The sequence below is a fragment of the Cynocephalus volans genome, chromosome 11, assembly GCF_027409185.1.
Source record: "Cynocephalus volans isolate mCynVol1 chromosome 11, mCynVol1.pri, whole genome shotgun sequence".
NCBI lineage: Eukaryota > Metazoa > Chordata > Mammalia > Dermoptera > Cynocephalidae > Cynocephalus > Cynocephalus volans.
Window position 1 is genome coordinate 124,903,947 of NC_084470.1, and position 72,089 is coordinate 124,976,035.

The following is a 72,089-nucleotide window of genomic DNA, read 5'->3' on the forward strand; positions in this document are numbered from 1 at the left end:
TGTCCAGATTTTAGCCAGTGGTGAAATTTTCCCACAACCTCTTCCCGTGGCTTAACCTTTTTACATCTGTTAGACTTTCCCTGTGGGAGATAAAAAAAACAAGTTCTCGCCATCCTTGATGAGAGGAGTGTCCGTATCAAAAGAGCTCTGCGCAGTGGATCTGTGTGTATTATTTATTCTTCCTCAGTGCTTTATGGAAAGGGCTCAGTAACTTTGGGTAGAGAAATGGTCATAATTGATTAATACTCTCCTGTCCCCACAAGAAGGAAATGTATTACGTGGTGGGTACCAAGAGGCTCAGGCCCCATAAAGGCCTCCCTCTTGGGCTCACTTGCTCCCCATGGCATGAGTTGGATGAGATGATCTCTGAGATCCTGAGCCACTTTAACATTCTACAGTCCTGTGACTTTCTGAGTGGGTCCCATGGGTAAGGCCCTGAGGACTTGAAAAGTAGGGTGATTCCATGTGACCCAGGAGAGAGTTTGAATTCATTGACAACCTGCCATTGCCTCTATGTCTTGGTGTAAAAATGGCTCTGCCCCAGCTGTGTGAGCCACTGAGGATGCTCTCCATGGGACAGTGACCTCTCTTGCCCCCATTGGGGTCCAGGTAGATGGGTTGGAAGAACATGGTTCTAACCAAAGATATGCAAACACACACATGCACACAAATGTCACCGACACAACTGGACTGTCATGACAGATAGAAGACCACATGCTACCCTGGGTAGATGGCTTCAGGGGTTTGGGCTCATTGCTGGGCCTGGGGCTAGGGCATAGGACTCTGTCCCAACCACAGTCCTCACGCAGGAAGGTGGAGCTGGGATGGCTGGTCGGGGCAGACAACACCTTTCCCTGTGCTCCGTGCCAGTCGTCCCTGGGCTGATGTCAGGGCTACTCTCCAGTCTGCCTGCTCTCTCGAACTATCCATGCACCCCTGGCTGCCAGCCTGGCTGGTATGCCTCCCTGACTCCAGCCCTGCTTGGGGGTCAGCCTCAGTTCATGTCTTCCTCACCGCATCTGCAGTGTAATGAGTCCCACATGGCCTCATAGGAATGAAGACCTTGGAGACCCCAAGGGCAATTTCATGCTTGCAAAGCCAGCTTTCAGCAACAGGGGAACTTGACTCAGAAGCCAATCCCCTAATCTGAAAGGGTCTAGCCAAGCAGGCCCAGCAGGCCCAAGGTTACAGAAGGGGGTCCTTTGAACCCCCAGGGAGGAGAAGCTGGGGAGGAGTCCCCATTCCAGTTTTCAGGAGAGGTTAGGCCACACCAGACATCAGTCTATTGGGCCACTGTAGATCCTCACATAAAATCAGAGCTGGACAGGATCTTTGAGGGCATGTAACAACAACAACAATAAAATTACAACAACAACAACAACAGCAGTGCATGACCTTTACAGAGCTCTTGCTATATGCCAGAAAATCTTTTATGTCTTTAGATATATTAACTCATTTAATCCCTCACAGCAATCTATAAGGTAGCATTGATTATTAACCCCATTTTACAGAAGGGGAAACTGAGATACATAACTTGCCCAAGGTCTCACAGCTGGTGAGTGGCAAAGCCAGGACCAAAGTGGCCTGGTGTCAAGTCTGCACTCCTAATAACTAATGTGTGTTCTAGGGAAATAATCCAATTCTCCCCTTTTCAGAGATGGGCACTGGGGCCTGGAGAGGAGCAGTGACCCGCCGGATAGCACACAGTGCAGAGGTATGCAGCCAGACTCACCTCCCTCGGGGCAGACGGAGAGCCCAACACTAACTCATTCCAGAAAGCTGCTCCCTCAAGGACTCTATCAGGTGGTGAGGAGGTGAATAAACCACTCCTGCTAAACAAGATGCAAACCCACTCTCTTTGCTACGGTTGAGGTTTCACGCAGTCGGCCGCTTTACAGAGACGCTTGCCTATTCTCATAGAACCCCAGCAAATTACAGCACTTGCTAAGTCTCCAGGTACTGCATGATATTCATCACATGGGTTATCTCAGTTAGCCCATGGAACACCCTGTGAAGTAGGAACTTTTATCTCCCCTTTATGGAGAAGGAGGCCGAGGCTAAGTGTAATTAAATAACGTCCCCGCTGTTACGGAGCTGGTGGGTGATTGACTAGGGATGTCAACCGGGCAGTCTGATTCTACTACACTTCTGCCTCCTGGCCCAGATATTCGGAATCTTAAAAATTAGATACAGGCTAACATTTTGCAGCCTTCATGGCTGTGTCCTTTAGATGATAAGTCTTATCCTCAAAAGATCTACCTGGGCCTATCAGAAGTTGAGAGGGGCCAGGTGTCTTGCAAATTTTAAGACTTCCGGTATTTAAAACAAAAACCAACCAAACAAAAAATAATAAAACAGGCCTTGAAAAAATGGGTAGTATATTTTAAATATTTACATTTAACCACTTAAAACTTCTAATTAATAGATACGAAACGCCTTGCAATGTAATGGCACTGCTCATAGACTGTTACAGGATTTATAAAATGGTCCTTCCTGGCGCCCTACCAGAAGCATGACATGGGAATGAACGCTGCTCATGGCTAGAGCATAAAACCAGTATCCCCTTTTCGTCTCCATCCGTGGTTTTTCTATAACTCAACTGGAGATAATGTTGGGGCCCTTCAAGTCGCCCCCTCCCCATCCCTCATGAGAGGCTATGCCTGGGACAGGGGCCCAGGAGGGGAGCAAGGTCTCCAGAATCTCAGAGGAGGCTCTGCTTCAGCACCTTTCCAGGCCTCACGTCTCCCAGCACAGCAGCCCCAGCTCACGATGTCCTCGGAGGAAGGAGGTAGTGAGAGGATTGGGAAGAAGGCGCCCTCCTTCCTGTTGCTCCCGGGAGCTGTGAGGGGTGGGGCGGTGCCCACTGCAACTCCTGATAGCCATGCCGTGTGCTCCTGGGGCACGGGGAGAGTGCTGCCAGGAGACAGGAACGCGGAGGACTGACAGTCCCCTGGAATCCTCACCCCGCTCTCTGCTAGGTCACTACCTTGAGCAACTCCATGAACCCAAGGCTGACAGCCATTTTCTCAGGTGGAGAAACTAAGTCCAGAAGGAGCTAGGGGTGCTGGGTAAGTAGCAACAAGGTAGTTGGGAAGAGTCAGACACCTCGAGCTGGAAGACCTTAAAGGGGACCCTGAGGCAGACTGGGGTGAGGAGGCCAAGAGCCCCGAGTCCTGGAACCGGCCCTGGAAGCCCCAGCAGGACAGCCTGACTCAGACTCTTACATTAGAAACAGACTCCACTGGGGCTGGGGCTGGAGTGGACTCTTCCGTGCTAAAGAGGCCACTCTCCTGCCCATGTGAGGAGCCTACTTACACCCAATCTGAACTCATCACGGCGTCCAAAGCCTCTGCACCACCAACGCCCTCCCCACCTGGCGTCCGTGCCCCACTTCACTCTCCCTCCTGCCTGCAATGCTGACTTTCCTGCCCTCCTGTGATCCCGTATTAAGTGGCATTTCCATGTGACTGCATGAACTCACCTCAGTTTTCATGTCTCAGGCCTGTCCTGGGGACATGCTGTCTCCCTCAAGTCCTGGGAATCTCCCAAGGGCCAGAATGTGCCTTTCCTTCCCCACCCTTCCCAGCCCTCCGCACCCCGGACAGGACTCTGCTCACGGTGCAGCTTTATCACAGAGCAGTTTCTCTCAAGTCCACAGCCCTGGGGCTGGGAGGTGGTCAGAAGCTGCATTTGTCCTTTCTCATCTCCACCCTGCAAGGAAGAGTTCCCTTTCGCAAAAGAGGGTCCTGGCTAAACACCTGGTTAGCAGATACCCCCAAAGGAGCCTCAGGCAGGTCATGTTCTTTGTAAAGGCAGGAGAGAGCCCTTCACCAACAGGCCCACCTACCCTGCAGGCTGAATACCCAGGAAAGTTGTAAAGTATCTTTTGTACCTTGCTATGGGGTTTGGTATTTTTTTTTTTTTTTTTTAGAGTGGATGGGGAGGTTTTCAGGCAAAGAAATAAGAGATTTGTGTTTTAGAAAGAGCCCTTGGGTGTTATGTATTGATTAGATTAGAGTAGAAAAATCTGAAGCCAGGACCCATCTCCCCAAGGGAAAGGGCTGTGTCTCCCTCATGAGACTGGGGGCTCCCAAGGGCTGGGACAGGGACTCCTGACCCCCGTGCTTAAGTCTGGATACATACCCAGGGAAAGCTTGATGCTTGTGGACTGACTTACCTAAGGAGGAAATTGAGGTCCAGGTGGAGACATGACCTGTCCCTGGGGCTCTCACTCCTGCTGGCCAGCCGAGACCAGGACCTGGGATACAACCCCATGATGCAACCCCCCTGCCTCCAGCTCCGAGGGCAGCATGACTCCTTCCCTGGGATCAGCTGTCCTCCCTCTGGCACCAACTTCCCAAATTCCCAGCAGCCTAGCCACACACAGCTGGTGGTAAAGATCAGGCTGAAACCCCATCTCTGACCAGTCGCTTGGCCCTGGAGCACTGTGCCAAAGCAGGGTGCTGCAGACAGGAGCCAGCCTGAGGGCTGGCAGGAGCTGGCTGGGGCTTTCTGGGCACCTGAAGTCCTTGGGAAACCCAGCCATGGGGAGGGAAGGTGGTTGTCAGTCCCTGCCTAAAAAACCTCAGGACAGGACCCTCCCCTGGGGGCTGGGAGGAGACAGTTCCTGCCCTCACGAGGCCCCTCCTCTGATGGGAAGGAGTAGCCCCTGCTGTCCGTGAGTGTTGGTGGAGGCAGAGCCCCGGTTATCAGAAAGCTCCCCTAGGATCGAGACAATCTCCACTACCAGGTCGCCAATGATGGGCATGTGCTCTCTCCCCACTTTAAAATGCAAGCCCCGAGAGACAGGGATTCCACCTTGTTCACCCAGTTGAGAACAGGGCTTGGCATTCATTTGTTGAAGGAATAGGGCCGAGAGAATCTACAGATAGTTTACCTGACTGTAATTTGGGGGGGAAAGAGCAGTCTGGAGACATTTGGAGACTCGTCTGTAACTGTGACGTCTAAAAGACGGAAGAAGATGCTTATCACGCTAACAGAACTGGAAGACAGGGAAGAGAGATGTTTCAAATAAAAGGGAACAATGCGATTCTGAGAGGGAACGGAAATCACCAGGGATGACACAGTCAACGTGGGAGCCAAGGTGTGAGAAACGTGGTTGGTCATAGCTCCAGAGTTCGGGGCTAAGAGCTGAAGACCAGGATGTAGGATTAATAGAGCGACCTTGCCTTGCCTCTGCCTTAACTACTGCATTACCAAGCAGTTACAGGGTCACCAAGTGGCTCACCAAAGCCATCCACCCTCCCAGTTCCTGAACAGAAATGGGGAATCGGTTAAGAATTGAAAACACAAAGGGAGCCATGGAGACAGTCAAACCAACTTCTCCTTACTGATTTTGGTTCAGAAAGAGCAACTGGGGGTTCAACGACCCAATCAGAATTTGAGATGCAAAATGTTAAAACTCCATCAAATATTTAAATTTTCCAAGCACAAATACTAGAGCAGTAAAAGGAAATATCACTGAGTGCTGCAGGAATATCCACTATAAAGTGAGAATGGGAATTTTGGGTGCATTTGATGATGTTTTGGTTCTTTACAGGGTGAGAAAGCCTGCCCTGTGCAGTCTCTTTGATCTAAATCCATGTCTTTTCATTTACCCCCCCCCCCCGATCTTTTCACTATGATTGGTACCCACTTATTTATTTTCTCAAACATGGCTCCAAACAAATTTTGGGTTGCTTTTCCAAAACTTAAACCCAATATTCCAGAAGGTTTGTGCTGCTGTCACAGTCCAGCAAATGACAGAGAGGTCAGGTGGAGTTTTACTGGGACAGTACCTTAGTGTCCTGACTTAGTGCCAGGTGGCACTCTGGGCTCTTACATGTATGGGCATCTTTAATCCCTCAACCACCTTGTGAGGTGGGATTTCTATACCTGTTTTGCAGATTGGGAACCTGAGACCTTAGAGGTGACATGAGTGTGGGTAACAGAGTGAGCCCTGACTGAGGCAGTGGCAGAGCTGGGAATGGAGCCAGGCAGACAAGTCTCTTTGACTGCAACCCTGTTCGGTTCTCCCTACAGAACTTTCTCCTAGAGAACCAGAAAAGCCAGAAGGAAAAAAAAAAAAAAAAAAGGAAGGGAGGGATGGACAAATGGAAGGATGCAGAAGATGGAGGAAGGAGGGGGAGAAAGGGGCAGAGAGAGAGAATCCTAAAAAACAGAGAGAGAGAGAGAGAGAGAGAGAGAGAGAGAGAGAGAGAATTCCACCAGAGGGATCTATTAGTAGCAATCACGAGGAAAGGTGGCAAACCCTTTGGCTTGTTTAGCTTGGTGACATCCTTTGGTGCTGCTCCATCCAAATGCTCAGCCGGCATCCACAAGTGACTTCAACTTCAGGCACCCAGAGTTGCTCCTCCCCTTTATGCCCCTGTTTCCCTTTTCCTAAAACTCCCATGCCTCCCACCCTCCCTGCAGTTAACTCTGGAAAATGCCCCAGGCAGTCCCCAGGCTAAGACCACATCCCAGGGAGCCACCTGTCAGCCTAGGTCATTAGATGCTTGTTCCTGGGAGATTGACGGAGCCGGCTGGATCTCATTAGTGCCCAGAGCGGAAAAGGGCTTTGCAGCCTGATGACTGATTTGTGCCCCTGGAGGAACTCGATCAGTGCACCAGCATGGTGGCTTCATGGAACAGACAACCTCAAGACCTGAGGCCTATTCTTGGTCCAGCCTTATGTCCATCCTAGAGTTCATGTCTATGGTGGAGAAAGTTCTCTGGGCCCCCCTTCCCCATTTCTCCCCACTGCATGGGTGAGTTTTGACTCACATGAGTGGGAAATAGTGCCCTGAGCCTCTCGGTGCTCCCCTGGGGCTACCTTGTCTGATGGGCTTTCCTCTGTCCCCCATGGTGGTTCCACTGATGATACAACAAAGGCTTTCCCTGGCACCTCCTGAACCTGGCTCTGAGAGACTTCTCCGTAGGAGGCTAGGAGCAGGTCTCCTGGGTGTCACCCTCAGCTTTATTTAAAAAAAAATTATGGTGAGGAAAAAACTGCCCTAACATTCTGGGTAGCGTGAGAATTTATTTATTTATTTATTTATTTTTAAAAAGATGACCAGTAAGGGGACCTTGGCTTGGTGTTGTCAGCACCACGCTCAGCCAGTGAGCAAACCGGCCATCCCTATGTAGGATCCGAACCCGTGGCCTTGGTGTTATCAGCACCGCACTCTACCGAGTGAGCCACGGGCCGGCCTTAGCGTGAAAATTTAAAGGAAGAGAACTTTTCATTTCCTGGCTCACTTTCTGAGATCAGTCTAAACCAACCTTTGGCTAAGAAGGACCAAGACCACAAGCTAAGTAGAAATGAAAATGGTGGGGAGTTTGGTATGGTGGAAGTGACTTGAACTGCTGATAATATTATTTCCTGATCTACACTGGTGGACATTTATGATCCTCTAGAAGAAGTGGTAGGGAATCCATCTCAGGATTTACCATTATGTGAATCTGAGCTCAAATCTTGGCTCTGACAGGTCATGTGACTATAGCCTAGTCTTAAACTCATTGAACATCTATTTCCTCATTTGTAAAAAGGGATGATACTATTATTAGTGGAAGGGGCATGGACTTTTGCATCAGACAGACCCAGGTTTAAATTCTACTTTTGCTACCTGGAGTCTGAGAGCCAGGAGTGATTGGAGCAGAGGGGGAGTGGGAGGAGATTTAATCATAGAGGAAAGGGGACAGCAATCACATAAGGTCATAAAGTCATGGTAATGACTTTGGCTTTCACTCTGAATAAGATGGGAAGCCATTGCAATGTTGTGAGCAGAGGGATCACAAGATCTGACTTATGTTTTTAAAGGCCCACTCTGGCTGCTGAGTAGAAAACTGACTGAAGGGGAATAAGGGTGGAAGGAGGGAGGCCAGACACGCAAGCCCCTGCAGTAATGCAGGTGAGAGAGGACGAAGCACAGTGTGGCAGTGGAGATGATGAACAAGTCAGATTCTGGATGTGTTTGCAGGTAGTGTACAGGATTTGCTGACTTGTCACGGTTGATCATTCTATAATTGAGGAATTATTTTTTAAGTATTTTATCTATTCCACTAGACTGAAAGCTCTATGGGGCAAAGAACATATGCGTATTTTAGTCGCTGCTGAATTTCCTGCATTGAGGCCATTCAACAGTATTTGACAAAGGAATGAATGAAACCTGAGCATCTTCTTGACAAGCTGTGTCTGTTGTGTCCCCTGAGCTGACAGCGTCCTGCCCACCCTCTCTACTCCTCCCCAGCAGGGCTCTGACTCCACAGCACAGGGCAGATCAGCTGGAACTGACTTGCCGTCATGACAAAGGAGACTTGGGGAGTGGTGGGAAAGTGGTGGTGGAGATAGAGGGTAGGAGATGTGGAGAGGAGAAGGACCAGGGCCAAAGAGAGGGAGAAGTGAGGACAGGGTGAGTTACGTGAAGATGGAGGCTGGGGCAAAAGCAGAGAGAAATGGCACCTGGGCTTTTCCACATGGTAACCCCAAGGCTAATGTTGGCAGAGGTGCTCCTCTGAGATCAGCCCACCAGCGACATGTGTTCACCGGCCCAGCGGGGAGGTGGGGACGGACTTTACATCAGGAACCCTGAGAGCCATGGACCTGGGCTTGTGTTCTTCCCCAGGCAGCAGTGGCCAAAGGTCCACACCTGGCTTCCTGCTGCTGTTGTTGCCTGGTGGCTCTAGGACAGGGGAGAAATGGATGTGGTGGGTGGAGATGCTGGGGTTGGAAGGCGTGAGTGTGAGAGCAGGGATGAAAGAGGGGGATGGTGCACGTGGGGGTGCGTGGCAGGTGTGACTGTGCTGCAGGGAGACCCAGAGACAGGACCATGGCTGGGGTCTGAAGGAGAAGGAAGAAGAGAGGGGGCCCCAAAGACGCAGGGCTGCCCCTCTTCTGACCCCCTCCCACACTTTCTCCCTTTTAAATTAGCGGTCCTTCTGCACCATGCCCCAGCTTTTACTCGTGATCTCTGTCCTCAGCAGGGTCTCACATGGGCTCACAGCTGTCACAGCCATGGCCGCAGCTCACCCTCACACACAGCTCACCTTCCTTGCCTCTTCCACTGCGGCACTCACAGAAAACCTGACACATCTGATTGTCTAACATGCATGAGTGTACACACACACACATCTGGGTAGCAGGCAATTTAGTCTTAAGATCTCAAGTCCTGGGCCGAGCCCGTGGCGCACTAGGTAGAGTGCTGCGCTGGGAGCGCAGCGCCGCTCCCGCCGCGGGTTCGGATCCTATATAGGAATGACCAGTGCACTCACTGGCTGAGTGCCAGTCACGAAAAAACGACAAAAAAAAAAAAAAAAAAAAAAAAAGATCTCAAGTCCTGCCCTGGGATGTGAAGCCTTTCTTGCCTCATTATTCTTCTCCTCGGTCTGATCTAGAGAGAAAAAATTCTAGTGCTGCTGGATTTTTATGCTAGCCCAATATGCAGTTGGCCCTTTGTATTCCCGGGTTTCAAATCCACGGATTCAACCAACCACGGATCGAAAATATTTGGGAAAAAAATAAAAAATCAATAAACAATAATAATGCAACAATAAAAAATAATACAAAGGCCCAGCCCTGTGGCTCACTTGGGAGAGTGCGGTGCTGGTAGCACTGAGGCCGTGGGTTCAGATCCTATATAGGGATGGCCGGTTCGCTCAATGCCTGAGTGTGGTGCAGACAACACTGTACCGAGGGTTGCGATCCCCTTACCGGTCAGGAAAAAAAAAAAAAAAAATAATAATACAAATAAAAAACAATACAGTATAACAACTGTTTACATAGCATTTACATTGCATCAGTGTATTAGTCAGTCTTCTGTCACTTATAACAGAATACCTGAAACTGGGTGATCCATAAAGAAATGAAATTTAGTTCTTACAGTTTGGGAAGCTGGGAAGTGCATGGTCCAGGGGGTGCATCTGGTGAGGGCCTTCTTCTGAGTGGGAGCTCTCTACGAGGTGCCATGGAGACGCAGGGTATCACATGGTGAGCATTGCAAGAGCTAGAGAGCTAACCTTCTCATTCACTCTCCTTATAAAGCCATCAGAACCACGCCCATGACAGCCTGTTAAACCATCAAACCATTACTCCATGAATGGGTTAATCCATTCATGAGGGCACAGTCCCTGCAATCCAATCACCTCTTAAAGGCCCCGGCTTTCAAATACCATAATCAGATTTCCCACCCTCCTAATACTGTTACCATGGGATCAAGTTTCCAATACATAAACTTTTGGGGGACACATTTGACCCATAACAATTAGGTATTATGAGTAATCTAGAGATGATGTAAAGTATGTGGGAGGGGGTGCATGGGTTATCTGGAAATACTACACTGTTTGATGTAAGGGACTTGAGCATTCATGAGTTTTGGTCTCTGTAGTGGTCCTGGAACCAATCCTCTGTGGGTACCGAGGGTTGACTGTACCTACAAGGACTTTATTCTCATTATGCCAATTGAAGGCCCGTTTGCTGCCTCTAAGCCCTGTTTTTAGATCACTTAATCTGTCCTGAATCTGGATCTCTTTCTTTCTGTCAAGCATCATTCTTCAAAGCTTGCTGAAGGTCTGTCTCTGCCAGAAACCTTCCTAGTTAATTCCTCTTGACTCAGTTCCATCTGTCCTCCCCTCCCCACCTGCCCCTCCATCTGCTGCCACTCACACACATGCCAAGAAGCCTGCCCAGGATTGGGCCTGCGTGTCTTGCCCCCAACCCCCCTCCATACATGCTCAATACACAATCCCCATGAGCTCCCCGGGGAGAGGACCATGTCTTCTTCTCCCTCTGGTTATCCCCACAGCACCTCAGCCTGGGTTCTGCCCAGGAATTACTCAGCCCTGGGTGTTTTGCCAGGAGATGAGATCCTTAAGGGCAGAGACCCGAGCAGACCAAGCATATCACATGGTTACCGAATGACTATGTGAGGAGTGGAGAGGGTGGGCAGGACGGTAAGAGAGCAGCTGGCTCAGGACCACAGGTGCTGGGGTAGGCTCCTCGCCCAGCAAGGCCAGTCTCAGAACTTGAGCCGGACCTTCTCTACTGAATGACCTACAGGCGGTTGCCCTTGACTGGTTGGAGAAGATTTAGCTCTTCTCAGCTCTAGCAATGAATGAGCATCCCAGGCTGTTAATAGCTTTTAGTTAATTGTCAGCTTTTCTTCCAGGAACACTCTCTGGGGAGCAGAGGAGGTGAGCAGAACCTAGAACTGTCAGGAATAAAGAAGGCAGTTCTCCTACAGCAGGGAGTTGGGGACACTCTAGAATCAAAGGGAACCTAGGCAAATCAAGCCCCATCCCAAGGGCCACGCAGGAGGCAAGAGGTCAAAGGCAAAGGACCAGGAATAGAAAGAGAATAATATATATGTCTGGCATCTTTTTTTTTTTTTTTCTTGCATCTCTGAAATAAGATCAGGAAGCTATTTTATTTTTTATTTTAATTTATCAGTATACAATGTAGTTGATTTTCATGTCCCTTTACCGATTCCTCCTTTTCCTCCTTTAACATCCCATAAACATGCTTTGCTTGTAACCAAGGCCTGGCTGAGCTGCCGGGCAGGCTCATCCCATTTGCCCCCGGAGGTTGTCCCATCAAAGGCACAAAACCCTCAAATCTCAAAAGAGGCAGTGACTCACCAGGCACAGATCTGGCACTGCCCACAGGCTGTGATTGAGGCCATTTATGGCTGCTCCAGAGAAAAGGGTGAAAAGAGATCAGGGCAGGTTTTTCAAAGAGGTGAGGGAGGTGGGTGTGGAGAAGAGCAAACCATCAGAACAGGCTGGAAACACATCTCTCCTTCTTCCTCTCCCCACCTGTCCTGTCCTCCCACACAGTGGTCACCAACCAGCTCGGGGCCGCAGAGCCCCGCCCCCCATGGCCACAGTGAGGGGACTGAGGATACAGCAGCAGTGGGGCATCGCAGGGGAGGGTGGCCTGCGGTTTGAGTTCAAATTCTCATTGGCTCCTTAGACCTGATTTTCTTTAGCCTGTGTCCCAGTTTCCCTGACTCTGCAACACCCATTTCTGTCTCCTGCCTCATTTCTGGGGAAATTGGTAAGGTCAGTATGATGATGTCTGGAAGGTTCTTCCTGCTTTTTGGGATACAGTTACTGGGTCCAAGGACCCAGAACCCCTAGACTGCAAGCCTGGCCCATGTTCTCCCAGCCGGTGGGGGTTGGAAGAGTCTGCAGTTAATTTGCAGTGGTGTGAAAACCCTAAAATCCCAACTACACTTGGAGTGTTCTGAAGAACACAATGAGCTCAGAAACTCCACTTTCCAAGAAAACTCCTCAAGCCACTGCAGAGGTAAACATCATTCTAGTGAGGGCTCCTGCACACACACACCCGCAAACACTGTGCCTTCCTATTCATAAAAGGGAAACTAAGTCAACGAGAAACAATATGGTACTCAAGCACGGAGGGAGACAGGAAGCCTTCCTTCTAGAAGGAGTCCTGGAAAATCTTATCACTTTCTTCTATCACTTTCTTCCCCAAATGAAGGCCCACTGAGACATGATGCCTGACTCTATTCAGACAACTGTTGACACATGTGATGTACGTATGTTCAGACTTCAATTAATGGGAACAGAAGCAGAAAGGGAAAGGTTGGTTCTATAACCATAGGAAAGGACCTTTGTTCCCTCAGCTTCTTGGGAAGTTGATAGAAAGTGTGATGGATAGATTCATTCCCACCGTAGTTATGGGGAAGTTCTACATGGATGAGATGCATTCATTCATTTAATAGATGTTGTCAGACATTTCCAGGTGCTGGGGTCCCTGCACTCACAGTTTTCAGTCTGACTTACATTCTACCAGAGGATACAGGTGAGACAAGTGATTGCAATGAAGTGTCATAAAGGCTATGGGAGGGGACTATCAGGGCTTACCGAGAGCACATGTAGCAACTCTAATCAAGACATGGGGGGAGAGAGCAATCTGAGGAGGCTTCCTGGAAGAGGTGACAGGATGAGGCAGACTTAGCTAAATGATGAAGATGGAGGAAGAGGCAGAGAGAAGAGCATGCGCAGAGGCTTAGGTGTAAAAGAGAGAGGGGTGCCCCAGAGGAAATGCATTAAGTCCTTTCCATCTAAGATGATTCTTCAAGGCTCCTCCTCATTAAATACTTCCCAGACGCTACTAAGCATCAGGTCCCAGACAAAAAGCACCTCACCAGCCACACACAAGCTAACGAGCCTTTGCTTTGGAGCTTCTTACTTAAGTGCATCAGAAAGGCGTCGTGAGCTCCTGCAGCTCCAACAGCAGGGAACAAGGGTCTTAGTCAATCCATGAGATTTGTGTGGGGCTCCTCCCCTAGGGAGAAGGCTGTCTGCGTGGGTCTGCAGGACTGCACGCTGGGGTCAGAAGACACGTGGGGCTCCTCACCCTCCAGACAGTACCCCCAGGCCCATTCCAGAACAGCAATCTGGACCCTCAGCCAGTGCCTCTGGCCACTCATGACCTCTGATGGGGTGGGTCAGGGAGGTGCCCCTGCTTGTGCAGGTCTAGGGTGCACCGTAGCCAGCAATGGTATCACACAGAAACTGCCCACCCAGGCCCCAGCCCTAGACCACCTCCTGTCACAGGCCAGCAAACTATGGCCCACAGGCCAGATCTGGTCCACAGCCTATTTTCGTAAATAAAGATTTTTTGGAAAAAGCCGTACTCCCTTATTTACGTATCCTCTGTGGCTGCTTTTGTGTTACAACAGCAGGATTGAGTGGTGGCAACAGAACTTGCATGGCCTGCATAGAAAAATTCACTATCCGGCCCTTTGCAGGAAAAGTTTGCAGACCCCCAGGCTTGATGAACTGAATACTTTAAATCTTTGTATGTGCCCCAACAAATCCCTAAAAGCCTGCCCCACAAATTCCATCTCACCAAATACCCTGGCCTCGTAAATTGTCAACACTGAGACACGTTGACAAGAAACACGAAAAATCTCCTTCTATGGAGGTTTTTAAGAAGAGCTCTCAGTTGGGCGTGGAGGAGGGAGTGTCCTGCAGAGAGGCAGGAAATGGATTTCTTCACCTCCTGGTCCCCCAGGAGCTGACACTGGATGATGGAGGGATAACTTTGAAGGTCTGACAAAAGATTATGAAAACATGGCAGCTGTGAGACAAGGGTCAGAGGGAAACAAGAAGGGCTGGGTCACAGGGAGGCCAGGGCTGTGGAGGCGCAGCAGGAGGGCTCCATGCTCGGCCCTTGTGACTTGTGAAATAGAGAGGCCCTGTCAAGTGATGTTGTTTTCTGATGGCTGTCTCATCAGCACCCCTAATCCTACAGGGTTTGCACACTCCTCTCCTGGTCCCACAGTGACAGCTGAACTCGATCAAGGGGCCAGCCCAGCCTGTTGGGTGGTACATAAACAAAAGTCCAAGAGGGAGGAATTCTCCAGGGGGACTGGAGGATTGCTCATCCACGAGGGCCTCCAGAGGTCATTGTGATCACCCGGTCTCCAGGGAGCACCGCACACACCTGGCTGGAGGTGGGGAGAGCTTTCGGTTGGATGGGGTCTGATGCCGACAACCATGCTGTCAGAAAGTTCTTCCTAGGCCTGTCCTCTCTGGATGGCTCCGAGCATGGACTCTGGAGCCAGATGGCCGGGGCATGAATCCCAGCTTTGCTGCTTCCTCGCTCTATGACCATATTAGTCCATTTCTATTGCTTATAACAAAATACACAGAACTGGGTAATTTGTAAGAAAATGAAATTTATTGCTTACAGTTTCAGAGGCTGGGAAATCCACCGTCTAGGAAACACATCTGGTGAAGGTTTTCTTTGGTGGTGGCTTTACAGCAATGCACATGGCAGAAATGGCAGAGCAGAGAGAGAGCTAGCTCCTCATGTTCTCTCCTCTAACCGGCCATCCCTATATGGGACTTGAACCCGTGGCCTTGGAGTTATCAGCACCACCACAGGTTGGCCCTGGAGAACTTTAAAAGGAGAGAATATGAGAGAACATAAAGCTCTCCAGGGCCAGCCCGTGGTGGTGCTGGTAACTCCAAGGCCACGGGTTCGAATTCCATATAGGGATGGCCGGTTAGCTCACTGGCCAAGCGTGGTGCTGACAACACCAAGCCAAGGGTTAAGATCCCCTCACTGGTCATCTTTAAAAAAAAAAAAAAAAAGGCTCTCCAAACCATGCCCACAACCACCATTAAACCATCAACTTAATCACCTCTTCAAGGCCCCATCTTTCAATTACTGTAATAGGATTTCCCACCCACTCAAAACTGTCACAGTGGGGGCCGTTTCCAATACCTGGAACTTTGGGGGACACAGTTTAAGCTTCCATGAATTTGGGGGGGACATTCAATCCACAGCAATGACTTTGATCAAATAATTTACCTCTCTATACCTCTATTTCCATACTTGTAAAATGGGGATAAAATAGTATTTGCTTCAAAGAATTGTTGGGGATTCTAAATGAGATAATATCTGAATAACATGTAAAAGAGTGGCTGGGAGATGGTAACTTCCACATTCGTGATAGCCGCTAAACTCATCCAAGTTATTAAATCCTTCCTCCTAACTTATATTCACTTGCTCTTGCTCCAGGTTCACGCATTAAAATGAGTAGTTCACAAAAGACAACAGATACTTCCACTGATTGGGACCGTGGGTCCTGATGGCTCAGTGTTTGGCTGTCGGGCACAATCTAACGTGGTAGAATGTTCTGAGACAGGGCAGCTGGCCTTCCTACCTCCTTAACCCTGAGCTATCTAGGACTCTGTTGGAAACTCTGGATCCAAGAAGATCCAGAGTCTCTAGTTAGGATGTTCAAGACTCAGAGCAGTGTGGGCCCCATCAGAGGCCATAGGAAGAGAAGCAAGCTCTTAGACACGAAGCTAACCTCTTGAGCCCACTGACCTGGTTGTTGCCCCAACCCCACTGCCCACTTGCAGGAAAAAGTCTGCTCCTGAGCTGCCCAGTGGTAGCTTCTACTGCCTTGGGGTACTAATCACATTAGGTTTCTGCCATCCAGCTGTCAGGTGAAACTGCCAAAACCTCTCTCTCCCTCTCGACTGATGTTTAGGGACAAGCCTCCCAAAATTTCAGACTCTATTTTAAAGTATTCATTAAGCACCTAATGTGTGCCAGGCACTGTGTTAGGCATTTTACTCAGGTTGGCACATTTGGGGAAACTCGGCTAGAGAGAAAGACATCAATTCTATGTGTCAGCGTCATCATGCTGGGAGCACTTAGGCTACTGCCTCCTTCCTGGCACTGGTTTTCAGGCCTCTGAGCTAACTGTGGGAGGCTCTTCCCTGGGTACTCCTGCCTGCCACCCCTCCCAGAGGTTGCGGGCCATCCCTGTCCCAGGCTGAGCCAGCTGCAGTTGGCTGTGATTAATGGCCTCTATTAACAGCAAGCTGTAAACTGATCAAGTACACAGTGCCCATGAAGATCTCACCTCTGCTAAATCCCACACCAGTGAATACTCTTTAACCCCTTAAACCTCCTGCCTCCCCCAGTCTGAGACACACGGCATCAAAGAACGGTTTTAGCAGAAAAGTTCAAAATGCTTTGGAAGCAGGCAACCTCATCAACTCTCCGGGTGAGAGGCCCAAATCCTAAAACCCGGTTTCACATGGGCTGGAGCATGGGGAAGCAAGACTTTGAGGTCCAGATCAGGGAAGCTAGTTTCAACAGCCCTCAGAGAAATTCCAGAACTGACTCTAGCCAACAGCTGCATGCCCTTGGGCAAGTCACTTCCGCTGGTGTGGGCCTCAGTTTCCTTATCTGTTAAATGAGGGATCTGGCTCAAAATGATTACCGGCCTCCTGTTCTAATCAGCAGATTTAACAATGGCTCTGATCACAGGAATCTTTACCAAAGTCACCCTCCAGGCCTTAGTCCCATTCCTTCATTCCCTGAGAGAATCTCTGCAAATAGGCAGCCCTCTCCCACCTGGTCATCCCCCTCTACTTCCTACTTCCTACCCATTTGGCCAAGCAGTTAGATTGGTTTCCGTCAAGTAGATAATAAACATTAAAAAACAAAATTAAAATAGCATTCCTTAATGAGTAAACATGCATGTCAGAGAGGGATGTGAGGTCATACAAAGAAGCCCTCCCACTTCTGACAGGTTTTAACTTTCCACTCTTTGGAGTCTCTCTGGTATCCTTAAAAGGCAGTGAGATGCATAGGATTTGGTTTAACCCATTGAACAGGTGAGAAAACTGAGGTTCAGAGAGATATCAGGATCTAGGGCTAGTGGCAGCTGGTAGATTAGAACCGACAAGGCTATGAGATGGATGGAGCCTCTGGTTGCTGTTCCACACCGCCCCTGAGAACGTGAGCTGAAAGCCTCTAAAACCAACAGATCCCTCCTGCTATGAGCGCAATGTGAGGTACATAATCTCTCTCGTGTGAAGTGATTATGTGTAAAAACAGCGGATTAGTGTCTCCATGCAGCTATGTGTACTGAGATCAGCAAGACTGAGCCTGCTGCCCCACCCCTGGACACGTGGAGGTGACCTCAGGCCGCAGTAAATCGCAGCTGACGCCTGGAGCCCAGTGGCCAGCGCACCCCTGCTGTGGGACCCGGCTCGATTTCTGAGGGCAGGGGCGCCCGGGGTTGCTGCCCTGGATGTCCCCCACCTGATCCATCTCAAGCCCTCCCACGCCTAACCCCAGGAAAGAGAAGAGACATACCCCACTGGGTGGCCCCCCCCAGAAATCCTTCCAGGCTCAGCCCTTGTCTGGGAAAGGCTGGAGCAAGTGGGTGGCTGGCTGAAGAGTGGATGCCACGGGACAGTTGTCACATTTTCCCCTGGGTTAATTATCACGGGGAGGGAACCTGAGCTGTGCCTGTCTCGGGTACAACAAGCCTTGTCGCCTGGTGGGAGAATCTCGATCTTTCTCAGGTGACAGCTGCTGGCCAGGGACAGAAATGTCCTTATTCTGGGGGCGCCATCCAGACTGGGGGCGGAACCTTCCGGGGTGGGGTGACAGGGATTGGACGGCTGGGCTGTAAGGTCACTTGTGGGTGGGGCTAGGGTGGGCCACATTTAGTCCAGGAGGCCCTGGCCTGAAAGGAATCCCTCCTCCTCCAGCCCCACCCTATTTAGCCCCAATGCAATAAACTTGCCCTTTGCATCTACAAGGTGCAAATATTTAACCTTTCCATTTTTACACTGGCTTAATGAGTCTGGGTGTCTAGCACAGGGCTTCACACATTGTAGGCATCTGATAGCTGTTTGTCCACCAGCTTGTCTGTCTCAAAGGGAAGGCGTGTTCGCAGACTTGTCAGTGTTTCACCACACAGTTATGACACGTCACATGTGCTGCTACTGGTACAAATTTAAGCAACCAGATGGGTGCATTTTTCATTTTTAAAGATAAATTAGAATAGATTGAAGATTATTTCTATCGTAATGCTACTCACCGTTCTCAAGCTCTGAGGTGCTATCCTGAGTGGGAGAGAAAAGGGTGGAGATTTAGGGGACACTTGTGGTTTGGCCCTCCTGCAAGTAATAGCTTCTGATTTCATCCCGTTCTAGTCTGCTTTGTGTTGCTATAACAGAATACCTGAATCTGGGAAATTTATAAAGAAAAAAGGTTTATTTAGGTCACGGTTCTGCAGGCTGGGAAGTTCAAGGTCATGGCACTGGCTTCTGGCCACGGCTTTCATAGCCTGGCAGAGGACCAAAGGGGAACCAGGTAAGTGCAAAGAGGGCAAATGCCAGGAGGAAGCTGGCTTTATAACAACCCCTCTGGAGAACACACTTACTCCCAGAGATGACATTAATCTATTTGTGAGGTATCCACCCCCATAACCCAAACACCTCCCATAAGACCCACCTCCCAACACTGCTCCACTGGCAATTAAAGTTCAACTTGAGTTTCGGCAAGGACAAACTGCATCCAAACCATATCAGGGCATGACCTTGGGCTGACATCCAAAGAGTCCCAACCTTTCCTGCCAAGGGGCAGGCTTGAGACCAAGTTAGGTCCAAGGGACTGACTCTCTCTTCTGGGCTTTTTTTTTTTTTTTAAAAGATGACCGGTAAGGGGATCTTTACCCTTGACTTGGTGTTGTCAGCACCACGCTCACCCAGTGAGCGATCCGGCCATCCCTACATAGGATCCAAACCCGTGGCCTTGGTGTTCTCAGCACCACACTCTCCCGAGTGAGCCACAGGCCGGCCCTATCTCTTTCTGGACTTTGAATACTGAATAGAGACCTAAGAATAAGCGGAAAACAGATCATGGCTAGTTCACCTCTGTGACATGCCATGAGAGGATGCTGTAGTTTCTGTCCTCTTCATGCCTTGTTCTTCAGCCATCTCTTAGAGTATATGAATTTCCCACTTATCTCTAACAAACTTTTTTTTCCCCTTAAGTTAATCAGTCAGTTTCTGTTGCCTACGATCTAAGCATCCTAACAGGGGAGTCACAGCTGATGACTGGGAATGCACATAGCACCACCTAGCTCCTCTGGGAAGCAATTCACAATGAGTCGTGTTCAGTGTTAAAAAATCCGTAGTCCACCTCCTTATTTTATAGGTAAAGAATTGAGGTTCCAAGACGTTAAGTGACTTGTCCAAGGTCACAAAACCAGACTAACAGAATCTCAGAATTAAGAAGGAACTTAGAATCATTCATGGAAGTTTTTATCTGATACTTACATTTGCTCTGAAAAGGCTTCGGCAAGTGGCTATCCAAGAGAAGTGTGATCACCCTCAGTGACAGCAAAAAGTCTCTCCAGGGGCCGACCCTGTGGCTCACTCGGGAGAGTGAGGCACTGGGAGCGCAGTGGCGCTCCCGCCGCGGGTTCAGATCCTATATAGGGATGGCCCGTGCGCTCACTGGCTGAGTGCAGTGCGGACGACACCAAGCCAAGGGTTGCGATCCCCTTACCAGTCACACACACAAAAAAAGTCTCTCTAGGAAACTCCTTCCTTCTTTAAATAACCTGGTTAAGAATTCTTCCTGATACTAACTAGGAGTTAATCATGAAGTCTCACCCTGCCTAAGGAGGCTGGCCAATCACGGTTATTCACCAGCCTGGCCATAAAAATTAGTTAATGGATCAACTTGTGACCCAAAGCAATGCCAAGTAGAGTCTTCTCTGAGATAGGCCACGTGAATGCTATGACAGAGAGGGACACTTTGTCTTTGGTGTCCACAAGCTACAGCAATGTAGGGCCGAGGTCATCAGCAGCACTTTTCCATCTGTGTGAAATGATCCCGTCTGAGAATAAAGCCAGTTCACAGAGGAAAGCAGAGCCAAGAGATGGAGAAAGTGACAGCCCTGAGGACACCATTCGAGCTATTGGATCCGACTGTGCCTGAAGCTGGTCTACCTACACACGAATTTCTCAGTTGTGTGAGATAATACATTCCCATTGTAGTAGTTTAAGCCATATGATATGATCTTTTTTGTAAGACAAAACAGCCCAGTATTGGCAATTTTATATGGTTCAGCCTAATAATTGAAGCAAATTTGAATTAGATCTCAAGATAGCATCTTGACTAATTCAGGCAGGCTTGTAAAAAATTGAACTTTTTTTTTTTTTTTAAAGATGACCGGTAAGGGGATCTCAACCCTTGGCTTGGTGTTGTCAGCACCACGCTCAGCCATTGAGCGAACCAGCCATCCCTATATAGGATCCAAACCCGTGGCCTTGGTGTTATCAGCACCACACTCTCCCGAGTGAGCCACAGGCTGGCCCAAAAATTAAACCTTTAATTTTGAGATAATTGTAGATTTACATTGGTTAGAAGAAATAATAAACAAAGATTACCTATAACATCTTACAAAATGATACTACAATATTAAAACCAGGATATTAACATTGATACAGTCGAGATACGGAATATTTCCATCACTACAAGGATCCCTTATGTTGTCCTTTTAAAGTCATATCCTCCCACCCCAACCCCCTCTTTGATACTTGGCAACCACTAATGCGTTCTACATTTCTATAATTTTGCAATTTCAAGAATGTTATATAAATAAAGTCATACAGTATCCAACATCTTGGGGCTGGCTTCTTTACTCAACATAATTTTCTGGAGATTCATCAAGCTGTTGTATGTATCAATAGCTTTTTTCTTTTTATTGCTGAGTAATATTCCATGGTATGAATGTACTGAAGTTTGTTTAATCACTCATCCATTAAAGGATACCTGGGTTGTTTCCAGTTTTTGGCTATTTTGAATAAAGCTGCTACAAACACTCAGGTACGGGTTTTTGTGCAAACATGTCCTCATTTTTCTAGACTAAATGCCCAGGAGTGCAATTGTCTGAATTGCATGGTAGTTCCAGGTTTAGTTTTTATTTATTTATTTATTATTTTTTTTAAAGATGACTGGTAAGGGGATCTTAACCCTTGACTTGGTGTTGTCAGCACCACGCTCTCCCACGTGTGCTAACCGGCCATCCCTATATAGGGATCCAAACCCGTGGCCTTGGTGTTATCAGCACCACACTCCCCTAAGTGAGCCACGGGCTGGCCCTCAGGTTTAGTTTTTAAAGAAACTGCCAAACTGTTTTCCAGAGGGCCTATATCATTTTACATCCAGTACCTCACACTCTTAATTATTGTAATTTGTAAAAGGTTGCTGGCATGTAGTAGGTGCTCAATACATGGTAATTATTATTTATTTATTCAACAAATATATATCTGCAAAACTATTGATAATTACTATTTTTCTTTCTGTTTAATTTTCAGCAAAATGTAACTTATCCAGAAGATAAAATTTTGGCAGTATCTCTTAGCCCTAGAAATGGCTATCATAGAGTCTCTGCATTAAAAGAACTAAAAAGTATGCATGCAGAATTTTATTTAGAGAAAAACTGATTCCAAATGATAGAATCTGATCTGTTAATACTTAGGAAAAGGATGTAGGAGTCACCAGAGCAGCATTGCCCAAAGTATGTTCTTTGGTACACTAGCCTTGAAATATGCTCTTCAAAAAAGAGTTTGTGGTCAAAACTACGGGAAACACTACACACAATAATGTATTTTAAGGGATTTGCAATATGTATTATCACATTGAAGCATCTAAAAAGTCCTGCAACACAAAAATCAACTCCATTGTATATTGATAAATTTTTTAAAAATAATAAAGAAAAATAAAAAGTTCTGCAGTAAAATACGCCTATTTGATGTACTTTAAACACAGGCTTCCCAAACTAACTTATTCATAGAAACCGCATTTTCCCCACGTACAGTATGCATCCCACATACAGTAACATCCCATCATACTATTCCAGGGAGTATATTCCCTCAAGCGTATTTTGAAAAATACTACCATAGAGTATTCTCAGAAAGACCACAGAATATCAGATCTGGTAGAAATCTTAGGGTCTTCTAAACCTACAGTTTTCTTTTCTTTTTTTTTTCTTTCTTTCTTTTTTTTTTTTTTTTTTTTGTGACCGGTAAGGGGATCGCAACCCTTGGATTGGTATCGTCCGCACCACGCTCAGCCGGTGAGTGCACCGGCCATTCCTGTATAGGATCCGAACCCGTGGCCTCGGGCACTCCCGGCGCCACACTCTCCCGAGTGAGCCACAGGGTCGGCCCTAAACCTACAGTTTTCTAAGTATGGTCTGAATATCCTTGTGGGTCCCCAAGACTCTTTCATGGAAATTATGAGTTCAAACTATTTTCCTGGCAATACTAAGATGTTATTTGCCTTTTCACCCTCATTCTCATGTAAGTGTGCACTGGAGTTTTCCAAAGGTTAGATGACGTGCAATCGATTGAATGCAGAAGCAGATGTGAGAATCCAGCTGTCTTCTTTTCAATCAGACATTAAGGGGATTTACAAAAAAAAAAAGTAAATCAATGCCACTCTTCTCTCTAAATTTTTTTCTTTTGGAAAATAGAGGGTTTTTTCATCAAAAGATGTTTATGCATGCAATGGGTTCATTATTATTATTTTAAAACAAATATTTTTTAAATTTCTGTTTTAATCTTAATACTACAAGTCTTGATAGATAGGAGCCCCATAAACAAAAGCTCTCTGGGGGTCCTCAATAGCTTTTAAGAGTGCAAAAGCACATGAGACCAAAAAGTTTAAAAACTGCTATTCTAAACAAATCTCTTCAGGGGGAAACTGAGGCCCAAATGGGCTAGCACTCTGACAGGAGTTAATTCAAGCTAGAACCCAGAGTGTGTGATTTCTAGTCCCAGGGACGTGCCATAATCTCACCCTGTCTACTACTCACTACTGTGAGCTGAAAATAAAAAAACCCAGGATATTTGACATGGTTAAGAAAATTGAAACTAAAAAGTGAACTGTTATCCTTCACTTATGCAGCACCATGAAGTCTATACCCAAAAGGGCATGAGCAGTGGTAGGAGCCAAGCCAAGAAAATACAATAGAGGGAGAGGGAACTCTGAGTACCCAGGACCATGTACATCATGGTGCCTGATGAGTAATTGCTGGTAGAATGCCTGGCATAAAGTGGGTCCACTATTTAAACTTAAATGTCTGTGTTATTACATATGTGTGTGGGTGTACAGTAGACTGGGCAGAGTTTATGTCGTACATTAAACTTTACACAGCGTAATGCTTTTATTCAAAGTTTTGTTCAATGAAAGGGTAATTGTTCTTTGGTTCAGTGGTGCTTCAGTTAGTTGGCATTGGGAGAGCAACGTGTCTGTGAAAGGTGAGTCTGGGGGCCCTGGCCACGAAGCGCGTGGCTGCCAATGCTAAGCTGGGAGAGCTGCTGCACACCAGGGCACACTTTGCCCTAGCTGAGCGATGCCATTCCCTGATGCCTGAGAAATCCTGCTGGTCACAGAGAAAAGACATACTCAGGGTATCAAAGGATGGTGCCCATCCCATTTCAAGGACATGCCCAGGCACCCATCCTGCCATCTGTTGGTAGAGCAGTGACTTCCTGTAAGAGGTGGGTCAAGGGCTCATCTGTACTCCAGATCATTGCCTCCTTGTTACAGTGTCTGAATTCTATCACTTGAACTTTAATCTGTTTAGGTTGGATGATCCTTTAATGTAGCTAAGACATGGTTGCTAATGTAAAAATTAGGAAGTTAATCATCTCCTAGGAGCTTAAGGCTACAAGACATAGGACAGATAAGCTTTGCTGGGGATTAGAAGAAAAGCAGGGGCATATCATTGATGCTAGGGAGAGTAGGCATTGTTTGGAGGTGATGACACCTGTCCAGTCCCTATCCAGGATCACCAGGAGTGAGGACAGGGAGTGAGAACCTCACCTCTGGCACAGATGTCAAGACCTGGCCTTATAAGGTCAAACTGATGTTAGTAGTATTGAGTAAAAGCAGGTGTGAGAGAGAAGAGTCAAGGGTATGGGTTTTAGACTCAGTCCGAGAGCTCCAAACTTGGGAGCAGGAACAAGAGGGTGGGATGAAGACTAGTAGTCCGAGAGGAAATAGTAGAAAGCTCCCAAGGCTTCCTTTGTCCTCCCTTGCTGCAGAGAGCACATTCTGAGGTTGCCTGGTCCCCACTCTGTCAATGAGCCCCACTCCAGGGGCTCTGGCTCATTCCCTGGCTCTGATCACGGAGGTCTGGCCTCGGCTTGGCTTTCCATCCTCCCTTCCCATGTGCGTGCCCTGGGTTTGAGCCCCACTGAACCACTGGCTGTTTCCTTCCATGCCTGTCCCTGCATCTTCCCACTGCTGTCTCTTTGCTCTTCCTCTCCCACTCTTCTCCTCACCATCACCCTCTTCCTGAATCCTGTTCCAAGTCTCACCCACCCTTCCCAGCTGTATTTGTTTCTTGTGGCTGCTATAACAAATTACCACAGGTTTAGTGGCTTAAAACAACACAAATGTATTATCTTACATTTCCTAAGTCTTTTAAAAAAATTTTTAATTTAATTTAATTTTTATTTATTTATTTTTTAAATTTTATTTTATCTACATACAATGTGGTTGATTATTGTGGCCCATCACCAAAACCTACCTCCCTTCTCCCTCTCCCCCCTCCCACCCAACAATGTCCCTTCTGTTTGCTTGTCGTATCAACTTCAAGGAATTGTAGTTGTTATGTCTTCTTCCCCCCCCCACCGTTTTTTTTTGTGTGTGTGTGTGTGTGTGTGTGTGTGTGTGTGTGAATTTATTTATTTATTTTTAGCTCCCACCAATAAGTGAGAACATGTGGTATTTCTCTTTCTGTGCCTGACTTGTTTCACTTAATATAATTCTCTCAAGGTCCATCCATGTTGTTGCAAATGGCAGTATTTCATTCGTTTTTATAGCTGAGTAGGATTCCATCGTGTAGATGTACCACATTTTCCGTATCCACTCATCCAGTGATGGACATTTGGGCTGGTTCCAACTCTTGGCTATTGTAAAGAGTGCTGCGATGAACATTGGGGAACAGGTATACCTTCAACTTGATGATTTCCGTTCCTCTGAGTATATTCCCAACAGTGAGATAGCTGGGTCATATGGTAGATCTATCTGCAATTGTTTGAGGAACCTCCATACCATTTTCCATAGAGGCTGCACCATTTTGCAGTCCCACCAACAATGTATGAGAGTTTCTTTTTCTGCGCAACCTCGCCAGCATTTATCGTTCAGAGTCTTTTGGATTTTAGCCATCCTAACTGGGGTGAGATGGTATCTCAGTGTGGTTTTGATTTGCATTTCCCAGATGCTGAGTGATGTTGAGCATTTTTTCATATGTCTGTTGGCCATTTGTATATCTTTCTTAGAGAAATGCCTACTTAGTTCTTTTGCCCATTTTTTAATTGGGTTGCTTGTTTTTTTCTTGTAAAGTTGTTTGAGTTCCTTATATATTCTGGATATTAATCCTTTGTCAGATGTATATTTTGCAAATATTTTCTCCCACTCTGTTGGTTGTCTTTTAACTCTGTTAATTGTTTCTTTTGCTGTGCAGAAGCTCTTTAGTTTGATATAATCCCATTTGTTTATTTTTCCTTTGGTTGCCCATGCTTTTGGGGTCATATTCATGAAGTCTGTGTCCAGTGCTATTTCCTGAAGTGTTTCTCCTATGTTTTCTTTAAGAAGTTTTCTTGTTTCAGGGTGTATATTTAATTCTTTAATCCATTTTGAGTTGACTTTAGTGTATGGTGAAAGGTATGAGTCTAGTTTCATTCTCCTGCATATTGATATCCAGTTCTCTCAGCACCATTTGCTAAAGAGGCAGTCTCTTCCCCAGTGTATAGGCGTGGTGCCTTTGTCAAAGATCAGATGGCTGTAGGTGTGTGGGTTGATTTCTGGATTCTCTATTCTATTCCATTGATCAGTGTGTCTGTTTTTATGCCAGTACCATACTGTTTTGGTGTTATAGCTTTGTAGTATAGTTTAAAGTCAGGTAGTGTTATGCCTCCAGCTCTATTTTTTTTGCTCAGCATTGCTTTGGCTATGCATGATCTTTTGTTATTCCATATAAATGTCTGGATAGTTCTTTCCATTTCTGAGAAAAATGTCATTGGAATTTTGACAGGGATTGCACTGTATCATACCTGGATCCCTCTCCTTACAATAAGATGGAAATGTCAGAACTCCAAGGAACTGAGATGGGTCAAGTGGTTTTTACCACCTCCTCCCTTATCCGCTATCAGATGTAATGCCCACTAATTTTTCACTGTGCGTGGATGTTCAACCACCCACGTGAAGGTGAGAATCTTCAGTTGTACAAAAGGTCCTGAGCCAGACGTTGGCAGTGTTCCCTATGACTGGCAGTCAGTAAGAAAGGGGGTGCCCAGCCCATAGCCCAGCCCTTTCTGGGAATTTCCTAGCTATACTCAAGCCAACATAGGGGGTGTTCTGACTCTTCCAATGATCTTTTCAAGTGCCCAGATTTTATTTATTTATTTATTTATTTATTTATTAAAGATGACCGGTAAGGGGATCTCAACCCTTAGCTTGGTGTTGTCAACACCACGCTCAGCCAGTGAGCCAACTGGCCATCCCTATACAGGATCCGAACCCGTGGCCTTGGTGTTATCAGCACCGCACTCTTCCGAGTGAGCCACGGGCCAGCCCCTCTAGTGTCCAGATTTTAGCCAGTGGTGAAATTTTCCCACAACCTCTTCCCGTGGCTTAACCTTTTTACATCTGTTAGACTTTCCCTGTGGGAGATAAAAAAAACAAGTTCTCGCCATCCTTGATGAGAGGAGTGTCCGTATCAAAAGAGCTCTGCGCAGTGGATCTGTGTGTATTATTTATTCTTCCTCAGTGCTTTATGGAAAGGGCTCAGTAACTTTGGGTAGAGAAATGGTCATAATTGATTAATACTCTCCTGTCCCCACAAGAAGGAAATGTATTACGTGGTGGGTACCAAGAGGCTCAGGCCCCATAAAGGCCTCCCTCTTGGGCTCACTTGCTCCCCATGGCATGAGTTGGATGAGATGATCTCTGAGATCCTGAGCCACTTTAACATTCTACAGTCCTGTGACTTTCTGAGTGGGTCCCATGGGTAAGGCCCTGAGGACTTGAAAAGTAGGGTGATTCCATGTGACCCAGGAGAGAGTTTGAATTCATTGACAACCTGCCATTGCCTCTATGTCTTGGTGTAAAAATGGCTCTGCCCCAGCTGTGTGAGCCACTGAGGATGCTCTCCATGGGACAGTGACCTCTCTTGCCCCCATTGGGGTCCAGGTAGATGGGTTGGAAGAACATGGTTCTAACCAAAGATATGCAAACACACACATGCACACAAATGTCACCGACACAACTGGACTGTCATGACAGATAGAAGACCACATGCTACCCTGGGTAGATGGCTTCAGGGATTTGGGCTCATTGCTGGGCCTGGGGCTAGGGCATAGGACTCTGTCCCAACCACAGTCCTCACGCAGGAAGGTGGAGCTGGGATGGCTGGTCGGGGCAGACAACACCTTTCCCTGTGCTCCGTGCCAGTCGTCCCTGGGCTGATGTCAGGGCTACTCTCCAGTCTGCCTGCTCTCTCGAACTATCCATGCACCCCTGGCTGCCAGCCTGGCTGGTATGCCTCCCTGACTCCAGCCCTGCTTGGGGGTCAGCCTCAGTTCATGTCTTCCTCACCGCATCTGCAGTGTAATGAGTCCCACATGGCCTCATAGGAATGAAGACCTTGGAGACCCCAAGGGCAATTTCATGCTTGCAAAGCCAGCTTTCAGCAACAGGGGAACTTGACTCAGAAGCCAATCCCCTAATCTGAAAGGGTCTAACCAAGCAGGCCCAGAAGGCCCAAGGTTACAGAAGGGGGTCCTTTGAACCCCCAGGGAGGAGAAGCTGGGGAGGAGTCCCCATTCCAGTTTTCAGGAGAGGTTAGGCCACACCAGACATCAGTCTATTGGGCCACTGTAGATCCTCACATAAAATCAGAGCTGGACAGGATCTTTGAGGGCATGTGACAACAACAACAATAAAATTACAACAACAACAACAACAGCAGTGCATGACCTTTACAGAGCTCTTGCTATATGCCAGAAAATCTTTTATGTCTTTAGATATATTAACTCATTTAATCCCTCACAGCAATCTATAAGGTAGCATTGATTATTAACCCCATTTTACAGAAGGGGAAACTGAGATACATAACTTGCCCAAGGTCTCACAGCTGGTGAGTGGCAAAGCCAGGACCAAAGTGGCCTGGTGTCAAGTCTGCACTCCTAATAACTAATGTGTGTTCTAGGGAAATAATCCAATTCTCCCCTTTTCAGAGATGGGCACTGGGGCCTGGAGAGGAGCAGTGACCCGCTGGATAGCACACAGTGCAGAGGTATGCAGCCAGACTCACCTCCCTCGGGGCAGACGGAGAGCCCAACACTAACTCATTCCAGAAAGCTGCTCCCTCAAGGACTCTATCAGGTGGTGAGGAGGTGAATAAACCACTCCTGCTAAACAAGATGCAAACCCACTCTCTTTGCTACGGTTGAGGTTTCACGCAGCCGGCCGCTTTACAGAGACGCTTGCCTATTCTCATAGAACCCCAGCAAATTACAGCACTTGCTAAGTCTCCAGGTACTGCATGATGTTCATCACATGGGTTATCTCAGTTAGCCCATGGAACACCCTGTGAAGTAGGAACTTTTATCTCCCCTTTATGGAGAAGGAGGCCGAGGCTAAGCGTAATTAAATAACGTCCCCGCTGTTACGGAGCTGGTGGGTGATTGACTAGGGATGTCAACCGGGCAGTCTGATTCTACTACACTTCTGCCTCCTGGCCCAGATATTCGGAATCTTAAAAATTAGATACAGGCTAACATTTTGCAGCCTTCATGGCTGTGTCCTTTAGATGATAAGTCTTATCCTCAAAAGATCTACCTGGGCCTATCAGAAGTTGAGAGGGGCCAGGTGTCTTGCAAATTTTAAGACTTCCGGTATTTAAAACAAAAACCAACCAAACAAAAAATAATAAAACAGGCCTTGAAAAAATGGGTAGTATATTTTAAATATTTACATTTAACCACTTAAAACTTCTAATTAATAGATACGAAACGCCTTGCAATGTAATGGCACTGCTCATAGACTGTTACAGGATTTATAAAATGGTCCTTCCTGGCGCCCTACCAGAAGCATGACATGGGAATGAACGCTGCTCATGGCTAGAGCATAAAACCAGTATCCCCTTTTCGTCTCCATCCGTGGTTTTTCTATAACTCAACTGGAGATAATGTTGGGGCCCTTCAAGTCGCCCCCTCCCCATCCCTCATGAGAGGCTATGCCTGGGACAGGGGCCCAGGAGGGGAGCAAGGTCTCCAGAATCTCAGAGGAGGCTCTGCTTCAGCACCTTTCCAGGCCTCACGTCTCCCAGCACAGCAGCCCCAGCTCACGATGTCCTCGGAGGAAGGAGGTAGTGAGAGGATTGGGAAGAAGGCGCCCTCCTTCCTGTTGCTCCCAGGAGCTGTGAGGGGTGGGGCGGTGCCCACTGCAACTCCTGATAGCCATGCCGTGTGCTCCTGGGGCACGGGGAGAGTGCTGCCAGGAGACAGGAACGCAGAGGACTGGACAGTCCCCTGGAATCCTCACCCCGCTCTCTGCTAGGTCACTACCTTGAGCAACTCCATGAACCCAAGGCTGACAGCCATTTTCTCAGGTGGAGAAACTACGTCCAGAAGGAGCTAGGGGTGCTGGGTAAGTAGCAACAAGGTAGTTGGGAAGAGTCAGACACCTCGAGCTGGAAGACCTTAAAGGGGACCCTGAGGCAGACTGGGGTGAGGAAGCCAAGAGCCCCGAGTCCTGGAACCGGCCCTGGAAGCCCCAGCAGGACAGCCTGACTCAGACTCTTACATTAGAAACAGACTCCACTGGGGCTGGGGCTGGAGTGGACTCTTCCGTGCTAAAGAGGCCACTCTCCTGCCCATGTGAGGAGCCTACTTACACCCAATCTGAACTCATCACGGCGTCCAAAGCCTCTGCACCACCAACGCCCTCCCCACCTGGCCTCCGTGCCCCACTTCACTCTCCCTCCTGCCTGCAATGCTGACTTTCCTGCCCTCCTGTGATCCCGTATTAAGTGGCATTTCCATGTGACTGCATGAACTCACCTCAGTTTTCATGTCTCAGGCCTGTCCTGGGGACATGCTGTCTCCCTCAAGTCCTGGGAATCTCCCAAGGGCCAGAATGTGCCTTTCCTTCCCCACCCTTCCCAGCCCTCCGCACCCAGGACAGGACTCTGCTCACAGTGCAGCTTTATCACAGAGCAGTTTCTCTCAAGTCCACAGCCCTGGGGCTGGGAGGTGGTCAGAAGCTGCATTTGTCCTTTCTCATCTCCACCCTGCAAGGAAGAGTTCCCTTTCGCAAAAGAGGGTCCTGGCTAAACACCTGGTTAGCAGATACCCCCAAAGGAGCCTCAGGCAGGTCATGTTCTTTGTAAAGGCAGGAGAGAGCCCTTCACCAACAGGCCCACCTACCCTGCAGGCTGAATACCCAGGAAAGTTGTAAAGTATCTTTTGTACCTTGCTATGGGGTTTGGTATTTTTTTTTTTTTTAGAGTGGATGGGGAGGTTTTCAGGCAAAGAAATAAGAGATTTGTGTTTTAGAAAGAGCCCTTGGGTGTTATGTATTGATTAGATTAGAGTAGAAAAATCTGAAGCCAGGACCCATCTCCCCAAGGGAAAGGGCTGTGTCTCCCTCATGAGACTGGGGGCTCCCAAGGGCTGGGACAGGGACTCCTGACCCCCGTGCTTAAGTCTGGATACATACCCAGGGAAAGCTTGATGCTTGTGGACTGACTTACCTAAGGAGGAAATTGAGGTCCAGGTGGAGACATGACCTGTCCCTGGGGCTCTCACTCCTGCTGGCCAGCCGAGACCAGGACCTGGGATACAACCCCATGATGCAACCCCCCTGCCTCCAGCTCCGAGGGCAGCATGACTCCTTCCCTGGGATCAGCTGTCCTCCCTCTGGCACCAACTTCCCAAATTCCCAGCAGCCTAGCCACACACAGCTGGTGGTAAAGATCAGGCTGAAACCCCATCTCTGACCAGTCGCTTGGCCCTGGAGCACTGTGCCAAAGCAGGGTGCTGCAGACAGGAGCCAGCCTGAGGGCTGGCAGGAGCTGGCTGGGGCTTTCTGGGCACCTGAAGTCCTTGGGAAACCCAGCCATGGGGAGGGAAGGTGGTTGTCAGTCCCTGCCTAAAAAACCTCAGGACAGGACCCTCCCCTGGGGGCTGGGAGGAGACAGTTCCTGCCCTCACGAGGCTCCTCCTCTGATGGGAAGGAGTAGCCCCTGCTCTCCGTGAGTGATGGTGGAGGCAGAGCCCCGGTTATCAGAAAGCTCCCCTAGGATCGAGACAATCTCCACTACCAGGTCGCCAATGATGGGCATGTGCTCTCTCCCCACTTTAAAATGCAAGCCCCGAGAGACAGGGATTCCACCTTGTTCACCCAGTTGAGAACAGGGCTTGGCATTCATTTGTTGAAGGAATAGGGCCGAGAGAATCTACAGATAGTTTACCTGACTGTAATTTGGGGGGGAAAGAGCAGTCTGGAGACATTTGGAGACTCGTCTGTAACTGTGACGTCTAAAAGACGGAAGAAGATGCTTATCACGCTAACAGAACTGGAAGACAGGGAAGAGAGATGTTTCAAATAAAAGGGAACAATGCGATTCTGAGAGGGAACGGAAATCACCAGGGATGACACAGTCAACGTGGGAGCCAAGGTGTGAGAAACGTGGTTGGTCATAGCTCCAGAGTTCGGGGCTAAGAGCTGAAGACCAGGATGTAGGATTAATAGAGCGACCTTGCCTTGCCTCTGCCTTAACTACTGCATTACCAAGCAGTTACAGGGTCACCAAGTGGCTCACCAAAGCCATCCACCCTCCCAGTTCCTGAACAGAAATGGGGAATCGGTTAAGAATTGAAAACACAAAGGGAGCCATGGAGACAGTCAAACCAACTTCTCCTTACTGATTTTGGTTCAGAAAGAGCAACAGGGGGTTCAACGACCCAATCAGAATTTGAGATGCAAAATGTTAAAACTCCATCAAATATTTAAATTTTCCAAACACAAATACTAGAGCAGTAAAAGGAAATATCACTGAGTGCTGCAGGAATATCCACTATAAAGTGAGAATGGGAATTTTGGGTGCATTTGATGATGTTTTGGTTCTTTACAGGGTGAGAAAGCCTGCCCTGTGCAGTCTCTTTGATCTAAATCCATGTCTTTTCATTTACCCCCCCCCCCGATCTTTTCACTATGATTGGTACCCACTTATTTATTTTCTCAAACATGGCTCCAAACAAATTTTGGGTTGCTTTTCCAAAACTTAAACCCAATATTCCAGAAGGTTTGTGCTGCTGTCACAGTCCAGCAAATGACAGAGAGGTCAGGTGGAGTTTTACTGGGACAGTACCTTAGTGTCCTGACTTAGTGCCAGGTGGCACTCTGGGCTCTTACATGTATGGGCATCTTTAATCCCTCAACCACCTTGTGAGGTGGGATTTCTATACCTGTTTTGCAGATTGGGAACCTGAGACCTTAGAGGTGACATGAGTGTGGGTAACAGAGTGAGCCCTGACTGAGGCAGTGGCAGAGCTGGGAATGGAGCCAGGCAGACAAGTCTCTTTGACTGCAACCCTGTTCGGTTCTCCCTACAGAACTTTCTCCTAGAGAACCAGAAAAGCCAGAAGGAAAAAAAAAAAAAAAAAAGGAAGGGAGGGATGGACAAATGGAAGGATGCAGAAGATGGAGGAAGGAGGGGGAGAAAGGGGCAGAGAGAGAGAATCCTAAAAAACAGAGAGAGAGAGAGAGAGAGAGAGAGAGAGAGAGAGAGAGAGAATTCCACCAGAGGGATCTATTAGTAGCAATCACGAGGAAAGGTGGCAAACCCTTTGGCTTGTTTAGCTTGGTGACATCCTTTGGTGCTGCTCCATCCAAATGCTCAGCCGGCATCCACAAGTGACTTCAACTTCAGGCACCCAGAGTTGCTCCTCCCCTTTATGCCCCTGTTTCCCTTTTCCTAAAACTCCCATGCCTCCCACCCTCCCTGCAGTTAACTCTGGAAAATGCCCCAGGCAGTCCCCAGGCTAAGACCACATCCCAGGGAGCCACCTGTCAGCCTAGGTCATTAGATGCTTGTCCCTGGGAGATTGACGGAGCCGGCTGGATCTCATTAGTGCCCAGAGCGGAAAAGGGCTTTGCAGCCTGATGACTGATTTGTGCCCCTGGAGGAACTCGATCAGTGCACCAGCATGGTGGCTTCATGGAACAGACAACCTCAAGACCTGAGGCCTATTCTTGGTCCAGCCTTATGTCCATCCTAGAGTTCATGTCTATGGTGGAGAAAGTTCTCTGGGCCCCCCTTCCCCATTTCTCCCCACTGCATGGGTGAGTTTTGACTCACATGAGTGGGAAATAGTGCCCTGAGCCTCTCGGTGCTCCCCTGGGGCTACCTTGTCTGATGGGCTTTCCTCTGTCCCCCATGGTGGTTCCACTGATGATACAACAAAGGCTTTCCCTGGCACCTCCTGAACCTGGCTCTGAGAGACTTCTCCGTAGGAGGCTAGGAGCAGGTCTCCTGGGTGTCACCCTCAGCTTTATTTAAAAAAAAATTATGGTGAGGAAAAAACTGCCCTAACATTCTGGGTAGCGTGAGAATTTATTTATTTATTTATTTATTTTTAAAAAGATGACCAGTAAGGGGACCTTGGCTTGGTGTTGTCAGCACCACGCTCAGCCAGTGAGCAAACCGGCCATCCCTATATAGGATCCGAACCCGTGGCCTTGGTGTTATCAGCACCGCACACTACCGAGTGAGCCACGGGCCGGCCTTAGCGTGAAAATTTAAAGGAAGAGAACTTTTCATTTCCTGGCTCACTTTCTGAGATCAGTCTAAACCAACCTTTGGCTAAGAAGGACCAAGACCACAAGCTAAGTAGAAATGAAAATGGTGGGGAGTTCGGTATGGTGGAAGTGACTTGAACTGCTGATAATATTATTTCCTGATCTACACTGGTGGACATTTATGATCCTCTAGAAGAAGTGGTAGGGAATCCATCTCAGGATTTACCATTATGTGAATCTGAGCTCAAATCTTGGCTCTGACAGGTCATGTGACTATAGCCTAGTCTTAAACTCATTGAACATCTATTTCCTCATTTGTAAAAAGGGATGATACTATTATTAGTGGAAGGGGCATGGACTTTTGCATCAGACAGACCTAGGTTTAAATTCTACTTTTGCTACCTGGAGTCTGAGAGCCAGGAGTGATTGGAGCAGAGGGGGAGTGGGAGGAGATTTAATCATAGAGGAAAGGGGACAGCAATCACATAAGGTCATAAAGTCATGGTAATGACTTTGGCTTTCACTCTGAATAAGATGGGAAGCCATTGCAATGTTGTGAGCAGAGGGATCACAAGATCTGACTTATGTTTTTAAAGGCCCACTCTGGCTGCTGAGTAGAAAACTGACTGAAGGGGAATAAGGGTGGAAGGAGGGAGGCCAGACACGCAAGCCCCTGCAGTAATGCAGGTGAGAGAGGACGAAGCACAGTGTGGCAGTGGAGATGATGAACAAGTCAGATTCTGGATGTGTTTGCAGGTAGTGTACAGGATTTGCTGACTTGTCACGGTTGATCATTCTATAATTGAGGAATTATTTTTTAAGTATTTTATCTATTCCACTAGACTGAAAGCTCTATGGGGCAAAGAACATATGCGTATTTTAGTCGCTGCTGAATTTCCTGCATTGAGGCCATTCAACAGTATTTGACAAAGGAATGAATGAAACCTGAGCATCTTCTTGACAAGCTGTGTCTGTTGTGTCCCCTGAGCTGACAGCGTCCTGCCCACCCTCTCTACTCCTCCCCAGCAGGGCTCTGACTCCACAGCACAGGGCAGATCAGCTGGAACTGACTTGCCGTCATGACAAAGGAGACTTGGGGAGTGGTGGGAAAGTGGTGGTGGAGATAGAGGGTAGGAGATGTGGAGAGGAGAAGGACCAGGGCCAAAGAGAGGGAGAAGTGAGGACAGGGTGAGTTACGTGAAGATGGAGGCTGGGGCAAAAGCAGAGAGAAATGGCACCTGGGCTTTTCCACATGGTAACCCCAAGGCTAATGTTGGCAGAGGTGCTCCTCTGAGATCAGCCCACCAGCGACATGTGTTCACCGGCCCAGCGGGGAGGTGGGGACGGACTTTACATCAGGAACCCTGAGAGCCATGGACCTGGGCTTGTGTTCTTCCCCAGGCAGCAGTGGCCAAAGGTCCACACCTGGCTTCCTGCTGCTGTTGTTGCCTGGTGGCTCTAGGACAGGGGAGAAATGGATGTGGTGGGTGGAGATGCTGGGGTTGGAAGGCGTGAGTGTGAGAGCAGGGATGAAAGAGGGGGATGGTGCACGTGGAGGTGCGTGGCAGGTGTGACTGTGCTGCAGGGAGACCCAGAGACAGGACCATGGCTGGGGTCTGAAGGAGAAGGAAGAAGAGAGGGGGCCCCAAAGACGCAGGGCTGCCCCTCTTCTGACCCCCTCCCACACTTTCTCCCTTTTAAATTAGCGGTCCTTCTGCACCATGCCCCAGCTTTTACTCGTGATCTCTGTCCTCAGCAGGGTCTCACGTGGGCTCACAGCTGTCACAGCCATGGCCGCAGCTCACCCTCACACACAGCTCACCTTCCTTGCCTCTTCCACTGCGGCACTCACAGAAAACCTGACACATCTGATTGTCTAACATGCATGAGTGTACACACACACACATCTGGGTAGCAGGCAATTTAGTCTTAAGATCTCAAGTCCTGGGCCGAGCCCGTGGCGCACTAGGTAGAGTGCTGCGCTGGGAGCGCAGCGCCGCTCCCGCCGCGGGTTCGGATCCTATATAGGAATGACCAGTGCACTCACTGGCTGAGTGCCAGTCACGAAAAAACGACAAAAAAAAAAAAAAAAAAAAAAAAGATCTCAAGTCCTGCCCTGGGATGTGAAGCCTTTCTTGCCTCATTATTCTTCTCCTCGGTCTGATCTAGAGAGAAAAAATTCTAGTGCTGCTGGATTTTTATGCTAGCCCAATATGCAGTTGGCCCTTTGTATTCCCGGGTTTCAAATCCACGGATTCAACCAACCACGGATCGAAAATATTTGGGAAAAAAATAAAAAATCAATAAACAATAATAATGCAACAATAAAAAATAATACAAAGGCCCAGCCCTGTGGCTCACTTGGGAGAGTGCGGTGCTGGTAGCACTGAGGCCGTGGGTTCAGATCCTATATAGGGATGGCCGGTTCGCTCAATGGCTGAGTGTGGTGCAGACAACACTGTACCGAGGGTTGCGATCCCCTTACCGGTCAGGAAAAAAAAAAAATAATAATAATAATACAAATAAAAAACAATACAGTATAACAACTGTTTACATAGCATTTACATTGCATCAGTGTATTAGTCAGTCTTCTGTCACTTATAACAGAATACCTGAAACTGGGTGATCCATAAAGAAATGAAATTTAGTTCTTACAGTTTGGGAAGCTGGGAAGTGCATGGTCCAGGGGGTGCATCTGGTGAGGGCCTTCTTCTGAGTGGGAGCTCTCTACGAGGTGCCATGGAGACGCAGGGTATCACATGGTGAGCATTGCAAGAGCTAGAGAGCTAACCTTCTCATTCACTCTCCTTATAAAGCCATCAGAACCACGCCCATGACAGCCTGTTAAACCATCAAACCATTACTCCATGAATGGGTTAATCCATTCATGAGGGCACAGTCCCTGCAATCCAATCACCTCTTAAAGGCCCCGGCTTTCAAATACCATAATCAGATTTCCCACCCTCCTAATACTGTTACCATGGGATCAAGTTTCCAATACATAAACTTTTGGGGGACACATTTGACCCATAACAATTAGGTATTATGAGTAATCTAGAGATGATGTAAAGTATGTGGGAGGGGGTGCATGGGTTATCTGGAAATACTACACTGTTTGATGTAAGGGACTTGAGCATTCATGAGTTTTGGTCTCTGTAGAGGTCCTGGAACCAATCCTCTGTGGGTACCGAGGGTTGACTGTACCTACAAGGACTTTATTCTCATTATGCCAATTGAAGGCCCGTTTGCTGCCTCTAAGCCCTGTTTTTAGATCACTTAATCTGTCCTGAATCTGGATCTCTTTCTTTCTGTTAAGCATCATTCTTCAAAGCTTGCTGAAGGTCTGTCTCTGCCAGAAACCTTCCTAGTTAATTCCTCTTGACTCAGTTCCATCTGTCCTCCCCTCCCCACCTGCCCCTCCATCTGCTGCCACTCACACACATGCCAAGAAGCCTGCCCAGGATTGGGCCTGCGTGTCTTGCCCCCAACCCCCCTCCATACATGCTCAATACACAATCCCCATGAGCTCCCCGGGGAGAGGACCATGTCTTCTTCTCCCTCTGGTTATCCCCACAGCACCTCAGCCTGGGTTCTGCCCAGGAATTACTCAGCCCTGGGTGTTTTGCCAGGAGATGAGATCCTTAAGGGCAGAGACCCGAGCAGACCAAGCATATCACATGGTTACCGAATGACTATGTGAGGAGTGGAGAGGGTGGGCAGGACGGTAAGAGAGCAGCTGGCTCAGGACCACAGGTGCTGGGGTAGGCTCCTCGCCCAGCAAGGCCAGTCTCAGAACTTGAGCTGGACCTTCTCTACTGAATGACCTACAGGCGGTTGCCCTTGACTGGTTGGAGAAGATTTAGCTCTTCTCAGCTCTAGCAATGAATGAGCATCCCAGGCTGTTAATAGCTTTTAGTTAATTGTCAGCTTTTCTTCCAGGAACACTCTCTGGGGAGCAGAGGAGGTGAGCAGAACCTAGAACTGTCAGGAATAAAGAAGGCAGTTCTCCTACAGCAGGGAGTTGGGGACACTCTAGAATCAAAGGGAACCTAGGCAAATCAAGCCCCATCCCAAGGGCCACGCAGGAGGCAAGAGGTCAAAGGCAAAGGACCAGGAATAGAAAGAGAATAATATATATGTCTGGCATCTTTTTTTTTTTTTTCTTGCATCTCTGAAATAAGATCAGGAAGCTATTTTATTTTTTATTTTAATTTATCAGTATACAATGTAGTTGATTTTCATGTCCCTTTACCGATTCCTCCTTTTCCTCCTTTAACATCCCATAAACATGCTTTGCTTGTAACCAAGGCCTGGCTGAGCTGCTGGGCAGGCTCATCCCATTTGCCCCCGGAGGTTGTCCCATCAAAGGCACAAAACCCTCAAATCTCAAAAGAGGCAGTGACTCACCAGGCACAGATCTGGCACTGCCCACAGGCTGTGATTGAGGCCATTTATGGCTGCTCCAGAGAAAAGGGTGAAAAGAGATCAGGGCAGGTTTTTCAAAGAGGTGAGGGAGGTGGGTGTGGAGAAGAGCAAACCATCAGAACAGGCTGGAAACACATCTCTCCTTCTTCCTCTCCCCACCTGTCCTGTCCTCCCACACAGTGGTCACCAACCAGCTCGGGGCCGCAGAGCCCCGCCCCCCATGGCCACAGTGAGGGGACTGAGGATACAGCAGCAGTGGGGCATCGCAGGGGAGGGTGGCCTGCGGTTTGAGTTCAAATTCTCATTGGCTCCTTAGACCTGATTTTCTTTAGCCTGTGTCCCAGTTTCCCTGACTCTGCAACACCCATTTCTGTCTCCTGCCTCATTTCTGGGGAAATTGGTAAGGTCAGTATGATGATGTCTGGAAGGTTCTTCCTGCTTTTTGGGATACAGTTACTGGGTCCAAGGACCCAGAACCCCTAGACTGCAAGCCTGGCCCATGTTCTCCCAGCCGGTGGGGGTTGGAAGAGTCTGCAGTTAATTTGCAGTGGTGTGAAAACCCTAAAATCCCAACTACACTTGGAGTGTTCTGAAGAACACAATGAGCTCAGAAACTCCACTTTCCAAGAAAACTCCTCAAGCCACTGCAGAGGTAAACATCACTCTAGTGAGGGCTCCTGCACACACACACCCGCAAACACTGTGCCTTCCTATTCATAAAAGGGAAACTAAGTCAACGAGAAACAATATGGTACTCAAGCACGGAGGGAGACAGGAAGCCTTCCTTCTAGAAGGAGTCCTGGAAAATCTTATCACTTTCTTCTATCACTTTCTTCCCCAAATGAAGGCCCACTGAGACATGATGCCTGACTCTATTCAGACAACTGTTGACACATGTGATGTACGTATGTTCAGACTTCAATTAATGGGAACAGAAGCAGAAAGGGAAAGGTTGGTTCTATAACCATAGGAAAGGACCTTTGTTCCCTCAGCTTCTTGGGAAGTTGATAGAAACTGTGATGGATAGATTCATTCCCACCGTAGTTATGGGGAAGTTCTACATGGATGAGATGCATTCATTCATTTAATAGATGTTGTCAGACATTTCCAGGTGCTGGGGTCCCTGCACTCACAGTTTTCAGTCTGACTTACATTCTACCAGAGGATACAGGTGAGACAAGTGATTGCAATGAAGTGTCATAAAGGCTATGGGAGGGGACTATCAGGGCTTACCGAGAGCACATGTAGCAACTCTAATCAAGACATGGGGGGAGAGAGCAATCTGAGGAGGCTTCCTGGAAGAGGTGACAGGATGAGGCAGACTTAGCTAAATGATGAAGATGGAGGAAGAGGCAGAGAGAAGAGCATGCGCAGAGGCTTAGGTGTAAAAGAGAGAGGGGTGCCCCAGAGGAAATGCATTAAGTCCTTTCCATCTAAGATGATTCTTCAAGGCTCCTCCTCATTAAATACTTCCCAGACGCTACTAAGCATCAGGTCCCAGACAAAAAGCACCTCACCAGCCACACACAAGCTAACGAGCCTTTGCTTTGGAGCTTCTTACTTAAGTGCATCAGAAAGGCGTCGTGAGCTCCTGCAGCTCCAACAGCAGGGAACAAGGGTCTTAGTCAATCCATGAGATTTGTGTGGGGCTCCTCCCCTAGGGAGAAGGCTGTCTGCGTGGGTCTGCAGGACTGCACGCTGGGGTCAGAAGACACGTGGGGCTCCTCACCCTCCAGACAGTACCCCCAGGCCCATTCCAGAACAGCAATCTGGACCCTCAGCCAGTGCCTCTGGCCACTCATGACCTCTGATGGGGTGGGTCAGGGAGGTGCCCCTGCTTGTGCAGGTCTAGGGTGCACTGTAGCCAGCAATGGTATCACACAGAAACTGCCCACCCAGGCCCCAGCCCTAGACCACCTCCTGTCACAGGCCAGCAAACTATGGCCCACAGGCCAGATCTGGTCCACAGCCTATTTTCGTAAATAAAGTTTTTTTGGAAAAAGCCGTACTCCCTTATTTACGTATCCTCTGTGGCTGCTTTTGTGTTACAACAGCAGGATTGAGTGGTGGCAACAGAACTTGCATGGCCTGCATAGAAAAATTCACTATCCGGCCCTTTGCAGGAAAAGTTTGCAGACCCCCAGGCTTGATGAACTGAATACTTTAAATCTTTGTATGTGCCCCAACAAATCCCTAAAAGCCTGCCCCACAAATTCCATCTCACCAAATACCCTGGCCTCGTAAATTGTCAACACTGAGACACGTTGACAAGAAACACGAAAAATCTCCTTCTATGGAGGTTTTTAAGAAGAGCTCTCAGTTGGGCGTGGAGGAGGGAGTGTCCTGCAGAGAGGCAGGAAATGGATTTCTTCACCTCCTGGTCCCCCAGGAGCTGACACTGGATGATGGAGGGATAACTTTGAAGGTCTGACAAAAGATTATGAAAACATGGCAGCTGTGAGACAAGGGTCAGAGGGAAACAAGAAGGGCTGGGTCACAGGGAGGCCAGGGCTGTGGAGGCGCAGCAGGAGGGCTCCATGCTCGGCCCTTGTGACTTGTGAAATAGAGAGGCCCTGTCAAGTGATGTTGTTTTCTGATGGCTGTCTCATCAGCACCCCTAATCCTACAGGGTTTGCACACTCCTCTCCTGGTCCCACAGTGACAGCTGAACTCGATCAAGGGGCCAGCCCAGCCTGTTGGGTGGTACATAAACAAAAGTCCAAGAGGGAGGAATTCTCCAGGGGGACTGGAGGATTGCTCATCCACGAGGGCCTCCAGAGGTCATTGTGGTCACCCGGTCTCCAGGGAGCACCGCACACACCTGGCTGGAGGTGGGGAGAGCTTTCAGTTGGATGGGGTCTGATGCCGACAACCATGCTGTCAGAAAGTTCTTCCTAGGCCTGTCCTCTCTGGATGGCTCCGAGCATGGACTCTGGAGCCAGATGGCTGGGGCATGAATCCCAGCTTTGCTGCTTCCTCACTCTATGACCATATTAGTCCATTTCTATTGCTTATAACAAAATACACAGAACTGGGTAATTTGTAAGAAAATGAAATTTATTGCTTATAGTTTCAGAGGCTGGGAAATCCAACATCTAGGGAACACATCTGGTGAAGGTTTTCTTTGGTGGTGGCTTTACAGCAATGCACATGGCAGAAATGGCAGAGCAGAGAGAGAGCTAGCTCCTCATGTTCTCTCCTCTAACCGGCCATCCCTATATGGGACTTGAACCCGTGGCCTTGGAGTTATCAGCACCACCACGGGCTGGCCCTGGAGAGCTTTATGTTCTCTCACGTACTCTCCTTTTAAAGCTCTCCAGGGCCAGCCCGTGGTGGTGCTGATAACTCCAAGGCCACGGGTTCGAATTCCATATAGGGATGGCCGATTAGCTCACTGGCCAAGCGTGGTGCTGACAACACCAAGCCAAGGGTTAAGATCCCCTCACCAGTCATCTTTAAAAAAAAAAAAAAAAAAAGGCTCTCCAAACCATGCCCACGACCACCATTAAACCATCAAGGCCCCATCTTTCAATTACTGTAATAGGATTTCCCACCCACTCAAAACTGTCACAGTGGGGGCCGTTTCCAATACCTGGAACTTTGGGGGACACAGTTTAAGCTTCCATGAATTTGGGGGGGACATTCAATCCACAGCAATGACTTTGATCAAATAATTTACCTCTCTACACCTCTATTTCCATACTTGTAAAATGGGGATAAAATAGTATTTGCTTCAAAGAATTGTTGGGGATTCTAAATGAGATAATATCTGAATAACATGTAAAAGAGTGGCTGGGAGATGGTAACTTCCACATTCGTGATAGCCGCTAAACTCGTCCAAGTTATTAAATCCTTCCTCCTAACTATTATATTCACTTGCTCTTGCTCACGCATTAAAATGCGTAGTTCACAAAAAGACAACAGATACTTCCACTGATTGAGACCGTGGGTCCTGATGGCTCAGTGTTTGGCTGTTGGGCACAATCTAACGTGGTAGAATGTTCTGAGACAGGGCAGCTGGCCTTCCTACCTCCTTAACCCTGAGCTATCTAGGACTCTGTTGGAAACTCTGGATCCAAGAAGATCCAGAGTCTCTAGTTAGGATGTTCAAGACTCAGAGCAGTGTGGGCCCCATCAGAGGCCATAGGAAGAGAAGCAAGCTCTTAGACACGAAGCTAACCTCTTGAGCCCACTGACCTGGTTGTTGCCCCGACCCCACTGCCCGCTTGCAGGAAAAAGTCTGCTCCTGAGCTGCCCAGTGGTAGCTTCTACTGCCTTGGGGTACTAATCACATTAGGTTTCTGCCATCCAACCTCTCTCTCCCTCTCGACTGATGTTTGGGGACAAGCCTCCCAAAATTTCAGACTCTATTTTAAAGTATTCATTAAGCACCTAATGTGTGCCAGGTACTGTGTTAGGCATTTTACTCAGGTTGGCACATTTGGGGGAACTCGGCTAGAGAGAAAGACATCAATTCTATGTGTCAGCGTCCTCATGCTGGGAGCACTTAGGCTACTGCCTCCTTCCTGGCACTGGTTTTCAGGCCTCTGAGCTAACTGTGGGAGGCTCTTCCCTGGGTACTCCTACCTGCCACCCCTCCCAGAGGTCGCGGGCCATTCCTGTCCCAGGCTGAGCCAGCTGCAGTTGGCTGTGATTAATGGCCTCTATTAACAGCAAGCTGTAAACTGATCAAGTACACAGTGCCCATGAAGATCTCACCTCTGCTAAATCCCACACCAGTGAATACTCTTTAACCCCTTAAACTTCCTGCCTCCCCTAGTCTGAGACACACGGCTTCAAAGAACGGCTTTACCAGAAAAGTTCAAAATGCTTTGGAAGCAGGCAACCTCATCAACTCTCCGGGTGAGAGGCCCAAATCCTAAAACCCGGTTTCACATGGGCTGGAGCATGGGGAAGCAAGACTTTGAGGTCCAGATCAGGGAAGCTAGTTTCAACAGCCCTCAGAGAAATTCCAGAACTGACTCTAGCCAACAGCTGCATGCCCTTGGGCAAGTCACTTCCGCTGGTGTGGGCCTCAGTTTCCTTATCTGTTAAATGAGGGATCTGGCTCAAAATGATTACCGGCCTCCTGTTCTAATCAGCAGATTTAACAATGGCTCTGATCACAGGAATCTTTACCAAAGTCACCCTCCAGGCCTTAGTCCCATTCCTTCATTCCCTGAGAGAATCTCTGCAAATAGGCAGCCCTCTCCCACCTGGTCATCCCCCTCTACTTCCTACTTCCTACCCATTTGGCCAAGCAGTTAGATTGGTTTCCGTCAAGTAGATAATAAACATTAAAAAACAAAATTAAAATAGCATTCCTTAATGAGTAAACATGCATGTCAGAGAGGGATGTGAGGTCATACAAAGAAGCCCTCCCACTTCTGACAGGTTTTAACTTTCCACTCTTTGGAGTCTCTCTTGTATCCTTAAAAGGCAGTGAGATGCATAGGATTTGGTTTACCCCATTGAACAGGTGAGAAAACTGAGGTTCAGAGAGATATCAGGATCTAGGGCTAGTGGCAGCTGGTAGATTAGAACCGACAAGGCTGTGAGATGGATGGAGCCTCTGATTGCTGTTCCACACCGCCCCTGAGAACGTGAGCTGAAAGCCTCTAAAACCAACAGATCCCTCCTGCTATGAGCGCAATGTGAGGTACATAATCTCTCTCGTGTGAAGTGATTATGTGTAAAAACAGCGGATTAGTGTCTCCGTGCAGCTATGTGTACTGAGATCAGCAAGACTGAGCCTGCCGCCCCACCCCTGGACACGTGGAGGTGACCTCAGGCCGCAGTAAATCGCAGCTGACGCCTGGAGCCCAGTGGCCAGCGCACCCCTGCTGTGGGACCCGGCTCGATTTCTGAGGGCAGGGGCGCCCGGGGTTGCTGCCCTGGATGTCCCCCACCTGATCCATCTCAAGCCCTCCCACGCCTAACCCCAGGAAAGAGAAGAGACATACCCCACTGGGTGGCCCCCCCCAGAAATCCTTCCAGGCTCAGCCCTTGTCTGGGAAAGGCTGGAGCAAGTGGGTGGCTGGCTGAAGAGTGGATGCCACGGGACAGTTGTCACATTTTCCCCTGGGTTAATTATCACGGGGAGGGAACCTGAGCTGTGCCTGTCTCGGGTACAACAAGCCTTGTCGCCTGGTGGGAGAATCTCGATCTTTCTCAGGTGACAGCTGCTGGCCAGGGACAGAAATGTCCTTATTCTGGGGGCGCCATCCAGACTGGGGGCGGAACCTTCCGGGGTGGGGTGACAGGGATTGGACGGCTGGGCTGTAAGGTCACTTGTGGGTGGGGCTAGGGTGGGCCACATTTAGTCCAGGAGGCCCTGGCCTGAAAGGAATCCCTCCTCCTCCAGCCCCACCCTATTTAGCCCCAATGCAATAAACTTGCCCTTTGCATCTACAAGGTGCAAATATTTAACCTTTCCATTTTTACACTGGCTTAATGAGTCTGGGTGTCTAGCACAGGGCTTCACACATTGTAGGCATCTGATAGCTGTTTGTCCACCAGCTTGTCTGTCTCAAAGGGAAGGCGTGTTCGCAGACTTGTCAGTGTTTCACCACACAGTTATGACACGTCACATGTGCTGCTACTGGTACAAATTTAAGCAACCAGATGGGTGCATTTTTCATTTTTAAAGATAAATTAGAATAGATTGAAGATTATTTCTATCGTAATGCTACTCACCGTTCTCAAGCTCTGAGGTGCTATCCTGAGTGGGAGAGAAAAGGGTGGAGATTTAGGGGACACTTGTGGTTTGGCCCTCCTGCAAGTAATAGCTTCTGATTTCATCCCGTTCTAGTCTGCTTTGTGTTGCTATAACAGAATACCTGAATCTGGGAAATTTATAAAGAAAAAAGGTTTATTTAGGTCACGGTTCTGCAGGCTGGGAAGTTCAAGGTCATGGCACTGGCTTCTGGCCACGGCTTTCATAGCCTGGCAGAGGACCAAAGGGGAACCAGGTAAGTGCAAAGAGGGCAAATGCCAGGAGGAAGCTGGCTTTATAACAACCCCTCTGGAGAACACACTTACTCCCAGAGATGACATTAATCTATTTGTGAGGTATCCACCCCCATAACCCAAACACCTCCCATAAGACCCACCTCCCAACACTGCTCCACTGGCAATTAAAGTTCAACTTGAGTTTCGGCAAGGACAAACTGCATCCAAACCATATCAGGGCATGACCTTGGGCTGACATCCAAAGAGTCCCAACCTTTCCTGCCAAGGGGCAGGCTTGAGACCAAGTTAGGTCCAAGGGACTGACTCTCTCTTCTGGGCTTTTTTTTTTTTTTTAAAAGATGACCGGTAAGGGGATCTTTACCCTTGACTTGGTGTTGTCAGCACCACGCTCACCCAGTGAGCGATCCGGCCATCCCTACATAGGATCCAAACCCGTGGCCTTGGTGTTCTCAGCACCACACTCTCCCGAGTGAGCCACAGGCCGGCCCTATCTCTTTCTGGACTTTGAATACTGAATAGAGACCTAAGAATAAGCGGAAAACAGATCATGGCTAGTTCACCTCTGTGACATGCCATGAGAGGATGCTGTAGTTTCTGTCCTCTTCATGCCTTGTTCTTCAGCCATCTCTTAGAGTATATGAATTTCCCACTTATCTCTAACAAACTTTTTTTTCCCCTTAAGTTAATCAGTCAGTTTCTGTTGCCTACGATCTAAGCATCCTAACAGGGGAGTCACAGCTGATGACTGGGAATGCACATAGCACCACCTAGCTCCTCTGGGAAGCAATTCACAATGAGTCGTGTTCAGTGTTAAAAAATCCGTAGTCCACCTCCTTATTTTATAGGTAAAGAATTGAGGTTCCAAGACGTTAAGTGACTTGTCCAAGGTCACAAAACCAGACTAACAGAATCTCAGAATTAAGAAGGAACTTAGAATCATTCATGGAAGTTTTTATCTGATACTTACATTTGCTCTGAAAAGGCTTCGGCAAGTGGCTATCCAAGAGAAGTGTGATCACCCTCAGTGACAGCAAAAAGTCTCTCCAGGGGCCGACCCTGTGGCTCACTCGGGAGAGTGAGGCACTGGGAGCGCAGTGGCGCTCCCGCCGCGGGTTCAGATCCTATATAGGGATGGCCCGTGCGCTCACTGGCTGAGTGCAGTGCGGACGACACCAAGCCAAGGGTTGCGATCCCCTTACCAGTCACACACACAAAAAAAGTCTCTCTAGGAAACTCCTTCCTTCTTTAAATAACCTGGTTAAGAATTCTTCCTGATACTAACTAGGAGTTAATCATGAAGTCTCACCCTGCCTAAGGAGGCTGGCCAATCACGGTTATTCACCAGCCTGGCCATAAAAATTAGTTAATGGATCAACTTGTGACCCAAAGCAATGCCAAGTAGAGTCTTCTCTGAGATAGGCCACGTGAATGCTATGACAGAGAGGGACACTTTGTCTTTGGTGTCCACAAGCTACAGCAATGTAGGGCCGAGGTCATCAGCAGCACTTTTCCATCTGTGTGAAATGATCCCGTCTGAGAATAAAGCCAGTTCACAGAGGAAAGCAGAGCCAAGAGATGGAGAAAGTGACAGCCCTGAGGACACCATTCGAGCTATTGGATCCGACTGTGCCTGAAGCTGGTCTACCTACACACGAATTTCTCAGTTGTGTGAGATAATACATTCCCATTGTAGTAGTTTAAGCCATATGATATGATCTTTTTTGTAAGACAAAACAGCCCAGTATTGGCAATTTTATATGGTTCAGCCTAATAATTGAAGCAAATTTGAATTAGATCTCAAGATAGCATCTTGACTAATTCAGGCAGGCTTGTAAAAAATTGAACTTTTTTTTTTTTTTTAAAGATGACCGGTAAGGGGATCTCAACCCTTGGCTTGGTGTTGTCAGCACCACGCTCAGCCATTGAGCGAACCAGCCATCCCTATATAGGATCCAAACCCGTGGCCTTGGTGTTATCAGCACCACACTCTCCCGAGTGAGCCACAGGCTGGCCCAAAAATTAAACCTTTAATTTTGAGATAATTGTAGATTTACATTGGTTAGAAGAAATAATAAACAAAGATTACCTATAACATCTTACAAAATGATACTACAATATTAAAACCAGGATATTAACATTGATACAGTCGAGATACGGAATATTTCCATCACTACAAGGATCCCTTATGTTGTCCTTTTAAAGTCATATCCTCCCACCCCAACCCCCTCTTTGATACTTGGCAACCACTAATGCGTTCTACATTTCTATAATTTTGCAATTTCAAGAATGTTATATAAATAAAGTCATACAGTATCCAACATCTTGGGGCTGGCTTCTTTACTCAACATAATTTTCTGGAGATTCATCAAGCTGTTGTATGTATCAATAGCTTTTTTCTTTTTATTGCTGAGTAATATTCCATGGTATGAATGTACTGAAGTTTGTTTAATCACTCATCCATTAAAGGATACCTGGGTTGTTTCCAGTTTTTGGCTATTTTGAATAAAGCTGCTACAAACACTCAGGTACGGGTTTTTGTGCAAACATGTCCTCATTTTTCTAGACTAAATGCCCAGGAGTGCAATTGTCTGAATTGCATGGTAGTTCCAGGTTTAGTTTTTATTTATTTATTTATTATTTTTTTTAAAGATGACTGGTAAGGGGATCTTAACCCTTGACTTGGTGTTGTCAGCACCACGCTCTCCCACGTGTGCTAACCGGCCATCCCTATATAGGGATCCAAACCCGTGGCCTTGGTGTTATCAGCACCACACTCCCCTAAGTGAGCCACGGGCTGGCCCTCAGGTTTAGTTTTTAAAGAAACTGCCAAACTGTTTTCCAGAGGGCCTATATCATTTTACATCCAGTACCTCACACTCTTAATTATTGTAATTTGTAAAAGGTTGCTGGCATGTAGTAGGTGCTCAATACATGGTAATTATTATTTATTTATTCAACAAATATATATCTGCAAAACTATTGATAATTACTATTTTTCTTTCTGTTTAATTTTCAGCAAAATGTAACTTATCCAGAAGATAAAATTTTGGCAGTATCTCTTAGCCCTAGAAATGGCTATCATAGAGTCTCTGCATTAAAAGAACTAAAAAGTATGCATGCAGAATTTTATTTAGAGAAAAACTGATTCCAAATGATAGAATCTGATCTGTTAATACTTAGGAAAAGGATGTAGGAGTCACCAGAGCAGCATTGCCCAAAGTATGTTCTTTGGTACACTAGCCTTGAAATATGCTCTTCAAAAAAGAGTTTGTGGTCAAAACTACGGGAAACACTACACACAATAATGTATTTTAAGGGATTTGCAATATGTATTATCACATTGAAGCATCTAAAAAGTCCTGCAACACAAAAATCAACTCCATTGTATATTGATAAATTTTTTAAAAATAATAAAGAAAAATAAAAAGTTCTGCAGTAAAATACGCCTATTTGATGTACTTTAAACACAGGCTTCCCAAACTAACTTATTCATAGAAACCGCATTTTCCCCACGTACAGTATGCATCCCACATACAGTAACATCCCATCATACTATTCCAGGGAGTATATTCCCTCAAGCGTATTTTGAAAAATACTACCATAGAGTATTCTCAGAAAGACCACAGAATATCAGATCTGGTAGAAATCTTAGGGTCTTCTAAACCTACAGTTTTCTTTTCTTTTTTTTTTCTTTCTTTCTTTTTTTTTTTTTTTTTTTTGTGACCGGTAAGGGGATCGCAACCCTTGGATTGGTATCGTCCGCACCACGCTCAGCCGGTGAGTGCACCGGCCATTCCTGTATAGGATCCGAACCCGTGGCCTCGGGCACTCCCGGCGCCACACTCTCCCGAGTGAGCCACAGGGTCGGCCCTAAACCTACAGTTTTCTAAGTATGGTCTGAATATCCTTGTGGGTCCCCAAGACTCTTTCATGGAAATTATGAGTTCAAACTATTTTCCTGGCAATACTAAGATGTTATTTGCCTTTTCACCCTCATTCTCATGTAAGTGTGCACTGGAGTTTTCCAAAGGTTAGATGACGTGCAATCGATTGAATGCAGAAGCAGATGTGAGAATCCAGCTGTCTTCTTTTCAATCAGACATTAAGGGGATTTACAAAAAAAAAAAGTAAATCAATGCCACTCTTCTCTCTAAATTTTTTTCTTTTGGAAAATAGAGGGTTTTTTCATCAAAAGATGTTTATGCATGCAATGGGTTCATTATTATTATTTTAAAACAAATATTTTTTAAATTTCTGTTTTAATCTTAATACTACAAGTCTTGATAGATAGGAGCCCCATAAACAAAAGCTCTCTGGGGGTCCTCAATAGCTTTTAAGAGTGCAAAAGCACATGAGACCAAAAAGTTTAAAAACTGCTATTCTAAACAAATCTCTTCAGGGGGAAACTGAGGCCCAAATGGGCTAGCACTCTGACAGGAGTTAATTCAAGCTAGAACCCAGAGTGTGTGATTTCTAGTCCCAGGGACGTGCCATAATCTCACCCTGTCTACTACTCACTACTGTGAGCTGAAAATAAAAAAACCCAGGATATTTGACATGGTTAAGAAAATTGAAACTAAAAAGTGAACTGTTATCCTTCACTTATGCAGCACCATGAAGTCTATACCCAAAAGGGCATGAGCAGTGGTAGGAGCCAAGCCAAGAAAATACAATAGAGGGAGAGGGAACTCTGAGTACCCAGGACCATGTACATCATGGTGCCTGATGAGTAATTGCTGGTAGAATGCCTGGCATAAAGTGGGTCCACTATTTAAACTTAAATGTCTGTGTTATTACATATGTGTGTGGGTGTACAGTAGACTGGGCAGAGTTTATGTCGTACATTAAACTTTACACAGCGTAATGCTTTTATTCAAAGTTTTGTTCAATGAAAGGGTAATTGTTCTTTGGTTCAGTGGTGCTTCAGTTAGTTGGCATTGGGAGAGCAACGTGTCTGTGAAAGGTGAGTCTGGGGGCCCTGGCCACGAAGCGCGTGGCTGCCAATGCTAAGCTGGGAGAGCTGCTGCACACCAGGGCACACTTTGCCCTAGCTGAGCGATGCCATTCCCTGATGCCTGAGAAATCCTGCTGGTCACAGAGAAAAGACATACTCAGGGTATCAAAGGATGGTGCCCATCCCATTTCAAGGACATGCCCAGGCACCCATCCTGCCATCTGTTGGTAGAGCAGTGACTTCCTGTAAGAGGTGGGTCAAGGGCTCATCTGTACTCCAGATCATTGCCTCCTTGTTACAGTGTCTGAATTCTATCACTTGAACTTTAATCTGTTTAGGTTGGATGATCCTTTAATGTAGCTAAGACATGGTTGCTAATGTAAAAATTAGGAAGTTAATCATCTCCTAGGAGCTTAAGGCTACAAGACATAGGACAGATAAGCTTTGCTGGGGATTAGAAGAAAAGCAGGGGCATATCATTGATGCTAGGGAGAGTAGGCATTGTTTGGAGGTGATGACACCTGTCCAGTCCCTATCCAGGATCACCAGGAGTGAGGACAGGGAGTGAGAACCTCACCTCTGGCACAGATGTCAAGACCTGGCCTTATAAGGTCAAACTGATGTTAGTAGTATTGAGTAAAAGCAGGTGTGAGAGAGAAGAGTCAAGGGTATGGGTTTTAGACTCAGTCCGAGAGCTCCAAACTTGGGAGCAGGAACAAGAGGGTGGGATGAAGACTAGTAGTCCGAGAGGAAATAGTAGAAAGCTCCCAAGGCTTCCTTTGTCCTCCCTTGCTGCAGAGAGCACATTCTGAGGTTGCCTGGTCCCCACTCTGTCAATGAGCCCCACTCCAGGGGCTCTGGCTCATTCCCTGGCTCTGATCACGGAGGTCTGGCCTCGGCTTGGCTTTCCATCCTCCCTTCCCATGTGCGTGCCCTGGGTTTGAGCCCCACTGAACCACTGGCTGTTTCCTTCCATGCCTGTCCCTGCATCTTCCCACTGCTGTCTCTTTGCTCTTCCTCTCCCACTCTTCTCCTCACCATCACCCTCTTCCTGAATCCTGTTCCAAGTCTCACCCACCCTTCCCAGCTGTATTTGTTTCTTGTGGCTGCTATAACAAATTACCACAGGTTTAGTGGCTTAAAACAACACAAATGTATTATCTTACATTTCCTAAGTCTTTTAAAAAAATTTTTAATTTAATTTAATTTTTATTTATTTATTTTTTAAATTTTATTTTATCTACATACAATGTGGTTGATTATTGTGGCCCATCACCAAAACCTACCTCCCTTCTCCCTCTCCCCCCTCCCACCCAACAATGTCCCTTCTGTTTGCTTGTCGTATCAACTTCAAGGAATTGTAGTTGTTATGTCTTCTTCCCCCCCCCACCGTTTTTTTTTGTGTGTGTGTGTGTGTGTGTGTGTGTGTGTGTGTGAATTTATTTATTTATTTTTAGCTCCCACCAATAAGTGAGAACATGTGGTATTTCTCTTTCTGTGCCTGACTTGTTTCACTTAATATAATTCTCTCAAGGTCCATCCATGTTGTTGCAAATGGCAGTATTTCATTCGTTTTTATAGCTGAGTAGGATTCCATCGTGTAGATGTACCACATTTTCCGTATCCACTCATCCAGTGATGGACATTTGGGCTGGTTCCAACTCTTGGCTATTGTAAAGAGTGCTGCGATGAACATTGGGGAACAGGTATACCTTCAACTTGATGATTTCCGTTCCTCTGAGTATATTCCCAACAGTGAGATAGCTGGGTCATATGGTAGATCTATCTGCAATTGTTTGAGGAACCTCCATACCATTTTCCATAGAGGCTGCACCATTTTGCAGTCCCACCAACAATGTATGAGAGTTTCTTTTTCTGCGCAACCTCGCCAGCATTTATCGTTCAGAGTCTTTTGGATTTTAGCCATCCTAACTGGGGTGAGATGGTATCTCAGTGTGGTTTTGATTTGCATTTCCCAGATGCTGAGTGATGTTGAGCATTTTTTCATATGTCTGTTGGCCATTTGTATATCTTTCTTAGAGAAATGCCTACTTAGTTCTTTTGCCCATTTTTTAATTGGGTTGCTTGTTTTTTTCTTGTAAAGTTGTTTGAGTTCCTTATATATTCTGGATATTAATCCTTTGTCAGATGTATATTTTGCAAATATTTTCTCCCACTCTGTTGGTTGTCTTTTAACTCTGTTAATTGTTTCTTTTGCTGTGCAGAAGCTCTTTAGTTTGATATAATCCCATTTGTTTATTTTTCCTTTGGTTGCCCATGCTTTTGGGGTCATATTCATGAAGTCTGTGTCCAGTGCTATTTCCTGAAGTGTTTCTCCTATGTTTTCTTTAAGAAGTTTTCTTGTTTCAGGGTGTATATTTAATTCTTTAATCCATTTTGAGTTGACTTTAGTGTATGGTGAAAGGTATGAGTCTAGTTTCATTCTCCTGCATATTGATATCCAGTTCTCTCAGCACCATTTGCTAAAGAGGCAGTCTCTTCCCCAGTGTATAGGCGTGGTGCCTTTGTCAAAGATCAGATGGCTGTAGGTGTGTGGGTTGATTTCTGGATTCTCTATTCTATTCCATTGATCAGTGTGTCTGTTTTTATGCCAGTACCATACTGTTTTGGTGTTATAGCTTTGTAGTATAGTTTAAAGTCAGGTAGTGTTATGCCTCCAGCTCTATTTTTTTTGCTCAGCATTGCTTTGGCTATGCATGATCTTTTGTTATTCCATATAAATGTCTGGATAGTTCTTTCCATTTCTGAGAAAAATGTCATTGGAATTTTGACAGGGATTGCACTGTATCATACCTGGATCCCTCTCCTTACAATAAGATGGAAATGTCAGAACTCCAAGGAACTGAGATGGGTCAAGTGGTTTTTACCACCTCCTCCCTTATCCGCTATCAGATGTAATGCCCACTAATTTTTCACTGTGCGTGGATGTTCAACCACCCACGTGAAGGTGAGAATCTTCAGTTGTACAAAAGGTCCTGAGCCAGACGTTGGCAGTGTTCCCTATGACTGGCAGTCAGTAAGAAAGGGGGTGCCCAGCCCATAGCCCAGCCCTTTCTGGGAATTTCCTAGCTATACTCAAGCCAACATAGGGGGTGTTCTGACTCTTCCAATGATCTTTTCAAGTGCCCAGATTTTATTTATTTATTTATTTATTTATTTATTAAAGATGACCGGTAAGGGGATCTCAACCCTTAGCTTGGTGTTGTCAACACCACGCTCAGCCAGTGAGCCAACTGGCCATCCCTATACAGGATCCGAACCCGTGGCCTTGGTGTTATCAGCACCGCACTCTTCCGAGTGAGCCACGGGCCAGCCCCTCTAGTGTCCAGATTTTAGCCAGTGGTGAAATTTTCCCACAACCTCTTCCCGTGGCTTAACCTTTTTACATCTGTTAGACTTTCCCTGTGGGAGATAAAAAAAACAAGTTCTCGCCATCCTTGATGAGAGGAGTGTCCGTATCAAAAGAGCTCTGCGCAGTGGATCTGTGTGTATTATTTATTCTTCCTCAGTGCTTTATGGAAAGGGCTCAGTAACTTTGGGTAGAGAAATGGTCATAATTGATTAATACTCTCCTGTCCCCACAAGAAGGAAATGTATTACGTGGTGGGTACCAAGAGGCTCAGGCCCCATAAAGGCCTCCCTCTTGGGCTCACTTGCTCCCCATGGCATGAGTTGGATGAGATGATCTCTGAGATCCTGAGCCACTTTAACATTCTACAGTCCTGTGACTTTCTGAGTGGGTCCCATGGGTAAGGCCCTGAGGACTTGAAAAGTAGGGTGATTCCATGTGACCCAGGAGAGAGTTTGAATTCATTGACAACCTGCCATTGCCTCTATGTCTTGGTGTAAAAATGGCTCTGCCCCAGCTGTGTGAGCCACTGAGGATGCTCTCCATGGGACAGTGACCTCTCTTGCCCCCATTGGGGTCCAGGTAGATGGGTTGGAAGAACATGGTTCTAACCAAAGATATGCAAACACACACATGCACACAAATGTCACCGACACAACTGGACTGTCATGACAGATAGAAGACCACATGCTACCCTGGGTAGATGGCTTCAGGGATTTGGGCTCATTGCTGGGCCTGGGGCTAGGGCATAGGACTCTGTCCCAACCACAGTCCTCACGCAGGAAGGTGGAGCTGGGATGGCTGGTCGGGGCAGACAACACCTTTCCCTGTGCTCCGTGCCAGTCGTCCCTGGGCTGATGTCAGGGCTACTCTCCAGTCTGCCTGCTCTCTCGAACTATCCATGCACCCCTGGCTGCCAGCCTGGCTGGTATGCCTCCCTGACTCCAGCCCTGCTTGGGGGTCAGCCTCAGTTCATGTCTTCCTCACCGCATCTGCAGTGTAATGAGTCCCACATGGCCTCATAGGAATGAAGACCTTGGAGACCCCAAGGGCAATTTCATGCTTGCAAAGCCAGCTTTCAGCAACAGGGGAACTTGACTCAGAAGCCAATCCCCTAATCTGAAAGGGTCTAGCCAAGCAGGCCCAGAAGGCCCAAGGTTACAGAAGGGGGTCCTTTGAACCCCCAGGGAGGAGAAGCTGGGGAGGAGTCCCCATTCCAGTTTTCAGGAGAGGTTAGGCCACACCAGACATCAGTCTATTGGGCCACTGTAGATCCTCACATAAAATCAGAGCTGGACAGGATCTTTGAGGGCATGTGACAACAACAACAATAAAATTACAACAACAACAACAACAGCAGTGCATGACCTTTACAGAGCTCTTGCTATATGCCAGAAAATCTTTTATGTCTTTAGATATATTAACTCATTTAATCCCTCACAGCAATCTATAAGGTAGCATTGATTATTAACCCCATTTTACAGAAGGGGAAACTGAGATACATAACTTGCCCAAGGTCTCACAGCTGGTGAGTGGCAAAGCCAGGACCAAAGTGGCCTGGTGTCAAGTCTGCACTCCTAATAACTAATGTGTGTTCTAGGGAAATAATCCAATTCTCCCCTTTTCAGAGATGGGCACTGGGGCCTGGAGAGGAGCAGTGACCCGCTGGATAGCACACAGTGCAGAGGTATGCAGCCAGACTCACCTCCCTCGGGGCAGACGGAGAGCCCAACACTAACTCATTCCAGAAAGCTGCTCCCTCAAGGACTCTATCAGGTGGTGAGGAGGTGAATAAACCACTCCTGCTAAACAAGATGCAAACCCACTCTCTTTGCTACGGTTGAGGTTTCACGCAGCCGGCCGCTTTACAGAGACGCTTGCCTATTCTCATAGAACCCCAGCAAATTACAGCACTTGCTAAGTCTCCAGGTACTGCATGATGTTCATCACATGGGTTATCTCAGTTAGCCCATGGAACACCCTGTGAAGTAGGAACTTTTATCTCCCCTTTATGGAGAAGGAGGCCGAGGCTAAGCGTAATTAAATAACGTCCCCGCTGTTACGGAGCTGGTGGGTGATTGACTAGGGATGTCAACCGGGCAGTCTGATTCTACTACACTTCTGCCTCCTGGCCCAGATATTCGGAATCTTAAAAATTAGATACAGGCTAACATTTTGCAGCCTTCATGGCTGTGTCCTTTAGATGATAAGTCTTATCCTCAAAAGATCTACCTGGGCCTATCAGAAGTTGAGAGGGGCCAGGTGTCTTGCAAATTTTAAGACTTCCGGTATTTAAAACAAAAACCAACCAAACAAAAAATAATAAAACAGGCCTTGAAAAAATGGGTAGTATATTTTAAATATTTACATTTAACCACTTAAAACTTCTAATTAATAGATACGAAACGCCTTGCAATGTAATGGCACTGCTCATAGACTGTTACAGGATTTATAAAATGGTCCTTCCTGGCGCCCTACCAGAAGCATGACATGGGAATGAACGCTGCTCATGGCTAGAGCATAAAACCAGTATCCCCTTTTCGTCTCCATCCGTGGTTTTTCTATAACTCAACTGGAGATAATGTTGGGGCCCTTCAAGTCGCCCCCTCCCCATCCCTCATGAGAGGCTATGCCTGGGACAGGGGCCCAGGAGGGGAGCAAGGTCTCCAGAATCTCAGAGGAGGCTCTGCTTCAGCACCTTTCCAGGCCTCACGTCTCCCAGCACAGCAGCCCCAGCTCACGATGTCCTCGGAGGAAGGAGGTAGTGAGAGGATTGGGAAGAAGGCGCCCTCCTTCCTGTTGCTCCCAGGAGCTGTGAGGGGTGGGGCGGTGCCCACTGCAACTCCTGATAGCCATGCCGTGTGCTCCTGGGGCACGGGGAGAGTGCTGCCAGGAGACAGGAACGCAGAGGACTGGACAGTCCCCTGGAATCCTCACCCCGCTCTCTGCTAGGTCACTACCTTGAGCAACTCCATGAACCCAAGGCTGACAGCCATTTTCTCAGGTGGAGAAACTAAGTCCAGAAGGAGCTAGGGGTGCTGGGTAAGTAGCAACAAGGTAGTTGGGAAGAGTCAGACACCTCGAGCTGGAAGACCTTAAAGGGGACCCTGAGGCAGACTGGGGTGAGGAAGCCAAGAGCCCCGAGTCCTGGAACCGGCCCTGGAAGCCCCAGCAGGACAGCCTGACTCAGACTCTTACATTAGAAACAGACTCCACTGGGGCTGGGGCTGGAGTGGACTCTTCCGTGCTAAAGAGGCCACTCTCCTGCCCATGTGAGGAGCCTACTTACATCCAATCTGAACTCATCACGGCGTCCAAAGCCTCTGCACCACCAACGCCCTCCCCACCTGGCCTCCGTGCCCCACTTCACTCTCCCTCCTGCCTGCAATGCTGACTTTCCTGCCCTCCTGTGATCCCGTATTAAGTGGCATTTCCATGTGACTGCATGAACTCACCTCAGTTTTCATGTCTCAGGCCTGTCCTGGGGACATGCTGTCTCCCTCAAGTCCTGGGAATCTCCCAAGGGCCAGAATGTGCCTTTCCTTCCCCACCCTTCCCAGCCCTCCGCACCCAGGACAGGACTCTGCTCACAGTGCAGCTTTATCACAGAGCAGTTTCTCTCAAGTCCACAGCCCTGGGGCTGGGAGGTGGTCAGAAGCTGCATTTGTCCTTTCTCATCTCCACCCTGCAAGGAAGAGTTCCCTTTCGCAAAAGAGGGTCCTGGCTAAACACCTGGTTAGCAGATACCCCCAAAGGAGCCTCAGGCAGGTCATGTTCTTTGTAAAGGCAGGAGAGAGCCCTTCACCAACAGGCCCACCTACCCTGCAGGCTGAATACCCAGGAAAGTTGTAAAGTATCTTTTGTACCTTGCTATGGGGTTTGGTATTTTTTTTTTTTTTAGAGTGGATGGGGAGGTTTTCAGGCAAAGAAATAAGAGATTTGTGTTTTAGAAAGAGCCCTTGGGTGTTATGTATTGATTAGATTAGAGTAGAAAAATCTGAAGCCAGGACCCATCTCCCCAAGGGAAAGGGCTGTGTCTCCCTCATGAGACTGGGGGCTCCCAAGGGCTGGGACAGGGACTCCTGACCCCCGTGCTTAAGTCTGGATACATACCCAGGGAAAGCTTGATGCTTGTGGACTGACTTACCTAAGGAGGAAATTGAGGTCCAGGTGGAGACATGACCTGTCCCTGGGGCTCTCACTCCTGCTGGCCAGCCGAGACCAGGACCTGGGATACAACCCCATGATGCAACCCCCCTGCCTCCAGCTCCGAGGGCAGCATGACTCCTTCCCTGGGATCAGCTGTCCTCCCTCTGGCACCAACTTCCCAAATTCCCAGCAGCCTAGCCACACACAGCTGGTGGTAAAGATCAGGCTGAAACCCCATCTCTGACCAGTCGCTTGGCCCTGGAGCACTGTGCCAAAGCAGGGTGCTGCAGACAGGAGCCAGCCTGAGGGCTGGCAGGAGCTGGCTGGGGCTTTCTGGGCACCTGAAGTCCTTGGGAAACCCAGCCATGGGGAGGGAAGGTGGTTGTCAGTCCCTGCCTAAAAAACCTCAGGACAGGACCCTCCCCTGGGGGCTGGGAGGAGACAGTTCCTGCCCTCACGAGGCTCCTCCTCTGATGGGAAGGAGTAGCCCCTGCTCTCCGTGAGTGATGGTGGAGGCAGAGCCCCGGTTATCAGAAAGCTCCCCTAGGATCGAGACAATCTCCACTACCAGGTCGCCAATGATGGGCATGTGCTCTCTCCCCACTTTAAAATGCAAGCCCCGAGAGACAGGGATTCCACCTTGTTCACCCAGTTGAGAACAGGGCTTGGCATTCATTTGTTGAAGGAATAGGGCCGAGAGAATCTACAGATAGTTTACCTGACTGTAATTTGGGGGGGAAAGAGCAGTCTGGAGACATTTGGAGACTCGTCTGTAACTGTGACGTCTAAAAGACGGAAGAAGATGCTTATCACGCTAACAGAACTGGAAGACAGGGAAGAGAGATGTTTCAAATAAAAGGGAACAATGCGATTCTGAGAGGGAACGGAAATCACCAGGGATGACACAGTCAACGTGGGAGCCAAGGTGTGAGAAACGTGGTTGGTCATAGCTCCAGAGTTCGGGGCTAAGAGCTGAAGACCAGGATGTAGGATTAATAGAGCGACCTTGCCTTGCCTCTGCCTTAACTACTGCATTACCAAGCAGTTACAGGGTCACCAAGTGGCTCACCAAAGCCATCCACCCTCCCAGTTCCTGAACAGAAATGGGGAATCGGTTAAGAATTGAAAACACAAAGGGAGCCATGGAGACAGTCAAACCAACTTCTCCTTACTGATTTTGGTTCAGAAAGAGCAACAGGGGGTTCAACGACCCAATCAGAATTTGAGATGCAAAATGTTAAAACTCCATCAAATATTTAAATTTTCCAAACACAAATACTAGAGCAGTAAAAGGAAATATCACTGAGTGCTGCAGGAATATCCACTATAAAGTGAGAATGGGAATTTTGGGTGCATTTGATGATGTTTTGGTTCTTTACAGGGTGAGAAAGCCTGCCCTGTGCAGTCTCTTTGATCTAAATCCATGTCTTTTCATTTACCCCCCCCCCCGATCTTTTCACTATGATTGGTACCCACTTATTTATTTTCTCAAACATGGCTCCAAACAAATTTTGGGTTGCTTTTCCAAAACTTAAACCCAATATTCCAGAAGGTTTGTGCTGCTGTCACAGTCCAGCAAATGACAGAGAGGTCAGGTGGAGTTTTACTGGGACAGTACCTTAGTGTCCTGACTTAGTGCCAGGTGGCACTCTGGGCTCTTACATGTATGGGCATCTTTAATCCCTCAACCACCTTGTGAGGTGGGATTTCTATACCTGTTTTGCAGATTGGGAACCTGAGACCTTAGAGGTGACATGAGTGTGGGTAACAGAGTGAGCCCTGACTGAGGCAGTGGCAGAGCTGGGAATGGAGCCAGGCAGACAAGTCTCTTTGACTGCAACCCTGTTCGGTTCTCCCTACAGAACTTTCTCCTAGAGAACCAGAAAAGCCAGAAGGAAAAAAAAAAAAAAAAAAGGAAGGGAGGGATGGACAAATGGAAGGATGCAGAAGATGGAGGAAGGAGGGGGAGAAAGGGGCAGAGAGAGAGAATCCTAAAAAACAGAGAGAGAGAGAGAGAGAGAGAGAGAGAGAGAGAGAGAGAATTCCACCAGAGGGATCTATTAGTAGCAATCACGAGGAAAGGTGGCAAACCCTTTGGCTTGTTTAGCTTGGTGACATCCTTTGGTGCTGCTCCATCCAAATGCTCAGCCGGCATCCACAAGTGACTTCAACTTCAGGCACCCAGAGTTGCTCCTCCCCTTTATGCCCCTGTTTCCCTTTTCCTAAAACTCCCATGCCTCCCACCCTCCCTGCAGTTAACTCTGGAAAATGCCCCAGGCAGTCCCCAGGCTAAGACCACATCCCAGGGAGCCACCTGTCAGCCTAGGTCATTAGATGCTTGTCCCTGGGAGATTGACGGAGCCGGCTGGATCTCATTAGTGCCCAGAGCGGAAAAGGGCTTTGCAGCCTGATGACTGATTTGTGCCCCTGGAGGAACTCGATCAGTGCACCAGCATGGTGGCTTCATGGAACAGACAACCTCAAGACCTGAGGCCTATTCTTGGTCCAGCCTTATGTCCATCCTAGAGTTCATGTCTATGGTGGAGAAAGTTCTCTGGGCCCCCCTTCCCCATTTCTCCCCACTGCATGGGTGAGTTTTGACTCACATGAGTGGGAAATAGTGCCCTGAGCCTCTCGGTGCTCCCCTGGGGCTACCTTGTCTGATGGGCTTTCCTCTGTCCCCCATGGTGGTTCCACTGATGATACAACAAAGGCTTTCCCTGGCACCTCCTGAACCTGGCTCTGAGAGACTTCTCCGTAGGAGGCTAGGAGCAGGTCTCCTGGGTGTCACCCTCAGCTTTATTTAAAAAAAAATTATGGTGAGGAAAAAACTGCCCTAACATTCTGGGTAGCGTGAGAATTTATTTATTTATTTATTTATTTTTAAAAAGATGACCAGTAAGGGGACCTTGGCTTGGTGTTGTCAGCACCACGCTCAGCCAGTGAGCAAACCGGCCATCCCTATATAGGATCCGAACCCGTGGCCTTGGTGTTATCAGCACCGCACACTACCGAGTGAGCCACGGGCCGGCCTTAGCGTGAAAATTTAAAGGAAGAGAACTTTTCATTTCCTGGCTCACTTTCTGAGATCAGTCTAAACCAACCTTTGGCTAAGAAGGACCAAGACCACAAGCTAAGTAGAAATGAAAATGGTGGGGAGTTCGGTATGGTGGAAGTGACTTGAACTGCTGATAATATTATTTCCTGATCTACACTGGTGGACATTTATGATCCTCTAGAAGAAGTGGTAGGGAATCCATCTCAGGATTTACCATTATGTGAATCTGAGCTCAAATCTTGGCTCTGACAGGTCATGTGACTATAGCCTAGTCTTAAACTCATTGAACATCTATTTCCTCATTTGTAAAAAGGGATGATACTATTATTAGTGGAAGGGGCATGGACTTTTGCATCAGACAGACCTAGGTTTAAATTCTACTTTTGCTACCTGGAGTCTGAGAGCCAGGAGTGATTGGAGCAGAGGGGGAGTGGGAGGAGATTTAATCATAGAGGAAAGGGGACAGCAATCACATAAGGTCATAAAGTCATGGTAATGACTTTGGCTTTCACTCTGAATAAGATGGGAAGCCATTGCAATGTTGTGAGCAGAGGGATCACAAGATCTGACTTATGTTTTTAAAGGCCCACTCTGGCTGCTGAGTAGAAAACTGACTGAAGGGGAATAAGGGTGGAAGGAGGGAGGCCAGACACGCAAGCCCCTGCAGTAATGCAGGTGAGAGAGGACGAAGCACAGTGTGGCAGTGGAGATGATGAACAAGTCAGATTCTGGATGTGTTTGCAGGTAGTGTACAGGATTTGCTGACTTGTCACGGTTGATCATTCTATAATTGAGGAATTATTTTTTAAGTATTTTATCTATTCCACTAGACTGAAAGCTCTATGGGGCAAAGAACATATGCGTATTTTAGTCGCTGCTGAATTTCCTGCATTGAGGCCATTCAACAGTATTTGACAAAGGAATGAATGAAACCTGAGCATCTTCTTGACAAGCTGTGTCTGTTGTGTCCCCTGAGCTGACAGCGTCCTGCCCACCCTCTCTACTCCTCCCCAGCAGGGCTCTGACTCCACAGCACAGGGCAGATCAGCTGGAACTGACTTGCCGTCATGACAAAGGAGACTTGGGGAGTGGTGGGAAAGTGGTGGTGGAGATAGAGGGTAGGAGATGTGGAGAGGAGAAGGACCAGGGCCAAAGAGAGGGAGAAGTGAGGACAGGGTGAGTTACGTGAAGATGGAGGCTGGGGCAAAAGCAGAGAGAAATGGCACCTGGGCTTTTCCACATGGTAACCCCAAGGCTAATGTTGGCAGAGGTGCTCCTCTGAGATCAGCCCACCAGCGACATGTGTTCACCGGCCCAGCGGGGAGGTGGGGACGGACTTTACATCAGGAACCCTGAGAGCCATGGACCTGGGCTTGTGTTCTTCCCCAGGCAGCAGTGGCCAAAGGTCCACACCTGGCTTCCTGCTGCTGTTGTTGCCTGGTGGCTCTAGGACAGGGGAGAAATGGATGTGGTGGGTGGAGATGCTGGGGTTGGAAGGCGTGAGTGTGAGAGCAGGGATGAAAGAGGGGGATGGTGCACGTGGAGGTGCGTGGCAGGTGTGACTGTGCTGCAGGGAGACCCAGAGACAGGACCATGGCTGGGGTCTGAAGGAGAAGGAAGAAGAGAGGGGGCCCCAAAGACGCAGGGCTGCCCCTCTTCTGACCCCCTCCCACACTTTCTCCCTTTTAAATTAGCGGTCCTTCTGCACCATGCCCCAGCTTTTACTCGTGATCTCTGTCCTCAGCAGGGTCTCACGTGGGCTCACAGCTGTCACAGCCATGGCCGCAGCTCACCCTCACACACAGCTCACCTTCCTTGCCTCTTCCACTGCGGCACTCACAGAAAACCTGACACATCTGATTGTCTAACATGCATGAGTGTACACACACACACATCTGGGTAGCAGGCAATTTAGTCTTAAGATCTCAAGTCCTGGGCCGAGCCCGTGGCGCACTAGGTAGAGTGCTGCGCTGGGAGCGCAGCGCCGCTCCCGCCGCGGGTTCGGATCCTATATAGGAATGACCAGTGCACTCACTGGCTGAGTGCCAGTCACGAAAAAACGACAAAAAAAAAAAAAAAAAAAAAAAAGATCTCAAGTCCTGCCCTGGGATGTGAAGCCTTTCTTGCCTCATTATTCTTCTCCTCGGTCTGATCTAGAGAGAAAAAATTCTAGTGCTGCTGGATTTTTATGCTAGCCCAATATGCAGTTGGCCCTTTGTATTCCCGGGTTTCAAATCCACGGATTCAACCAACCACGGATCGAAAATATTTGGGAAAAAAATAAAAAATCAATAAACAATAATAATGCAACAATAAAAAATAATACAAAGGCCCAGCCCTGTGGCTCACTTGGGAGAGTGCGGTGCTGGTAGCACTGAGGCCGTGGGTTCAGATCCTATATAGGGATGGCCGGTTCGCTCAATGGCTGAGTGTGGTGCAGACAACACTGTACCGAGGGTTGCGATCCCCTTACCGGTCAGGAAAAAAAAAAAAAAATAATAATAATACAAATAAAAAACAATACAGTATAACAACTGTTTACATAGCATTTACATTGCATCAGTGTATTAGTCAGTCTTCTGTCACTTATAACAGAATACCTGAAACTGGGTGATCCATAAAGAAATGAAATTTAGTTCTTACAGTTTGGGAAGCTGGGAAGTGCATGGTCCAGGGGGTGCATCTGGTGAGGGCCTTCTTCTGAGTGGGAGCTCTCTACGAGGTGCCATGGAGACGCAGGGTATCACATGGTGAGCATTGCAAGAGCTAGAGAGCTAACCTTCTCATTCACTCTCCTTATAAAGCCATCAGAACCACGCCCATGACAGCCTGTTAAACCATCAAACCATTACTCCATGAATGGGTTAATCCATTCATGAGGGCACAGTCCCTGCAATCCAATCACCTCTTAAAGGCCCCGGCTTTCAAATACCATAATCAGATTTCCCACCCTCCTAATACTGTTACCATGGGATCAAGTTTCCAATACATAAACTTTTGGGGGACACATTTGACCCATAACAATTAGGTATTATGAGTAATCTAGAGATGATGTAAAGTATGTGGGAGGGGGTGCATGGGTTATCTGGAAATACTACACTGTTTGATGTAAGGGACTTGAGCATTCATGAGTTTTGGTCTCTGTAGAGGTCCTGGAACCAATCCTCTGTGGGTACCGAGGGTTGACTGTACCTACAAGGACTTTATTCTCATTATGCCAATTGAAGGCCCGTTTGCTGCCTCTAAGCCCTGTTTTTAGATCACTTAATCTGTCCTGAATCTGGATCTCTTTCTTTCTGTTAAGCATCATTCTTCAAAGCTTGCTGAAGGTCTGTCTCTGCCAGAAACCTTCCTAGTTAATTCCTCTTGACTCAGTTCCATCTGTCCTCCCCTCCCCACCTGCCCCTCCATCTGCTGCCACTCACACACATGCCAAGAAGCCTGCCCAGGATTGGGCCTGCGTGTCTTGCCCCCAACCCCCCTCCATACATGCTCAATACACAATCCCCATGAGCTCCCCGGGGAGAGGACCATGTCTTCTTCTCCCTCTGGTTATCCCCACAGCACCTCAGCCTGGGTTCTGCCCAGGAATTACTCAGCCCTGGGTGTTTTGCCAGGAGATGAGATCCTTAAGGGCAGAGACCCGAGCAGACCAAGCATATCACATGGTTACCGAATGACTATGTGAGGAGTGGAGAGGGTGGGCAGGACGGTAAGAGAGCAGCTGGCTCAGGACCACAGGTGCTGGGGTAGGCTCCTCGCCCAGCAAGGCCAGTCTCAGAACTTGAGCTGGACCTTCTCTACTGAATGACCTACAGGCGGTTGCCCTTGACTGGTTGGAGAAGATTTAGCTCTTCTCAGCTCTAGCAATGAATGAGCATCCCAGGCTGTTAATAGCTTTTAGTTAATTGTCAGCTTTTCTTCCAGGAACACTCTCTGGGGAGCAGAGGAGGTGAGCAGAACCTAGAACTGTCAGGAATAAAGAAGGCAGTTCTCCTACAGCAGGGAGTTGGGGACACTCTAGAATCAAAGGGAACCTAGGCAAATCAAGCCCCATCCCAAGGGCCACGCAGGAGGCAAGAGGTCAAAGGCAAAGGACCAGGAATAGAAAGAGAATAATATATATGTCTGGCATCTTTTTTTTTTTTTTCTTGCATCTCTGAAATAAGATCAGGAAGCTATTTTATTTTTTATTTTAATTTATCAGTATACAATGTAGTTGATTTTCATGTCCCTTTACCGATTCCTCCTTTTCCTCCTTTAACATCCCATAAACATGCTTTGCTTGTAACCAAGGCCTGGCTGAGCTGCTGGGCAGGCTCATCCCATTTGCCCCCGGAGGTTGTCCCATCAAAGGCACAAAACCCTCAAATCTCAAAAGAGGCAGTGACTCACCAGGCACAGATCTGGCACTGCCCACAGGCTGTGATTGAGGCCATTTATGGCTGCTCCAGAGAAAAGGGTGAAAAGAGATCAGGGCAGGTTTTTCAAAGAGGTGAGGGAGGTGGGTGTGGAGAAGAGCAAACCATCAGAACAGGCTGGAAACACATCTCTCCTTCTTCCTCTCCCCACCTGTCCTGTCCTCCCACACAGTGGTCACCAACCAGCTCGGGGCCGCAGAGCCCCGCCCCCCATGGCCACAGTGAGGGGACTGAGGATACAGCAGCAGTGGGGCATCGCAGGGGAGGGTGGCCTGCGGTTTGAGTTCAAATTCTCATTGGCTCCTTAGACCTGATTTTCTTTAGCCTGTGTCCCAGTTTCCCTGACTCTGCAACACCCATTTCTGTCTCCTGCCTCATTTCTGGGGAAATTGGTAAGGTCAGTATGATGATGTCTGGAAGGTTCTTCCTGCTTTTTGGGATACAGTTACTGGGTCCAAGGACCCAGAACCCCTAGACTGCAAGCCTGGCCCATGTTCTCCCAGCCGGTGGGGGTTGGAAGAGTCTGCAGTTAATTTGCAGTGGTGTGAAAACCCTAAAATCCCAACTACACTTGGAGTGTTCTGAAGAACACAATGAGCTCAGAAACTCCACTTTCCAAGAAAACTCCTCAAGCCACTGCAGAGGTAAACATCACTCTAGTGAGGGCTCCTGCACACACACACCCGCAAACACTGTGCCTTCCTATTCATAAAAGGGAAACTAAGTCAACGAGAAACAATATGGTACTCAAGCACGGAGGGAGACAGGAAGCCTTCCTTCTAGAAGGAGTCCTGGAAAATCTTATCACTTTCTTCTATCACTTTCTTCCCCAAATGAAGGCCCACTGAGACATGATGCCTGACTCTATTCAGACAACTGTTGACACATGTGATGTACGTATGTTCAGACTTCAATTAATGGGAACAGAAGCAGAAAGGGAAAGGTTGGTTCTATAACCATAGGAAAGGACCTTTGTTCCCTCAGCTTCTTGGGAAGTTGATAGAAACTGTGATGGATAGATTCATTCCCACCGTAGTTATGGGGAAGTTCTACATGGATGAGATGCATTCATTCATTTAATAGATGTTGTCAGACATTTCCAGGTGCTGGGGTCCCTGCACTCACAGTTTTCAGTCTGACTTACATTCTACCAGAGGATACAGGTGAGACAAGTGATTGCAATGAAGTGTCATAAAGGCTATGGGAGGGGACTATCAGGGCTTACCGAGAGCACATGTAGCAACTCTAATCAAGACATGGGGGGAGAGAGCAATCTGAGGAGGCTTCCTGGAAGAGGTGACAGGATGAGGCAGACTTAGCTAAATGATGAAGATGGAGGAAGAGGCAGAGAGAAGAGCATGCGCAGAGGCTTAGGTGTAAAAGAGAGAGGGGTGCCCCAGAGGAAATGCATTAAGTCCTTTCCATCTAAGATGATTCTTCAAGGCTCCTCCTCATTAAATACTTCCCAGACGCTACTAAGCATCAGGTCCCAGACAAAAAGCACCTCACCAGCCACACACAAGCTAACGAGCCTTTGCTTTGGAGCTTCTTACTTAAGTGCATCAGAAAGGCGTCGTGAGCTCCTGCAGCTCCAACAGCAGGGAACAAGGGTCTTAGTCAATCCATGAGATTTGTGTGGGGCTCCTCCCCTAGGGAGAAGGCTGTCTGCGTGGGTCTGCAGGACTGCACGCTGGGGTCAGAAGACACGTGGGGCTCCTCACCCTCCAGACAGTACCCCCAGGCCCATTCCAGAACAGCAATCTGGACCCTCAGCCAGTGCCTCTGGCCACTCATGACCTCTGATGGGGTGGGTCAGGGAGGTGCCCCTGCTTGTGCAGGTCTAGGGTGCACTGTAGCCAGCAATGGTATCACACAGAAACTGCCCACCCAGGCCCCAGCCCTAGACCACCTCCTGTCACAGGCCAGCAAACTATGGCCCACAGGCCAGATCTGGTCCACAGCCTATTTTCGTAAATAAAGTTTTTTTGGAAAAAGCCGTACTCCCTTATTTACGTATCCTCTGTGGCTGCTTTTGTGTTACAACAGCAGGATTGAGTGGTGGCAACAGAACTTGCATGGCCTGCATAGAAAAATTCACTATCCGGCCCTTTGCAGGAAAAGTTTGCAGACCCCCAGGCTTGATGAACTGAATACTTTAAATCTTTGTATGTGCCCCAACAAATCCCTAAAAGCCTGCCCCACAAATTCCATCTCACCAAATACCCTGGCCTCGTAAATTGTCAACACTGAGACACGTTGACAAGAAACACGAAAAATCTCCTTCTATGGAGGTTTTTAAGAAGAGCTCTCAGTTGGGCGTGGAGGAGGGAGTGTCCTGCAGAGAGGCAGGAAATGGATTTCTTCACCTCCTGGTCCCCCAGGAGCTGACACTGGATGATGGAGGGATAACTTTGAAGGTCTGACAAAAGATTATGAAAACATGGCAGCTGTGAGACAAGGGTCAGAGGGAAACAAGAAGGGCTGGGTCACAGGGAGGCCAGGGCTGTGGAGGCGCAGCAGGAGGGCTCCATGCTCGGCCCTTGTGACTTGTGAAATAGAGAGGCCCTGTCAAGTGATGTTGTTTTCTGATGGCTGTCTCATCAGCACCCCTAATCCTACAGGGTTTGCACACTCCTCTCCTGGTCCCACAGTGACAGCTGAACTCGATCAAGGGGCCAGCCCAGCCTGTTGGGTGGTACATAAACAAAAGTCCAAGAGGGAGGAATTCTCCAGGGGGACTGGAGGATTGCTCATCCACGAGGGCCTCCAGAGGTCATTGTGGTCACCCGGTCTCCAGGGAGCACCGCACACACCTGGCTGGAGGTGGGGAGAGCTTTCAGTTGGATGGGGTCTGATGCCGACAACCATGCTGTCAGAAAGTTCTTCCTAGGCCTGTCCTCTCTGGATGGCTCCGAGCATGGACTCTGGAGCCAGATGGCTGGGGCATGAATCCCAGCTTTGCTGCTTCCTCACTCTATGACCATATTAGTCCATTTCTATTGCTTATAACAAAATACACAGAACTGGGTAATTTGTAAGAAAATGAAATTTATTGCTTATAGTTTCAGAGGCTGGGAAATCCAACATCTAGGGAACACATCTGGTGAAGGTTTTCTTTGGTGGTGGCTTTACAGCAATGCACATGGCAGAAATGGCAGAGCAGAGAGAGAGCTAGCTCCTCATGTTCTCTCCTCTAACCGGCCATCCCTATATGGGACTTGAACCCGTGGCCTTGGAGTTATCAGCACCACCACGGGCTGGCCCTGGAGAGCTTTATGTTCTCTCACGTACTCTCCTTTTAAAGCTCTCCAGGGCCAGCCCGTGGTGGTGCTGATAACTCCAAGGCCACGGGTTCGAATTCCATATAGGGATGGCCGATTAGCTCACTGGCCAAGCGTGGTGCTGACAACACCAAGCCAAGGGTTAAGATCCCCTCACCAGTCATCTTTAAAAAAAAAAAAAAAAAAAGGCTCTCCAAACCATGCCCACGACCACCATTAAACCATCAAGGCCCCATCTTTCAATTACTGTAATAGGATTTCCCACCCACTCAAAACTGTCACAGTGGGGGCCGTTTCCAATACCTGGAACTTTGGGGGACACAGTTTAAGCTTCCATGAATTTGGGGGGGACATTCAATCCACAGCAATGACTTTGATCAAATAATTTACCTCTCTACACCTCTATTTCCATACTTGTAAAATGGGGATAAAATAGTATTTGCTTCAAAGAATTGTTGGGGATTCTAAATGAGATAATATCTGAATAACATGTAAAAGAGTGGCTGGGAGATGGTAACTTCCACATTCGTGATAGCCGCTAAACTCGTCCAAGTTATTAAATCCTTCCTCCTAACTATTATATTCACTTGCTCTTGCTCACGCATTAAAATGCGTAGTTCACAAAAAGACAACAGATACTTCCACTGATTGAGACCGTGGGTCCTGATGGCTCAGTGTTTGGCTGTTGGGCACAATCTAACGTGGTAGAATGTTCTGAGACAGGGCAGCTGGCCTTCCTACCTCCTTAACCCTGAGCTATCTAGGACTCTGTTGGAAACTCTGGATCCAAGAAGATCCAGAGTCTCTAGTTAGGATGTTCAAGACTCAGAGCAGTGTGGGCCCCATCAGAGGCCATAGGAAGAGAAGCAAGCTCTTAGACACGAAGCTAACCTCTTGAGCCCACTGACCTGGTTGTTGCCCCGACCCCACTGCCCGCTTGCAGGAAAAAGTCTGCTCCTGAGCTGCCCAGTGGTAGCTTCTACTGCCTTGGGGTACTAATCACATTAGGTTTCTGCCATCCAACCTCTCTCTCCCTCTCGACTGATGTTTGGGGACAAGCCTCCCAAAATTTCAGACTCTATTTTAAAGTATTCATTAAGCACCTAATGTGTGCCAGGTACTGTGTTAGGCATTTTACTCAGGTTGGCACATTTGGGGGAACTCGGCTAGAGAGAAAGACATCAATTCTATGTGTCAGCGTCCTCATGCTGGGAGCACTTAGGCTACTGCCTCCTTCCTGGCACTGGTTTTCAGGCCTCTGAGCTAACTGTGGGAGGCTCTTCCCTGGGTACTCCTACCTGCCACCCCTCCCAGAGGTCGCGGGCCATTCCTGTCCCAGGCTGAGCCAGCTGCAGTTGGCTGTGATTAATGGCCTCTATTAACAGCAAGCTGTAAACTGATCAAGTACACAGTGCCCATGAAGATCTCACCTCTGCTAAATCCCACACCAGTGAATACTCTTTAACCCCTTAAACTTCCTGCCTCCCCTAGTCTGAGACACACGGCTTCAAAGAACGGCTTTACCAGAAAAGTTCAAAATGCTTTGGAAGCAGGCAACCTCATCAACTCTCCGGGTGAGAGGCCCAAATCCTAAAACCCGGTTTCACATGGGCTGGAGCATGGGGAAGCAAGACTTTGAGGTCCAGATCAGGGAAGCTAGTTTCAACAGCCCTCAGAGAAATTCCAGAACTGACTCTAGCCAACAGCTGCATGCCCTTGGGCAAGTCACTTCCGCTGGTGTGGGCCTCAGTTTCCTTATCTGTTAAATGAGGGATCTGGCTCAAAATGATTACCGGCCTCCTGTTCTAATCAGCAGATTTAACAATGGCTCTGATCACAGGAATCTTTACCAAAGTCACCCTCCAGGCCTTAGTCCCATTCCTTCATTCCCTGAGAGAATCTCTGCAAATAGGCAGCCCTCTCCCACCTGGTCATCCCCCTCTACTTCCTACTTCCTACCCATTTGGCCAAGCAGTTAGATTGGTTTCCGTCAAGTAGATAATAAACATTAAAAAACAAAATTAAAATAGCATTCCTTAATGAGTAAACATGCATGTCAGAGAGGGATGTGAGGTCATACAAAGAAGCCCTCCCACTTCTGACAGGTTTTAACTTTCCACTCTTTGGAGTCTCTCTTGTATCCTTAAAAGGCAGTGAGATGCATAGGATTTGGTTTACCCCATTGAACAGGTGAGAAAACTGAGGTTCAGAGAGATATCAGGATCTAGGGCTAGTGGCAGCTGGTAGATTAGAACCGACAAGGCTGTGAGATGGATGGAGCCTCTGATTGCTGTTCCACACCGCCCCTGAGAACGTGAGCTGAAAGCCTCTAAAACCAACAGATCCCTCCTGCTATGAGCGCAATGTGAGGTACATAATCTCTCTCGTGTGAAGTGATTATGTGTAAAAACAGCGGATTAGTGTCTCCGTGCAGCTATGTGTACTGAGATCAGCAAGACTGAGCCTGCCGCCCCACCCCTGGACACGTGGAGGTGACCTCAGGCCGCAGTAAATCGCAGCTGACGCCTGGAGCCCAGTGGCCAGCGCACCCCTGCTGTGGGACCCGGCTCGATTTCTGAGGGCAGGGGCGCCCGGGGTTGCTGCCCTGGATGTCCCCCACCTGATCCATCTCAAGCCCTCCCACGCCTAACCCCAGGAAAGAGAAGAGACATACCCCACTGGGTGGCCCCCCCCAGAAATCCTTCCAGGCTCAGCCCTTGTCTGGGAAAGGCTGGAGCAAGTGGGTGGCTGGCTGAAGAGTGGATGCCACGGGACAGTTGTCACATTTTCCCCTGGGTTAATTATCACGGGGAGGGAACCTGAGCTGTGCCTGTCTCGGGTACAACAAGCCTTGTCGCCTGGTGGGAGAATCTCGATCTTTCTCAGGTGACAGCTGCTGGCCAGGGACAGAAATGTCCTTATTCTGGGGGCGCCATCCAGACTGGGGGCGGAACCTTCCGGGGTGGGGTGACAGGGATTGGACGGCTGGGCTGTAAGGTCACTTGTGGGTGGGGCTAGGGTGGGCCACATTTAGTCCAGGAGGCCCTGGCCTGAAAGGAATCCCTCCTCCTCCAGCCCCACCCTATTTAGCCCCAATGCAATAAACTTGCCCTTTGCATCTACAAGGTGCAAATATTTAACCTTTCCATTTTTACACTGGCTTAATGAGTCTGGGTGTCTAGCACAGGGCTTCACACATTGTAGGCATCTGATAGCTGTTTGTCCACCAGCTTGTCTGTCTCAAAGGGAAGGCGTGTTCGCAGACTTGTCAGT